Raw genomic sequence first — 72,089 nt, 5'->3', positions numbered from 1 at the left:
CTTTCATTGGGAAGAAACTCTTGACCTTGATTCCCTCTTTTTGATGTGTGTCAAAAAGGGGGAGAGATGTCCCAAGGGGGAGAATGGGAGAATGTTTTGGAAAACCTAAGTTAGGTTATCGGGTTAACCTAACTTGTTTATGGGTTTTGTCAAACATCAAAAAGGGGGAGATTATTGGTGCAACCTTAGGTCAAAGTTGACTTGGTTGACCAGACTCGAGTTGACTTGACTCGAGTTATGTTTTGATGTTTGACGAGAAGAGAGTTGTATTCTTGATGTTTGACAAGAATAGGTGTTTGGGAGATTGTAGGTGCAACCTTAGGTCAAGGTTGACCTGGACCTGATTCGGGAAAAGTCCAAGCAGGGAGCTTGGCACGCGAAAAGTCCAAGTATGGAGACTTGGCACTGGAAAAGTCCAAGTACGGAAACTTGGCACGGGGAAAAGTCCAAGCAGGTAGCTTGGCACGGGGAAAGTCCAAACAGGGAGTTTGGCACGGGGAAAAGTCCTGGTGAGTTAAGCCAGGCAGTCGGAGAAGTCCTGGTGAGTGAAGCCAGGCAGTCGGGAAATCTTGGTGAGTGAAGCCAGGTGAAAATCCTAGTGAGTGAAGCTAGGTGAAAGTGGAAGTCCTGGTGAGTGAAGCCAGCGGTGGGAAAGTCCTAACGGGATGTTAGGCGGTGGAAAGTCCCGTGTGAGTAAAGCCGAGCGGGGGAAAGTCCTAACGAATGTTAGGCGGTTGGAAAGTCCGTGAGTGAAGCGAGCAAGAAGAAAGTCCTAATCGGGATGTTAGGCGGTGTGGAAATCGTGAGTGAAAGTCCGTGAGTGAAGCCGAGCAGGAAAATCCAGATGGATCGGGGATGATCGGACATCCGTGTTGAGAAAGTCCAAGTAGGTCAAAGGGATTGACCGGACACTTGGCGGGAATTCTAGCAGTCAAGGGAGTGACCGATGCTAGGAATGAAGTACCAACAGTCGAGGTTGACCGAATGTTGGTTTGGAAGGCTTGGGACTTGGTTTGGGCAAAACCAAGTCATTAGTTATCTGATCGGTCGTGACCGATCGAAGAATCGACTGCTATCGATCGGTATTCGATCGGCCCGACCGATCGAAGTGATCGAGTCGAGAAGGCCGATCGGTCGTGGACCGATCAGAGCTTCGACGGCCGTGGCAACCGATCGAGACGGCGTCGCGGAAGGAAGAGCTTCAAAACCAGAGTTGGGATCGGTGCGTGGACCGATCCAGGCAGGCCTGATCGGTCCACGCATCGATCGAGTACGCATGAATCGTTTACGTATCGACGATCGATCGGGCGGGACCGATCAGCGCAGGGCCTAATCGGTCCTCGGACCGATCAGGGTTCTAGCCGTTGCAACGCAACGGCTAGTTTCTTCGCTGTTTCTTCTTCGCAGGTATAAAGGAGACGAGGGCATCTTCTGTGCTACTGCTTCTTTCTCTTCTCTTCTGCTACAGAGCTGCTGTTCTGGTGCTTGAGCTTTGTTGAGCTCTTCTTCGCAAGCTTCGCGTGAGCTTCCAGTCGTCGATCAGCTGCTGCGTTTGGGTTGTGAAGTTGCTGCTTCATCACCTCCGATCGACAGAGAAGGCAAGCGAGTGTTGCATTCATATTGCTGTTTGTATTTGCTTCTTGTTTTCCTTGTACTCCTTTCTTGTTGTTACAAGTATTGTGGCGAGGTTTCTCCACCCACAAGGAGCATTTATTAGCCGGTTCTCCGGGGACTCATCCACCGACGGATTGATAGGCTTCGTCCACCTTACGGACACGCCGAGGAGTAGGAGTTTATCTCCGAACCTCGTTACATCGGTTTGTTTGAGGTTTGTCTTCTTTTCCTTCGTTTCTACGTGTTATTTTCCACTGCGCTAACCCTATTTTGTAGAAACGCGATGATTTGGGGTCGGCTATTCACACCCCCCTCTCTAGCCTCCGTACGAAGGATCCCAACACAACCGACCTCAAAAAGTTTAAATTTATATAACAAAAATGTTAAATCTGCAAAAAAAATTTGAAATTCATCGTAGATCAACGACGAATTTTGAAAATTGTTGTAGATTCTATAACAAATTTCAAAATTTGTCGCATATTATAATTTTTAAAAAAAATAAAATTTCCAAAGTCTGTTGAGATACCCAGATAGTTCAGAATAATATGAAACCAGTTCTTATGAGTTTTTATAAATCCCTTGATCATATAAATGCCCTTAAATATCAATTTTACCCAATATATTGAGATTATTGATTTTATGAATATGATTAATATTTTTCAAACATCTTTGCTGTAAAAAAATCACTAGTTGGGTAAAATTAGTAGTTGAGGAAATTTATAAAATCAAGGGATTTATAGGAACCCATACGAACTGGTTTCATCTCATTCTGAACTCTCTAGGTACCTCAATCAATCTCAGAAAGTTCAAATTTATATATAAAAAAATACAATATACGACGAATTCAAAATTCATTACAAATTCTTTAACAAATTTCAAAATTTGTCGCAGATTGTAAATATTTTTTTTCAAAAAATAAATTTTCTGAAACCTATTGAGGTACCTAGAGAGCTCAGAATGACATAAAACCAATTCATATAAATCCCTTGATCATAAAATTACCCGTAAAAAATAATTTGATCAACTATATTTTTTATTAATTTGCTAAATCAATTACATGCACATAAGACTTAGTTAAATATTTATAGGAAGTTGCAGTTTAACAAGTTACACTTATTTTGAAATATCTGAAGATGGTCGAGGTATCCAAAGAGCTCAAAATGACATAAAACCAGTTCCTATGGGTTTCTATAAATCCCTTGATCAAATAGATGTCCACAAATATGGATTTTACACAATATACTGAGATCATTGATTTAGGAATGCAATTAACATTTTTCAAACATCTTTGCCTTAAAAAAATTGCTAGTTGAGTAAAATTAGTGATTAAGAATATTTAAAAAATTAGGGGATTTATAGAAAGCCATAAGAACTGGTTTCATCTTATTTTGAGCTCTTTAGGTATCTCAACCGGCCTCGAAAAGTTTTAATTTATATATAAAAAATCTCAAATCTGCGACAAATTTTGAAATTCGTCGTTGAATCTGCAATGAATTTCAAAATTCATCATAGAATCTACAATAAATTTCAAAATGTGTCGTAGATTCTTAGATGAATTTCAAAATTCGTCGTAAATTGTAATTATTTTTTTTTAAATAAGCTTTCCAAAATTGGTTGAGGTATCAATTCCTATAAATCCGCTTATCATATAATTGCTTGTAAAAAATAATTTGACCAACTATAATTTTTCGTAATTTGCTAAATCAATTATGTGCATGTAAGACTTAGTTAAATTTCTATAGGAAGTTGTAGTTTAACAAGTCACTTATTTTGACATATCTGAAGACGATCGAGGTACCCAAAGAGCTCGAAATAACAAGAAACTAGTTTCTATGGGTTCTTATAAATTCTCTGATCATATAGATGCCCTTAAATATCATTTTTTTTCTAATATATTGAGATCATTAATTTTATTAAGGCGATTAACATTTTTCAAACATCTATATAGTAAAAAAATCACTGGTTGGGTAAAATTCGTGGTTGAGGGCATTCATAAAATTAGAAAATTTATAAGACCCCATAGGAACTGGTTTAATCTCATTTCGAGCTCTATAGGTACCTCAAATGGCCTCAAAAAGTTTAAATTTATATATATATATATATATATACATTATACGATGAATTTTGAAATTTGTCGTAGAATCTGCAATAAATTTAAAAATTTATCACAGATGTGCAACAAATTTTGAAATTCATCGTAGATTTTGCAACAAATTTCAAAATTTGTCGTAAATTGTAAATATTTTTTAAAAAAATAAACTTTCCAAAACCGGTTGAGGTACGTAGAGAGCTCAGAATAACATGAAATCAGTTCCTATGGGTTCTTATAAATCCCCTGATCATAAAATTTCCCATAAAAAATCATTTGATCACCAACTATATTTTTTCTTAATTTGCTAAATTAATTACGTGCATGTAAGACTTAGTTAAATTTCTATAGGAAGTTGTAGTTTAACAAGTCACACTTATTTTGAAATATCTAAAGACGGTCGAGGTACCTAGAGAGCTTGGAATGATATGAAACTAGTTTCTCTGGGTTTTTATAAATCCCCTAATCATTTAGACACCCTTAAATATTAATTTTACCTAATATATTAAAATCATTGATTTTATGAAGGTGATTGACATTTTTCAAACACCTTCACGGTAAAAAAATCATTGATTGGATAAAATTAGTGGTTAAAGACATTTATAAATCCAATAGATTTATAGGAATCCATAGGAACTGGTTTCATCTTATTCCAAGCTCTCTAGGTATCTCAATCGGCCTCAGAAAGTTCAAATTTATATATAAAAAATATCAAATCTATGAATTTTGAAATTTGTCACAGAATCTATGACAAATTTTGAAATTCATTGCAGATCTGCGAAGAATTTTGAATTCATTGCAAATTCTACGATGAGTTTTAAAATTCGTCGCACATTGTAATTTTTTAAAAAAAATAAACTTTTTGAAGCCAGTTGAGATACTCAAAGAGCTTATATTGACATAAAACTAATTTTTATGGGTTTCTATAAATTCTCTAATCATATAGATGCCCTTAAATATCAATTGTCCCCAATATATTGAGATCATTGATTTTATGAAGGTGATTAACTTTCTTCAGACACCTTAGCAATAAAAAAATTATTAGTTGAGTAAAATTAGTGGTTGAGGACACTTATAAAATAAGGGGATTTATAAGAACCTATTGGAACTAGTTTCATCTTATTTTGAGCTCTATAGGTACCTCAACCGGATTCAAAAAAAAATTTAATTTATATATAAAAAAATCTCAAATCTGTGATAAATTTTTAAATTTGTCGCAGAATCTGCAACAAATTTTAAAATTCATCGCAGATTTACAACGAATTTAGTAATGAGTTTATTTCTATCACAAAAGAAACCTATGTATTTAGCCCTCCCAATCCGATCCCTTTCATCCTTTGCCCTAATTTTGCTTACCGACAGCGGCGCGAGGAGGAGATTGGCCATTTCAGTCTAGGTAAGGGCGCCACCCTTGTCTTCCAACTTCGATGAGTCAGCCGACACTTGGCCAATGGTGGTTGGCGCTGGGCAGCCGTGGGAGGCCGCAGTTGGCCTTGGTCGGCCGCGAGAACCCACGGCTGGTGCTGGTCAACCGCAGAAGCCCGCGCCTGACGTTGGCTAGCCGCAGGAGCGAACGGCTGGCCCTAGTCGATTGTGCGAGGCAGAGTCTGGCATTGGTCGACCATATGAGGCAGTGCCTGGCTCTGGCCCACCGCGGGAGGCTGCGTTTGGCCCTGGACAGCTGCATTTTCTTATGACGGACCTTGGTCGGTCGTAGCTATCCCTAGCCGGTAGTGGCTGCCCTAGCCGGCCACGGCTGGCCCTTGCCTAACTCTTGCTGCCCTTGGGATGGCCAAGAAGACCGAGACTTATTGACTGAACTCAACCTTATAATCTTGTTTGTAGCATGCTTATTTATGTTTCCTATAAATTCCCTGATCATATAGATGCCCTTAAATATCAATTTTACCCAATATATTGAGATCATTGATTTTAAGAAGGTGATTAACTTTCTTCGGGCACCTTCATGGTAAAAAAATCACCAATTGGGTAAAATTAGTGGTTGAGGATATTTATAAAATTAGGTGTAAAATACCAAAAAAAATGGTGAATAATGATAAGGGAATTTTTTTTAAATTTTTAAAAAAATTTCTAAAATTTTTCGGAGCTCGTATGACTCAGGTTACGGGGATAAAAAGGGGCCCCAAGAAAGCCTGTTTAGGCTACCCAGTTTAAACGAGGAAAGTTTTTATTTTCTTTTGTTTTTTTTACTTTTCTTTTATTCTTCACCGTTTTCCTTTTTCTCCCGTGTGCCCGAGCGGTTCCCTTCGCTCTTGCGATTGCCCATCTCTTCCTCTTCCTCCCCGACTCTCTTCCTCGCGACGACCGGCGATCCTCTCTTCATCTTCCCGCCATCGCCGACACCTGAGTAAGAGCCAGCCAACTCCTTCTTCCCTGCGCTCGCACACTGCCGATCTGTGCCCTAGCGTCGTTGTTGTTGCCACAACCGACGCGGCCGAGACTCTCCTCTGCCCTAGCCTCTCCACCGCCACACACCCCCTTTCCTTGTTCCCCTTCGTCGAGCTCACGCCACAGCCGACGCCGCTCTCTCCTCTCCCGAACTCTCCTTCCTCCTCTCTCTGTTCTCTCGTGGATGAGTTGAAGCCGACGGACCTTCTGCGATCTTCGACGTCGCCTGAGGAGGAAGCCCCCTGAGCTCAGATCCACCGCCAGCCATAGAGCGTCAACCACCCTTCCTCTGCCCTAGCTTCACTCAGCGTTGCTGCTCCTTCGATTCTGTCGTTGCTGATGTGCCGGCACTGAGTCTTGATACGCTGTGCTCTAGCACCGATCTGCCAGTCATCCAGTGCCAGCAGTCACCTTTGTATCGACCTGAGTCTCTGGTATTAGGGTTTCCAACAGCAGCTTCGTCGGATTCTTGGTCATCGCAGGCAATTAGAGGAAGAGGTAAGGTGCTCAGGTTGTTCTGGAAATTTGGTTGTTGTTTGGATGTCAATTTCTTGAGCTTCATTTTGATCCAGACAGTGCATTGCAGGGCATTTCTTGATTTCCAACAGCTACCTTTGTCCCGACAGCAAGTTGTCTTTGCTATGGATTTGTTGGGCTGTGGATTAAGGTAAGAAGTAGGGAAATTGTTTTGTATTGTTGATGAATTAGGTACGTGTTGAATTGGAGATGATATGGATTACTAGATGGTTAGTATATCACTAGTTGATACATGATAGATTATATTGAGATAAGATCTGATTTCTTGGTTGTGATGGATGGATCATTTTCCAAATTGGATTGGAAATCTGTTGTGATTTGATTTTTGATTAGAGATTATTTATGTATAAATCTAATCTTGAGAAGGACATAATTGAGATTAATCATTTCGATTAGGGTTTTATCTATGGGTTTGAATCTTTGGGTTTAGCTAGTTGTCACTTATGTAACCAGCTAAACTGTATATTATATGGTTATGCAGGAAGTTGATTTGAGACAAGTGCCTCGATGTGGGAAGTGTATTGGCACGATTTTCGCAATGAAGGCGGGTACCTCTTGACTTATCTTTTATGATATTGTCAATTGGATATGCATAGTATTTTATAGCTACAAGCAATGATCATGTTTGCTTTTGGTATGTCACAGTTTGATAGCCATAGCATGTTCTGTTTTGTCGCTTGTTATGTATCCATGTTTATACCTCGTGATTATTGCCATGAGTACCTTAATTCTTAGAGTAAGTGGCATACCATGCTTTATTGAGTTTAGGATTAGATTCTGGATTTTTATTATATGGCTTGTGTACCTATATTTTTATATCATATCAGATCTGTGTACCTAGACCCTTTTGCTTTGATCCATGTATATTGTTGGTACATATTTTATGGAGGTGGATATGTTCAGAACCTAGGTTGTTATACCATAGAGGACTTGTATACCCTAGATCTGTGGATTTGACTTACTGGTACTATGGTACACATTTTTATATATATATGGATTTGGTTCAGGATATTGTCATGCTTAGTGTCATGCACCATTCGCATGATTGCATGTTGCGTGATAGGCTGCTCCATTATTGTAGAGCATATCGCCAGTTTCATCACTGTTCGGTGCTCCGTTGGTCCGCTCATGGGTAGCGTGACGCAGCGTGGTAGCACATCAATTTTGCTCTGTTCGGTGCTCCGTTGGTCCGCTCATGGGTAGTGTGATGCAGCGTGGTAGCACGTCAGGGATCCCTCCCCGTCACGGTGTACCGGGAGATGAGAGCATTGCGCTCCCCCATTTATGATTTGGGGTAGGAGTATGTGTGTACTCCGACAGCATCTCGTCTATTCGGTCACTCATCAGGAGCAGTGACGTCAGAGTGCAGGGTTGTCACAACCTTACCTACTCAGTCTCACCATTGTGTGTGAGATGACTGACTGGCGTCAGGGGTGACCATGTCATTGGCATCATATGCATTTATTGCATTTATTTGCTTGTGTTTGCTGCACTTATATGCTGCATTTTAGTGGATGCATTTGTTTGGCATGCATACAGGAGGCATATTGTGTATCTGGTTTGACGACCCTTTTGTTTTGGATAGGAGTTCCTGGTGAGTATAGCTTCCTCAGTTACCTTTCAGTTTTGCATATTTCCTATATATGATTAGGAAGTTGTATTCCATGTTTATTGATGTTAGATATATCTTACTAGACATGTCTATTGGTATTCCCTGAGTGGTTGAACTCACCCCCGTTGACACTATATTTTTCAGGTACCAGATTCTTATGGTCGCTTGGGAGTATCCTGGCTTCCGGTTCCCACGTCACATCAGAAGACTATAGTTTCCGTTAAGTTTTATTTGTTTTATGTATCAGTGTGTTTAGCTCTATACTCCGATTTTTGCTTCTGGAACGTTGATGTTGTTATATGGTATTTTGTATTGGTTGTTGGTTGTGTAAGCCTAGCCGGCTAACCGTTTATGTTTTGGTTTATATTTGGTTTCTGTAAAATTTCCGTTGTGTTTTGGTTTTGGTACAGCCGAGTGGGCTGCTTTACATATAACTGCGTGGTTGTGTGTATATTCTAGCCGCCTGTGGCTAATGTATATTATGTCTGTAGAAATGCTACAGATTGTCACCCGTACAGGGGAGGTGCTGCCGAAATTTCTTCGGACAGAGACTCCCCCCGGGCGTGACATCAGGGGATTTATAGGAAGCCATTGGAACTAGTTTTATCTTATTTCGAGCTCTCTAGATACCTCAACCGGCCTCAAAAAGTTTTAATTTATACATAAAAAATCTCAAATCTGCGACAAATTTTTAAATTCATCGCAAAATCTATAACGAATTTCAAAATTCATCGCAGATCTGCAATGAATTTGACAACCAATTTATTTATGTCACAAAAGAAACCTATGTATTTAACCCGCTCAATCCGATCCCTTTTAGCCTTTGCCCTAATTTTGCTTGGCAGCGGTAATGCAAGGAGGAGATTGGCTATTTCCATCCTGCTAAGGGTGTCACCCTTCTCTTCCAACTCTGATGAGTCTGTCGACACTTAGCCGGTGGCAGCTAGTGCTGGTCGGTCGCGGGAGGCCATGGTTGGCGCTGGTCGGCCGCGGGTGGCCACGGCTAGCACTAGTCGATTGCGGGAGCCCACGGCTGGTGCTAGTCAGCCGCGGGAGCCCGTGCTTAGCGCTGCCAACTTCGGGAGCAAGCGGCTGGCCCTGGCCAACCCCGCGAGGTAGGGCCTGGCGCTAGTCGGCCACATGAGGCAGCGCCTGGCCTTGGTCGGGAGCGGGAGGCCGTGGTTGGCCCTAGCCGACTGTGTTTTCTTAGTTTTACTCCAAATTATTATAATTAGACATCTCGTGGTGAACCATTTATATCTAATGAGGATTATGAACGAAACATACAAGTCTCAGTTAGTGGTGATCAGAGCTATTATAATCAATTAAATTTATAACAAAGGATGGCATTTGATGCAGCGGGTTAGAATTTAAATCCAAACATGCATGGTACAAGTTCTAATTATCACCCATCAGTTGAACAAATGTTTACTACTTATACATCACCCTTGGAGGATGTAGAAGTACTAGGTGTTGATGAAACATATCTTAAATTTCAAGAAGTGTTGAGTGCTACTGATGAACCATTATGGGCTAGTTGTAACACTCATACTAAATTATCTCTCACTACAAGACTATTGAATGTAAAGACAGAGCATAATGTATCGCAAGATTGTTTTAATGATTTTGTTTAAACTTTTGAAGAGGCATTGCCAAGTAAACACATATTGCCTCCTGATTTTTACAGTATGAAAAAACTAGTGAAAGAATTAGGTCTTCTAGTAGAAAAAATTGATGTTTACAGAGATGATTGTATGCTATATTGGAGAGATGATGCTGATGCAGATGTTTGTAAATTTTTTAATCAAGCTAGGTACAAGACCACCAGAAGGAATCAACAACAACATAAATCATACAGTCATATGTTTTATTTGCCTTTAACTCCAAGGTTACAAAGGTTTATGCATCAAAGGTAACTACTGAACACATGACTTGGCATGCAAATCATCAAATAGAAGATGGGCTAATATGTCATCCATCATATACAGAGGCATGGAAAAATTTTGATAGAAGATATCCAGAATTTGCAAAGGAAATTTGAAACATTAAATTAGGTTTGTGTGTTGATGGTTTTGCTCCGTTTAGCAAATCAAGAAGAAATTATTCATGTTGTCCATTTATCGTAATTCTATATAATCTTCCACCTAGGATGTGCATAAAAACATCATATATGTTTTTAACTTTGGTTGTGTCGGGCCTGTAAAATCCAAAAAAAAATAATAGATGTTCATATGCAACCACTGATTGCAAAACTGAATGAAGGTTTTCCTACTTATGATGTTCAAACTAATCAGATGTTTATAATGAAGGTTGCTCTTCTTTAGACCATAAATGACTTTCCGGCTTATGCTATGCTATCGGGTTGGAGTACCGCTAAAATCTTAGGATGTCCAATATGTATGGAGAGATCAATGTGGCGAGTTATTTTGATTGTCATAGACAAGTTTACCACTAAATCATATTTTCAAAAGAAATAAAGATGAATTTACTAAAAATAGAATTGAAAGAACCCCTCCGCCATTAAGATTAATAGGTGAACAGATTTGGTGGCGAGTGGTTAACTTTCCATATGTTATTGAAGACTCACATGGTACAACATATGAATATGGAAATACATATAAATGGACTAAACAGAGTATATTTTGGGATTTACTATATTGATTTAGTCATTTGATTCATCATAATATTGATATAATGCATATTGAGAAGAATGTTTTCGATAATCTGATAAATACAGTGATGGATATCACTGGAAAAACCAAAGACGACCTGAATGCAAGAAAAGATATGCGACTCCTTTATTAAAGACCCACTTTTGATGTCGATGAAAATAGTAGAGGACCAACGCCAAAGAAAGTTTATACATTGAATAAGGATCAAAGACATGTTGTTTGTGAATGGTTGAAATTATTAAAATTTTCAGATGGTTATATCTCTAATCTTGGAAGATGTGTCAGTATGAAGGAATGCAAATTGATTGGTTTGAAAAGTCATGACTGTCATATAATCATGCAAAGACTCATTCCTACTTTTAAGGAAGTCTTACCAAATTTTGTTTAGGGTGTCATTACAGAGTTAAGTATTTTTCTACATGATATTTGCTCCACAGTTTTGAAACATTCACACATGGATAAGTTAGAAAGAGACATTACAATCATTTTGTGTAATTTAAAAAGGATATTTCCACCCTCATTTTTTTATTCTATGGAACATCTTTTGATTCACTTGCCATACGAGGTTAAAGTTGGAGGACCTATCCATTTTCGATGAATGTGTCTATTTGAAAGGTAAAAGTTTTTTCTTTTATAATTCAAAAAGCTAAATACATAAAAATTTCACACTATATAATATATATTATTATCTAATAAATTTGTCTTATTACCATTAGATTCTTATTTTATTTGAAGAAAAAGTGAAAAATAAGACACAAGTTAAAGTCTCTATTGTTAATGCATACATTATAGAGGAAGTAATAGTTTTTGCATCATATTATTTTAAGCCTCGCGTTCAAAGCAAAAGGAGAAGACCAAGAAGAAATGATGAGGGTCCTATTGATCCCAATTTGAACTCATTCTCAATTTTTAACTATCTTGGTCGACCAAGTGGACCATCTAAGCAGAGATACTTAATTGGTCAAGAATGGCGGACAACCCATACATATATTTCATTGAATTGTCCAGAAGTATCGTCATATTATGAGTAAGTATATATTTTATTTTTTTTTAATTACATTTCTTATATCATAACTTTTAGTGTTATAATTTATTTTTTTATGGTAGGATTTTTGAAAAATTATATTCTGAATTGTTGACACATGAGTTTGATCACTTATGCCAAGAAAAATATGCACCATGGTTTAAATCATATGTAAATAAACACTTTAAATTTGATTAATAGATATGTAGACTTTTAACAATTACCATATTTGACTTTAGGTTCATGATAATCGAGCACACCTTGAAAAAGAAATGTTATTCCATCTTTCATGGGGTCTAAAAGCATTGGTATATGCTTGGCCAGCTTATTTTATAAATGGTTACAATTTTAATACTCACGAGTATGAGATGGGGAAGAGTACACTGAATAGTGAGGTTTGTGTTCAGTCATCCAATGATGGAGGTGCAAACAATGATTTTTATGGTTTACTGGATGAAATTATAGAGGTAGAATATCTTGGGCTAGAAATGTGAGTTCTATTGTTTATGTATCTCTGGTTTGACCCTGTTAAAGGGATGAAGGTGCATCCACGGTATAATTTGGTTAAAATAAATCATAAGAGATTATATAAGAAATATAAACCATTTGTGTTGGCACAACAAGCAATTCAGGTATTTTATGTTTCATATTCTAGTTTGAAACGTGACAAAATTGATTAGTCGGCTATTTGTAAAATGAAAGCACGAAAAAAAATTGAAGCATGTTGGGAAGACATTGCATATCAACAAGAGAAAGTTGTAAATACATTTCAGACCAGGAATATGTTGGACCCCGTGGTTGTTTTGATGTGATCAACCAAGTTTAGGTTAGGTCCTGTTTGTCTGATCCCTGTGTCTAAGTGTACAGGAACTTAGGAGCGCAGGAAGTCGAACGGAAGACACAGCTAGCGAGAAGGACGACATGGGAAGAGAGCCGACGAGCTCGGTGCGTTCGAAGGACGAGAGAGCTGCGAAAGAGTACACCGGTGGACGTGAAAAACGTACGCGGTGTTCGAGGAACGTAAAGCTGGGACGGAAGACTGCTCGAGGAGAAGGCTGGAAACTAGGTTCGGGTGAGCCCTATTCTGGATGGCCGAAATCACCCAAGAAAGCCAAACCAGAGCAAGTCAACCGGGAAGTTGACTTGACAAGTGTTCGGTCGACCGAACCCTCTGATCGGTCGACCGAACCCCCTTTCATCAATAGCCAGCCATTGGAGACACATCAGCAGCCACGTCAGCAACCAATGGCTGATCGGTCAACCAAACCCTCTGATCGGTCGACCGAACCGAAGATATTCACAGACTTGGTCGAAGCGATTTGATCGGGTCAGATCGAGCAGAGACCGTTGGCTGATCGGTCGACCGAACACAAGGATCGGTCAACCGAACCCAAGCTCAATCCTTAGATACTGCACCTGGATGGAAGGCTGGGCAGGTACAGCAGGTTCGGTCGACCGAACCTGGGGATCGGTCGACCGATCCCTCTCGAGTCAAAACATGATCCTGAAAATCAAGTTATCTGATAAGTTTTGGAACTCCTATATAAAGGGGTCTCGAATATTATTCAAGAACAACGAAAAAAGCAATCAACTCTCTGTGTTTTATTTTCCAAGCAATAGTTCTGTGCTCTCAAAGTATAAAAGGCTTCTCCGCCTTCAGAGAATGAGACGTTTCTAGTGCGCTTTCAAACTGCCTTGGATTAACAACCATCTTGGTTGTAACCAAGTAAAAAACACTGAGTCTGGTTTTATCTGTTCATTCTTTTTAATTCTGTTTAATTTCATAACTATTGTTTTATTTGAGTTGAAAGTTTGAGGAGGGTATAATTTTGATTGTAGGCAATTCACCCCCCCCCCCCCTCTTGCCAGTCCCCGCTACACCAACAAGTGGTATCAAAGCACAATAGCCTCAGAAGGACTAATAGTCTTCTGAAGCACAAAGATCAGAACAATGGCTGGCGCGAACATTCATCCCCCGAAGTTCGACGGAGATTTCTCTACATGGAAGCGAAAAATGGAGATATTTTTTAAAACTGAATTTGATATATTATTAATAATGAAGTATGGATATGCAGCGCCAAAAGATAAAGAAGAGTGCAATTGGATGAAGAAGGAGCAGGCTGACTGCGTGCGCAACGGAAAGGCCAAATTTCACCTACTCAGTGTTCTGCCGCCCCAGGAGGTAAGTCGGATCGGAAGCTACAACTCCGCCAAAGACCTCTGGGATAAATTCCTAGAGCTCCACGAGGGCACCTCAGAAGTAAAGCTAGCAAGGCGCGACGTCCTCCGGACACAACTAACAAATCTTCGGATGAACAACGGCGAGAAAGTTGCGCAACTCCAAGCGAGGATCAAAGAGCTGATAACGCAACTAACAAATCTCGGTGAAACGGTAACAAACCGAGATTCCATCCGATATGCGCTCAACACCTTCCCAAGAACTCCAGAGTGGGCGTCCTTAGTAGATGCATACTACATCTCTAAGGACCTTGAGGTAAGTAGTTTAGAAAACTTATTTTCTACCTTCGAACTTCACGAGTCTCAACTTGCAGAGAAACCAGTAGAGAAGTCGAACCTCAACATTGTCCTATAAGCCGAAAAGGACGATCTCGACTCTGAAGCATCGATCGACGATACCGAAGCGGCACTACTAGTAAGACGGTTTAATAAATTTCTTAAATCTAACAAATTTAAATCGCAGTCGAGAAAGCATCAACGCAACAGAAGGATGGTACGATGCTACAATTGTAATGAGGAAGGGCACATCAAGGATGAGTGCCCCAAACTGAAGAAAAAGAACAAGGAAAAGCCTCAAAAATCGACGTCCTCTACACGCAAGAGCCTGAAGGCCACATGGGATGGTTCTTCATCCTCCGAGTCAGAAGCCGAAGCTTTCTCGGGACTAGCACTGGTGGCCAACCATCTCTTCGAAGGAGACTCAGACTAAGAGATGAGCATTGATCAAGGGGGCGAATCAAAAGAAGAAAGCTATGACGAAGGGGGAGCATCACTAAGTGAGGTAAGTAATGTACGTAATCTCACTCCCTCTCAGTCTTTTAAATTTATCAAAGTGCTTACTAAAGACTTAGTCAAATTAGAAAAAGAAATTGTCAATTTAAAAACGATGTTAGAAACTTTGAATTTAGAAAATAAGAAATTAAATTTGGAAATCGAAAAACTCAAAACTGAAAATGCATGTTTAAAAACTAATGCTTTTCAAAAATCAAAAATTAATGTTTATGAAAAATTAAACTGGTATATAAGAAAACATCAGGGTCAACTTAGAAGAATACCTAAAGGATATGTACCCACTAAGTTTTTGACCAACCCTGTAGGAAGGAACCTTTATTGGATTCCAAAATCTTTGCTAGTTTAAATTTTTTTTCTTTTAGTTAAAAGCTTAAGTGAGAAAATTAAACAATGAGTTTCTTTATGAAAGCTTTGTCTAAGGAAGTGGTTGTTGCTCCAATACAAAAATGCTTAGTGTCTCGCCACGACCTGGAAGCCGAAATATCGAAATAAAATGTTTAATTAACTTTCTGATAAAAGCATTAAAATTAGAATTAAATAATACTTTGAAAAGTTTTTTAAACTTTTCCTTAGAAATTCTCTAAAAATTATTTTTGTTTCTTAAAATTTTGACTTAGAAAAATTCTCATTTTTTTAAATTATCTAAGCTAAGTTTTTTTAAAAAATAATATTAAGTTTTCCCTTAGTAAATTTTTCAAAATGACTTAGAAAATTATTCTTACCCCGTTTTTGCTGTGATCAAAGGGGGAGAGTTTAGTAACAAGTTTAGGGGGAGTTAGGAAAAATTAAATTTTTAATATTTCTTTCCCTTCTAACTTATGTTGTAAATTTTATTATTTTTGTGCTTAAAATGTTAGTTTAGTAATTCTTTTAAAATTACTATTTGTTTGTTTTTACCCTAACTTAAACTTCGGTTGATGCACATCAAAAAGGGGGAGATTGTTGGACCCCGTGGTTGTTTTGATGTGATCAACCAAGTTTAGGTTAGGTCCTGTTTGTTTGATCCCTGTGTCTAAGTGTGCAGGAACTTAGGAGCGTAGGAAGTCGAGCGAAAGACGCAGCTAGCGAGAAGGACAGCACGGGAAGGGAGTCGACGGGATCGGTGCGTCCGAAGGACGAGAGAGCTGTGGAAGAGTACACCGGTGGGCGTGAAGAATGTGCGCGGCGTTCAAGGGACATAAAGCTGGGACGGAAGACTGCTCGAGAAGAAGGCCGGGAACTGGGTTCGGGTGAGCCCTATTCCGGATGGCCGAAATCACCCAAGCAAGCCGAACCAGAACAAGTCAACCGGGAAGTTGACTTGACAAGTGTTCGGTCGACCAAACCCTCTGACCGGCCGACCGAACCCCCTTTCATCAGCAGCCAACCGTTGGAGACACATCAGCAGCCACGTCAGCAACCAATGGTTGATCGGTCGACCGAACCGAAGATATTCATGGACTTGGTCGAAGCGATTTGATCTGGTCAGATCGAGCAGAGACCGTTGGTTGATCGGTCGATCGAACACAAGGATCGGTCGACCGAACTCAAGCTCGATCCAGATAGACTGCACCTGAATGGAAGCTGGGCAGGTACAGTAGGTTCGGTCAACCAAACCTGGGGATCGATCGATCGATCCCTCTCGAGTCAAAACCTGATCCCGAAAATTAGGTTATCTGATAAGTTTTGGAACCCCTATATAAAGGGGTCTCGAATACTATTCAAGAACAACAAAAAAAGCAATCAACTCTCTGTGTTTTATTTTCCAAGCAATAGTTATGTGCTCTCAAAGTGTAAAAGGTTTCTCCGCCTTCAGAGAAGAAGACGTTTCTAGTGCGCTTTTAAACTGCCTTGGATTAACAACCATCTTAGTTGTAACCAAGTAAAAAACACTGAGTCTAGTTTTCTCTGTTCATTCTTTTTAATTCTGTTTAATTTCATAACTATTGTTTTATTTGAGATGAAAGTTTGAGGAGGGTATAATTTTGATTGCAAGTAATTCACCCCCCTCTTGTCGGTCCCCGTTGCACCAACAGAATATATTATTCTAACATTACGAGATCCCAGCGGAGTAGTCATAAACATGGATGTAAATGAAATTGATGATGATGTGGAGAAGGAGGAAGAGGAAGAGGAGGAGGAGGATGACGACGATGTGGATGAGGATGACAATGACAATGAGGACTTTGATTGTTAATGATGGGTAAGTTTTGTTATCTTAATATAAAATAATTATGATATGTAATTTTCATATAAGGTACACACTACTTTTTTGTTTTAAGTAAATTTTATTTTAATTTATAACTTTAGAACAATCATAGCTCAATTGTTTGTATATCTAAAAACTCATTCGTAAACTTATATATATTATCTATTAACGCTCTATATTTCTTGCTATATATTATAGGTCATTAGAGATGATATTCTATCGTCGTAGGAATCTCACACACTCTCTCTTAACAAATATGGTAAGTTTTTTTTAGGTTATTTATTATGCATCATTATATTTTTAACTTTATCCTATTTTAAATTTTTAGAACATCTTTAAATGGGGTGGACGTAGATGGAGTTCGCATGGCCAGACAACACCTAGCATTATACCTACGTCCATCCTTGATCAGCCTATAGGACCATCACATTCACCATCGCCAATACAGGCAGGACCATCACATTCCCCTACGCCAATATAGGCAGGACCATCACATTCTCCTTTGCCAGTACATGCAGGACCATCACATTCGCCTTCACTAGTACATGCAGGACCATCACATTCTCCTTCACCAATACCTTCTCCGCATAATTTAATTTGGCAGATCCAGTTCCTACTAGATACTCATTCTTTGAGGTCCAAGATGTTTGAGTATTTATACTTCCCTATGGAGATTTGTAAGTATAAATTAATAATTTAAATTTTTTATCCTATATTTTATAAGTATTATTGTAAAGTAGGATTAAAACTTGGTTTGATCACTTCAATTGTCAATTTTTAGCAAGTTTATTTAATTTTAATAATTGAGTTTTGATATGCATCAATTAGTTAATTCATTTTATTCCATGCTCTAATAGTATAATTGAGTTACGTTATTTTTAACTATATCATGAAATTACTTAATTTTATCTTTAATCATCCTCTTATTTTATGATAAACTCTAAAAATATTTTGATGTGCTACTTTATTTTCAACTAGGCATCTTTATTTTCAATAACGATCTAAGAGTGGTTTGATGTGGTATCTTTTTTTATAAATTAGACCATTATATTAGTGTATGATCATTATTCATTCTCTCATTTTTTAAAATTCAGAATAATATTTAATTAGCAATGATACTCTTCATGTTTTTAATATATTAAATAATTAGACTATTTAACCATTGGACTAGATTGGATTATGGTGGTTACAAGGCATGGTCAATTATAATTGCTAGTTTAGGGATCTTAAACATATGGTTACCCCTATCTTATATTTTTAGACTTTTCTTGTTACTATCGTATTTAATATTCATCATTCACCATAGGTTCAAAAATTAGGTATGTATTATTCACGAAATTAATCAAATTGTGAATAATCATTGGATGGGGATTCAATGTCTTATTCAAGCACTCCATCATCAATGAAAGAGTCATGGTGGAGCGAGTTTAAGGTATAAATGATTCATTTTATATCTAGAATAAAATTAAATATATATACTTAATTATTTTATTTTCTATTCAGCGGACATATAATTGGGACTCTGCCTATGAATTGGAAGTTAAGAATATTTTCAAGAAAAAATGTGGCGACCACATGCGCCATACTCTCAATCATGCTAAACAAAGGGGTAAAAAGCCACTTTGTATCATAGAGGATAATTGGACTAAGATCAACAATTTTTGGGCAACCAATGAAAGTAAACAATGGAGTCAACAGAATAGATTAAATCAATTTTATAATTCTGGAGACTCATCTACGACAGATACGGGAGATTCAATTAATATCGATGAGCATAGACGCAGAATGGTAAATATTTAACTCTCCTACTCATTTTTAACTCTCTCAATAGTTTTTTAAACCTATGACTAATTTATTATTTCTAATCCTATTTTTTAGACCAAAGATATGAGAAAGGAACCTTCATTCATAAAAACTTTTACCAAAACTTTTACAAAAAAAGGATAAGTCTTGGAACAGGACTAGAGCAAAAGTAATAAAGGTTTGGATTAATTAAAAATATATGTGTTTATAAATTATTATTATAATAAATTTATTTTAATTTTATAATTACACTACCAGACAAATACAATGAGCTCAAGATAGCACACAGAAGTTCATGTACTAGTGAGGAAACTGAGTTATCTGTCGGTAATAATTTGGATTTATGGTTGGCGGCTAGTGGGGGACAGAAAGGGGGAAGAATATTGGGAGTGAGTTCTTTAAGCAAAAATCATAGAGTTTCTTGTAAATCCTTTTCCACCCCAATAGCAATCACAACTAAGATAAATTCCTTGACTGAAGAGATTTCACATTTAAAGGGTATAATATTAGAAAGAGATGAAGAAAGAAGAGCTAGAGATTCAAAAATGAGAGCTAGCTTAGAAGAAATAAGAGCTATGTGCCAACAATAAGATTTAATTATGAGACATCTTCAGTTAAGTTCCGCTCCTTCCGGTTTGGATAATATTGGTGGCGACGGTGATGATGACAATAGTGGTGATGGATCTTCTTGTATGAATTTTATTTATCTCATAATTCATATTTTTGAACATTAGTTATTTGATTGTAAATATTTCTTTTTTTTAATACTGTTAATTTTTTTAAAACAGGATTGGTCAGACGCAATGAAAATCAATGTTGGAGTAAGTAAAAATTATTTTTTGCGTTCATATATAGTAATTTCTTTATTGTAATCATTGATATTGTTTGTATTTTTATTTTGATGCAGGAAAATAAGGATATTAGAAGAAGATAGAGAAGATTTAGTGATGTTTGAAAATTTGTTGATGTATGGATGGTTTAGAATTTCTTATGATGTTTGGAGTGTATGGATATTAGATCTTATGTGATGTTTGTATTTTGATGTATGATATGTTTTGATTGTAAGGATATTAGATGATGTTTGTATTTTGATGTATGATATGTTTTGATTGTAAGGATATTAGATGATGTTTGTATTTTGATGTATGAAATGTTTGGATTTTGTGAATATTTTGTGATATTTGGATTTGATGTATATAAATTGTGATTTGGTTTATATATTATTTTATTGTTAGATATAATGTGTTAGATACTATTTGTACGAATTCGATAGATATTTTTGTATTAACCATGTTAAATACAGAATTTACATAATTCTAGAAAGAAATTATTAAATTTTGCGAAGAAAATATTTTCGTCGCAAATATATTGTAATGTATCGAAAAAAATAGTGCTAGATTCTGCAATAAATTTTCATATTCGTCACATATTCTACAATGAATTATCAGATTAGTTGCAGAATCTACAACAAATCTGAATATTCATCACAGTTTTGAGATAAATTTTTTGAAGAAATTCTTTTCTACAACGAATATGAAAATTCGTTGCAGAAACTACGACAAAATTGGTAACAAAATTATTTTTGTCACAAAACTATCATAATGACCAAAAAAAATATTATAGATTCTGTGATGAATTTTCAAATTTGTCGTAGATTTTTGCAACAAATTTCCAGATTCATTGCAAAAATCCACAATGAATCCAAATATTTGTCGCATAATATGCAACGAATCTAAATATTCATCGTAGATTTTGCAACGAATTTCCAGATTCGTCGCATATTTTGCGACGAATATGACAAGTTTTCGCAAATTTTGCAACGATTTTTTATATTCATTGTAGTTTCTATGACGAATTCCGCTCGAATATAAAAATTCGTCGCAAAAATTAAAATTAAATCTGATTTCTAAATTTTGTGATCTTCCAAATAACTTTGTGACAAAAATAAGAATTCGTCATAAATTTTACAACAAATTCTTATTTTTCGTAGCTAAAATCTGCGATAGAAAAAAATTCGTTGCAGATATGCATTTCTAAATTTACAATATTTGCAACGAATTTAGCGACAAATTTTATTTTCGTTGCAAAATTTGCAACAAATTTCAATTTTTCATCACAAATATTTAGGGACAAGTTTTCTGTGACGAAAAATATTCATCGCAGATTTCGTCGCAAAATATTTTTGCAACGAATTTTTTTTAAAATTTGTCGTCAAATTTGTCCAAAAAACAGTTTATTTTATAGTGATTCAAAAGTAGTCAACTAGGCAGTTGATTGAGGCACAAAGAGCTTTCAAAAAAAAGATGAATGCTTATAAAAGAAGTAAATACTCGTAAATCTCATGTATTTGAAACATCAGGTTTTCCCTCCATTGGTCTGTGGCACATTCAATTCGAGCCTAGTCAAGTGAATTCCATGATACAAACATCTATCGATTTTTAAGTTTCAAGTTAATCGACAATGTTTTGCTAAGCACGGGCTGTTGTCGTTGTCTTACATAATAAGAATGCGAGATTTACAGAGTCGGAGTTCTCTCGGCTGCTCCGGAGATCACAGTAAGCAAATTGTTTCCAAATGGGTCACTAAGATGCTTGGCGAGGTTCTCCACTGGTCCTTCCCCGGTGACATAGGCCTGCACGAAGAAACCAAGCATCGCAAACATGGCTAGCCGGCCGTTCTTTATCTCCTTCACCTTAAGAATCGCAGCTTGGTCTGGATCATTAGCGAGCCCGAGGGGATCGAATGGACCTCCCGGATGCAACTGATCCTCCAAATCCTACAGCAGTTCGAGTGTGGAATCATTAAACTTACAACCAAATAGATGGAAGATATTCATCCATAAACCTGAAATTCAAAGGAAGATATCGAATTTTTCTCGCTTTACTTACGAGTCCATTGGTAATTCTGTAGTATTCAGCACCCCCAACAAGCACAACTTCGGCAATGACAGCCAAAGCGAGATTGATCGGAATGTTTTTGCCAAAGTAGTTCAATGTATTTCCATCCAAAAGAAGAGCACCAGTCTGCAAACACATCAAAGGGCGACAAATTACGACAATACTAATCGCGACACTGAACATTTACCATAAGAAAGGTAAATGTTCTCTCATCTAAGCAGGAAAGAACTCAAAAATGTGGTCAAATAGCTACACAAGATTGTGTTTATTGCTGAGGATTGGACATTCGATCGAGGAGTAAATAGACCATGAGTTATCGAAAATTACCTTGAACCAGACAGCTTCAGGGCCACAATTTGCACCATATTTGTTAAAAGCCTCAGGGATGATGAACCCAGCCGCACCGAGCATAGCCCACCTCGCATGGATGAGCTCATAAGCTTGATATCTGCACACCATTTGAAACTTTTAGTGCAAATGAAACCGAGAATCTTCTCGGTAAACCCTATTTCTGACGGACAACGATCGAGAATTAAAAGAGTGGCCTTTTTTATTTGCATAGTCAAGAAGAGCACCCTTCTTTCAAAAATTATCGAAACAACGCTCCATCTACAATTTATTTGGTATCGTAAATACCCCTACGCTATCAGACCGACCGAGATCAAAGAGATATTTTTAACAAATGAAATCAAGAATCTTTTCAATAAACTCTACAATCAAAACTAAAAGAAACTTTGACCCAAAAAAAATCAAAAGGGAGCCTTTTTTTTTGTTCATATCGTCAAAAAAGGAGGTCTTCCTTTTAAAAATTACCAAAACAACGCTCTCCCAATAATTTGATACCGTAAATACCTCCTTATGCTCCACCCTTGAGCACAAAGTAGTTCCAAGGGGTTATTAAGTTGTCGGTTCAGATTCTTGCAGTGAGACCGATCGAGAATAAAGAGATATTTTGAGTATGAAATAAAAGAGGAAGCGCCCTTTTAATAAATTTTGAAAGAGGGGCGCCCTTTCGATGAAATGAATAAAAATGGGCGCCCTTTTGATTGAGCAATTGAGCAAGCGAATGAGCGACATACTTGGCGAAGTTTTCAGGCTTCTTGCTCAGCCCAAAAGGATCATAGCCATAGCTGCAAGAGGAGACCGGATGAGAAATTAATTACAAGATATCAGATTTAGTCAACAAGATCTCCTTCCTTCAGACAGCAATTCATCGAAGGATCGAACTTACTCTCCGGGGACTTCCCCGGTGAGATACTCTGGGACATCCGACCGGTCCAGGAGCCCCTCCGGCAAGAAAATCCTCCTGTCGGGACCTGAAACAACCATTTTTCACTGTGTAATTCTATCGAACGACTCGCCAGCATGAGTGGAGGAGGCGAGTAGGGCGCCGACTCACCGTACCACTTGGCGAGCTCCTCGCTCGCCGGAGAAGCTGCAGCTGCCTTCGCCTTGGCGGCGGAGCTCTTCTTGGAGAAAAGCGCCACGACTTTGGAGGACCCCCCGGACGGCGACGCGGGGGCTGCGCGAGTCGCGACGGCGACGTTGAGGCGAGTCCCGAGGATGTCGGAGGCCCGGAGGGCGGCCGGAGCGGTGGCTGCGGCGACGGATGCCATGGCTGTCGGTTGCGGCGCTGGTTTGCGGCTGCTGGCGGAGGAAGGAAGGAAGAGAGCGGCGCTAAATGGTGGGAACGTGGATGTGGTGGGGCCGAGACGTATCAGGTTCGAGCGCTATGATTGGCAGTGGCTCCGGCATTGTGATCTTTTGCCCGAAGTTGATTGGCCAGGTAGTGGTGACGTGGCAGATGATGATCTCGCTAAGGGCCAATCCTGGCCACTGATTTATCTAGTGGACAGATGGGATTTCAACTTATTCCATATTGTTTTCTTCGGATATATATATATATATATATATATATATATATATATATATAAAGAAAAAGATAAATTACTTTTATTTTAATATTATTATAGTAATTTTGATCAAAATTATTATAATATTAAATAATTTTAATTAAATTAGAATAATTTGACCAAGATTACTTAAAAAAATTTTGATCAAAACTAAAACCATATAGCACTACCATATTATAAGGATGAAGTATATCTTTTCAAAATAGAGCAATCATAACCCGGCCTTGGTGGTTCAGGTGGGCCAGCGCATAGCGCCCCACCTCCGGTAGGGCACTATTTTTTTTATCATTTTTTAAGTAAATGATAACAAAAATAGATACATTATATATATATATATATATATAGAAAAGTAAATGCCAACAAAATAAGAGGTCATTAAATCAAATTTTCTCTATTTCTATCTCCCTAAACATAAAAGGCCTTCTCTTTTTTACACTGGACTTTGAAATCTAAGGTTAGCCCTAAGATAAACCTTTTATGAAAAATAAAGTATTGACCAATATTGACTTGAGTTAATAAGATATCACCTATTAAGGGGGTCAAAAATGCATCTGTTCATCAATCCGATTCCAATCTTTTCGAAAAATATAAGTTAGGGTGGGAGATTTTCTAGTTCGGATTAGAGGTTCTTGAATTGATTTAGATTCGGATTAAGTTCGAATTAACTCGGATGGATCTAAATTTAAAATTTAGATTTTTTTTAGTTAAATCAAATTTTATTTTTAAAATTAAAATGTTTTAGGTACATGAATAGTATAATGTTATATAGCAATAATAAAATATTAAGATAAAAGTGAAAAAAAAATTAAAAAAAATAATAAAAAAAAATTAGGTCGGACAAATTATTTGACTTAGGTCGATTATCCTAGTTCAGATTTAGAATTTTCAAATTGAATTCAAGCTCAAATTAATATTTTTTATAATATTCTTACTTCCGTTGGAATCTACGTGAATTAACATCCCTATCATCTATACATATGTTATAATAGCTACAAATGGTAACTATCATAATGTTATATAGATCTACCATTAATAACTACTACAACATGTATATAAATGATTAATATATTATAACAATTATAAATGGCAGCTGTTAAGATAACTCGTAGTCCCTATGATTTATGTATCTACTGTAATGCCCACCCTTCTTACCCAACCAAAGGTGGCGCTACGTTCTTATACTACTTACGTACATGCTTTAGTTATAACAGCGGAAGAATAAAAACTTTAAAGAATTTAATTTATTAAGCATAATATCACATATTCTGATTTGTTCAAATGTGCATATATTGAACTTATAACTAAAAATATTAATTTGTCCGAATCGTTCTTGCCGAGCCACCACCACACACATCACTATCTGCTCCTCCTGTTGCTCCGTTGTACATCCAGCTTTCTCTTTTATCTGCGGTACAAGGAAAGTAAGCTATGAGCACTCATGGCTCAGTAAGTTCCTTTCCTACTCACTAAAACCTAGAATCATCATATATCAAGAATGGATCAACATATCATCGTCTCAACTAATCATAACATAACATATCATTCTATTCAAACATATCATGCATATTTCTTATTCACATATCATTTCATAGAAGCATGAATATCATATCATAAAACAAATAAATCACAAGCATGAGACATACAAGGCATCATATTCATATCATAATATCACATGACATTATATCATATCATCATATAATTCAAGCACATATGAATGTAGGCAATGCATCGTGAATTTGAAAACTTATACTTAATAGTACTTGAAATTAATATCATCATCATTTGGGATCCCGGTTTGTACCACATACTTAATGCGTAGGTCCAAGGTAGCAAGTCTTGAGCCCTACCATGCATACATACTAGGCCCGAGTCTTACTCCATCGACCTAGGGCACTCAAAGGCCCATTACTGACGAGGCCCGAGTCTTACTCCATCGACCCCGGGGCGTTTACGGAGCCCACCCTTGGTACAAACCATAAAAATAACTTATCATGCATAACTATCATATCATGTCCTTAACAATCTTTCATGCATTTATTCTTTTTCATTTCTTTTCATTATGTATAGCATTTTCTATGCTATCACATATCATAACATAACTTCATTTCTTTTCATTATGTATAGCATTTTCTATGCTATAACACATCATGGCATATTTCATAATATAACTTCATTATACATATCATTTCATAACTAAAGCAATCATGCATTCCAACTTATTATCATATCATTTTAATACAGCATGGCATAGACATATTTAATTTTTGTTCTAGGGTTTCTAGGGCATCTATCCCTTCATGGCCGAACACATAATGATTCATTTAGGTCATACAAACATGTATCACATTCACACATTATCAAGTTTTCATAAGAAGTACTTTTAACCCCTTAGGTTTCATTTCCAAGGCCTCTAGGTCCTTCAAACCTTACTTGGCCGAAATTCATAGAATATAAACTTCCTTTAAGTGGCCTAAAGCATGGGAAACCTAAGTAAATTTCATAGCAAGATTTACTAAGAACATCATACACAAGGTTGGATCATAAACAAGCTAGGACTCTTGTGATCTTACATGTCATAAATCATGTAACTAATTTTCTACATTCCAATTAAACATGAGAGCATTAATCATCTTTCATAACATAATATCACAGAGGTCATTGAGCATATTAGAATTTTGTTTAAGCTTCTCTAAACTATCACCTTACCATGGCCGAAATATTAAGAGTAAGGTTCATGAGTTTCTTTCAACATACAAGTATACAACTCTTAAGAACTTTATATCATGTCATATAAGCATAGTTATTTTAAATTCAAGGTCCTCCTAACCCTAAATTCTTTCTTGGCCGAAACATGAGAGTGGGGTTCTTTTGGTTCCAATCAACTTCCAAGCAAGAAAACCATAGGAAGGTCCTTAGCATTTCATAGGGGAAAACTTGCACTAGTTTGGTTAGACAATAATTTTCCTAACCTATTTACAATATTTTGATTGAAATTCTAGGGTTACATACACCTCTGATCATGCATCATATATGTATACAAACATAGGGGAAAACTTTCTTTCAAGGCATAGAAAAAGAATCCGAAAATCACATGAAAGCCTTGTACCGCAGGTGAGGGGAAGCTTACCTTCTTTGCTTAAGTTTCCTAGAGTTGAGAACTTGCTTGTGGACCTTTCTTCCTTGCTTGCTTTGCTCGGCACCAATGGAGGAAGCTAGGTCTTTTGGTGGAGAGGGGGAGGAAGAAGAGGTTTCTTCCTCTTGTGTTACTCGGCAACAAGAAGAAGAAAAGAGGGAGAGAGTGAGTTCTCGGCACCAATGGAGGAGAGGAGGAGAATGAGTTGAGGATGAAGTTGAAGTCACCCCTCCATGCCTATTTATACTAAAATGAGGGGAGGAAAACTTGACTTGATTCATCCTCCTCATTTACTTCTCCTCTTAATGAGAAAGAATATGCTAGAGAAATGCTTCTTGAGTTTCTCTCTTTTCTTTCTCTTAATTTCTCTCCTTTCTTTCCTTTAATTATAATTCTCATCTCTCCTTTTACAATATTCACTCCTATCACACTTGGTTAACACATGCATGCATCCACAAGAGAACCAAGGATCAAATCCTTCTCCTAACATATTTTTGTACAAAATAATTCATGTATATGCATTATGCATAAATATTTCATACATGCATATATAATATCTCATATCTCTTTTGTTTACATTAATTCCTTGCATTATAAATCATGTATAGAACTTTATATTCTCAACTTTATTTTCTTTCATAAAGTTTTTAATCATCTAAATCCTTCCCAACGTAGACTATCTACACATTCTTTTCATTACATTCGTACTCTCATTGCCCTTACTTTATCTAGGCTTTCTAGGGGTGTTACATCTACATATATCTTTTTCTATATCCGTGGGATCGGTACTAGGTAGAGTCTCAATTTAAGTTAGGTCCGTCGGGTTGGCCCGTCCCGCCAAATAATTTAAGTAGGTTGGGTTGAAATTTTATCAACCCAAGTCTCCCGTGAGTCAACCCGCCTAGGCCCGCGACCTGTACAGGTTGGCTCGTGATGGACTTGGGTTGGCCCGCGAGTTGAAAAACAAATAGAAGCTAAGTTTTTTGTCAATTTATTATCTTTCTTTATTATAATTTTGAAATAAAAATAGTATTTTTCATCCTACATAAATACTCGTTTGTGTTCATTTATATTTAAAATATATGTTTATAGATATATTTGGCTGATGAAACTTTTCCGAAGTAAAACGTTGAAGATATAAATTATTTTTTTTTTTAAATTGATGGACCCACGAGTTGACCCACCAAACTCGCAACCTGCCTTGGATTGGATTGGGTTGAAATCCCAACTTGCCAAGTTGACGAGTCGGCCCGCCCCTGCCCCATGGTTGGCCGACCATGGGTCGATCCGTCCCACCATGGATTGACTTGTTTGACAGTTCTAGTACTAAGAGAACCACTAAGATAGCAGATTTTTTTTTTTTTTTAGATAACTCGTAACTAAAAAACAAAGGAGTGGAGATTTATTTTGATGATTAATAAAAAAACATATCTTTTAAATGATTTCAATAAAAAGATGTAGTTTTTTATTTTTTTTCCAATTCATTTTGAAAAAATAGTAAATTGTAAGTTAAATAGATTTGTTAGAGCATTCATAATATATTATCGTTATAACACCCATCATTTCATCAAAAAATATAAGATCTACTACCACATACTTAAGGTACACATGTTGAAGTATTAAATAGGTATTATAATGTTCATTTAACACCTCCTCTCCATTATGAATAGACATTGTAATATTCACTCACAAGAAAGAGAGGGAGAGTCGTTCAAAGGTATTAACGCCCCTCTCTCATCTTTTCTTTTTAAAAGAAAAAATTATTTTTTTTTAACTGTAAAAAAATTTATATTATTTTTTAAAAATAGTAAATTTTTTAAAAGTACTATTATTATTAAAAATAAAAATAATAATAATAATTTAAATATTTTAAAATATATTTATTTAATATTATATAATTTAAAGATGATTGAATGGATGGTGAAACTCATAAATAATGATTGTTAATATTAAAAGAAATGTGGATGAAAAAGACATGTTATTATAATGAATATTTGATAGTGGACCACATGTTTTTATGAGATGATGAATGTTATAATACTGATACATTATGGATGCTCTTATTATGCTCCTATTAACCTTCATTATTTATAAATCTCATAATCTATTTAATTCTTTTAAAATTATATCATATTAAATAAATATATTTTAAATTATTTAAATTATTATTATTATTATTTTTAATAATAACCTTACTTTTTAAAATATAAATTTTATTTCTTTTATTGATTTTAAAATTCCAATTTTTTAATAAATAAAAAATTAAAAATTAAAAAAAAACATACACATGAGGTAGACCAGCCCAGTGTTGCAAGTGAACGCATTCAAAGTGAGGAGTGTTATAACAAGTGAACGCATTCAAAGTGAGGAGTGTTATAACACCCCTCCACAATGGGTATTTAACACCAAGGGATGTTATAACACCCTCTATTAACGGGCATTACAGATGCTCCTAAAGATATGCATATATTTGTTTTTATTAGAGATGATGATCACAACAACAACAGCAACCGTCTTAGATCAATTTTTATTTCTTATTGGAGACATGCAACGAAAATAAATAAAACATCAACTGCGACAAACAGATAAGGACTGCCAAAGTGCCGCCATCCGACGATCAAATTACAGCTTGCCAATGTCGCCAGCTAATTCCATGTGAATGCAAGAACTCAAAGCATCGTCGAACGCAATAACTCAAAACGTCTGTGGCGAACACTTAAACCCTTCCAAAACCTTTAGTCTTCGTCATCTCTAGTTCAAGATGTAGGGAGTTATATATCACTTAAAGCGATCAGTAACTGGAGGCCATCGTTGTCGGTGAGAGAAACGAGTCTAGCTCATCAGAATCAGCTCCTGAAAGAACAAGATCAGTTACATGAATGGGGCATCTAGTAAATGTGTGTTGACTAAGTGATGTATGAAGATCCTATTGCTCTTAATTAATTATGAAGATCAAAACTGAAGCAATTTGTTTTCAAAACCTTATCCCGCACGAATGAATCTCGTTCTACCATCATTGTGAACATATTAACTAACACAAATCAACTAGAAAAACACAAGAAGTTTATCATAAGTTTAATTTATACTTCTGGTTAGAAGTTTTAGGGGCGCCACTCTACTAGAAGACCACACTGATTAGCGGTTAGCACTTCATGGACTTTATGCTCACAGGGCTCCTAGGGAGTGAATCGTTACATTGTTGGTTTCATGCAATGCACTTCCATAGCAAATTATGTGCTTTTATTGAGCCTTATTTTATGCCTATATCCATCATCCATGCCGCCCTTTTTGTCTATTTTGTAGATTTGTGCTCGCTTTTCTTATGTTGCTTACAGTTTCTAGTTGCATATTAAGCTGGTTGTACTAAATCTTCATGGAAGAAACAAAACAAGTGAGGAGGTTATGCGGGGTAGATACGATGGATAGGTGTCGATGGACAATTAAAAGCCTACAACCTCTTATGCATCGACTAATGAATCTAATGATAAAGGCACTCTCTCAAGGAGTTTTATGTCTTCCCTGCCATCATATAGGAGTATGGGTGCTCTAAAACCATTTGCACAACATGAGGTTGATATCTTAGTTGACAATCTCATTGACAAAGTCTAGAAGATATGTACCTTGAGAATATACTAAATAATAGTTTAATTGTAGTTCATGAACTACATATACTAAATGATTATGCTTAAATAATCCAACTCTTAAAACAAAGAGAATGTAATTAAATATAGACTTAGATAATTTACTATGCTCATAAATAAGGTTGAGTTAAAAGCATATACTTTAAGATTATGCCACTTTATTCAACAACAAACTTCAAAGTGTAAGAGAATGGGAGGGAGCAAGATTGAGTTAAAAAGTAATCAAAATTAGGACATCTTATCTGAAGGTATATGCCAAATAAATAAGTATTAGGAATTAAAATTACTAATATTTCTTCCACTACTTACCAAATAGCACCCCCGTGACATTTGATCCTAATTGTATAAATTTATTTTTCTCGGTCATTTTGAACCTTCAAAATATAGTGATCAAGCAAGATTTAGCTCGGTATCAATAATAAATAAGGAAACATGCATGTACAAAATCCAAAGTAATTGAAACTTTACAACTACTTAAAGTTAAGTAGATGCGAGGAATAAGAAGAAAGATACATAGAAGAATTAAAGATGTCTACTCTAGTACCACATAATTCAATATACTCTCTTAAACCATACATGTAGATCAAATCCAGAGTTTCTTAGATACAAAATAACTTCATCATAAGATCACTTGGTAGAGTGTTTGTCTGCTTAGTAGAACAGACACAACACATAAATAAAGACAACAATAATTTGATATAGTTTAACATATGTCTATATACAAAGAGGTCCTTGAGATTTCTCGTAGATAACTAACAAACCTTCTCTTTCATCTCTCTTGTGTCTTGAAATGCACTATGTGACTTGAGCATTCTACCCATGTTGCACAACTTATGTATCATCCTAAGACGTGTCACGTCTTTTATAGCCAGTTGTCATATGGATCTATTTACCCTGAGCCACCCGCCGAACTTTACTAATGGCTCTATAGTGGTATTTGGAGTTTCTCTATACCGACTCTCTAAGCCTCTACCTCTTAATCATCCCCCAAACACAAAATCTTATAGAGCAAACATATATCACACGAGAACTACAGGGTTATAGAAGAGACATTCTTTTGCTCTAAAAAAACAACAGCAATGTCTTCTTCCTCACTATCTGCACTTTGCTCTGAGTCATTATCTTCTTCGCATGGCAGCTCCCTAGATGTGACTATGCTTTGCTCCTATAGCATTAAACATCCTTTGGAAATTTATGTCTGAATCTAAATTTCTACTACTACGATCCTTACCCATGCAATTGTACCTTCCTACCCCTGCTTTATATAACTACTGCAGTCTCACTTGATTTGTGAATCTCCTATCCTCTTTAACCCACCTAGAGTCTCCATAAAATAATCAAATGAAACAGGAAGTATATGTTCACTAAGAAACTCTATACGAGAGAGAAGTACATGGGAGTCAAATGAATTGATGTTCAAACCTTGCCCAATATCCCTAGAATCTATCCTATACTCCAAGCTGAATACCGAAGAAAAAGTGAAACCTCACCTCTAGTAGTACTTGAATACCAAAAGCTACCACAGAAAATAGTTCTCTATAGGCAATCTTCCAATGTTTTGTAAGGCATCTCCTAAGCTCTATAACACCGTAGAAATTCATGACTGCAATGAAATTCCAGCTATCACCATAAAGAAACAGTTGTAGACACACTAAATAAAATATCTCAGTATCCTAGGTTAGTTGGCCTCTGCATGCCCACAATGCTAGGCTTGCACCTGCCTGTTACTTGCATCTGCAGCACCATGTCCGTTCCACCCGAACAAACAGCACATTATTTCTATTAGTCTACCCCCATTAAAGCAACTTTAATAGTGCAAATTAACATTCAAAAGAACCATATAACTATTCTACAAAATATAATATCAAACCATCTTATAAGATGACATTCACGCAACTTCAAGTAACTCATACCTGCAATTTGACATTCAGATAGCCACAAGTCAATATTTTGTATGATTTGTTGTCTCACTTTCTGCACTGCTTCAGGTGACGTGCACTTGTCGGCATTGCCTATGGAAGCATCATAAGATTATCTTAAAGGAAATATTTAATTAATAGGGTGGTTCTGTAAATTTGTCATTCATTATTTGTGTAATTGAAGGTATTTAATAATTGGCTCGAGTCAGAAAGTAATTTACAAGAAACCAACTATACCTTCAATATTCAAAGGTGACTGAGGGCAACCTCTGAAATCACTGCCATGCCCACAGTTATGGCATTTGATTAAGTAGGAAGGCACTGCAACAAAGATGAAACTAATATTACCAAGCACTCGTGCTAAATAGAATGGACTTTTGAAGCTATTGCTCAGCTTGCTGATAATTTTAGTCTTTAGGAATGCCCATGCGATTAGGTAAACTAAGAAGTGATCCAGAAACAATCTGATTCTGCACTAGTGAGTACAAGATAAGGAAAAATAATTAAAATGAGCATTCAACTTTTGCTTCATATTTTATACATACTAGAGAGTTATATTATTTATTTGTGTTCAATGAAATTTTATAAAAGATTGATCTTAAGAAATTAAAGACAGAAACAAATTTAGAACAAAAAACACTAGTAAGAGAAAATAGCACTGTAATAAACATTTTCCTTGGAAGAAAGCGAAAAGAGTTAAATATAATGCAATGTCTTACAATCTTCTGATGACTTTTGCTTAGATGCATGACGCCAAGGATCCTGTGAGCCGTTCGTGAAGACTATCTTCGAACCTAATTTCAAATAGAAACCTCAGTTTTCCCATGCACTGATAAATGCAATTTTTCTGATTGTTAATGGCTGAATTACAGCCTCAACATGTTTCATAGCCATCTTATTGCAATTATGCAAGTTCATATCTACGAAGGAAAAGGTGAATTGTAGATGCAGTTCATATTAATCAAGGAAAAGATATTTTTTATTGCAACACTTAAACACAGGTTGAAGAGTAATAAAAAAAATCCATATAAACTAGCAGATAATGGATCTGGAATGTATTATTTTTTTCCTTTATTTTTTTCAATTAAACTTCATCTACTTTACCTGAGTCTTAATTAGATAAGTTATTATAAAAGTCTATTGACGAGGCTTCAATCTATTGCTGAATTTATTATTCCATTATATTTATCTTGTGTATGATTAAATTTATAAAGGTAGATGATATAATTATGAAGTTGTTAGAAAAAGAGAATTATCACTTGCCCTTTGACACTCTTAATCGTTTATCTACTTTATTTGTGTCCTTTAACATGAACATGAACTATCATAAGAATCATAATAAACTAAAATGCGAAATTAGCTGTATTTAAAGTAATTAAATAATGAATGAATTACTCATATTTAGTACAGAGTTACAGCTTCCCTCTCTAAAAGGAGTTGCACAATTATTTATAGTAAATTAATAAAATAATGAATGCATCACCTATATAATAGCCTTGACTCTGCACACTCTGAAGGAGCTACATGATTACTTAAATTAAATTAACAAGATAATGAATGCAACCAGTGTTGAAAATTTCGTTCCATGCCGGGCGAAACTTACCATTCCGCACACCCACCGAAACCGGCGCCAATATAGCTACAATTTCGTGCGATGTCATCACGTGCACGCGATAGAGGAATCACGTGCGCTCGTCGTCGTGCGACAATCAGGCATGCTCGTCGCGCGACAAAGGACCTATCGCGACCGGCGCTGCTGGAGGAGTCGCATGACTCCTCCAGCTGCGCCAGAGAAGTCGTAGGACTCCTCCGGCCGCGCCGACGGAGGAGCGTGCAACAATTTCTCGAATTTAGGTTTTAAAAATTAAATATTTTGATTTAATTAATTCAAACATTTCCTAAGGTAAATGTGATATTTCGAAGAAGCTTTTATAAAGCCTAATTAAATTATCCCAATAAAATATAAATGTATTTAAAATTTTTAAAAAATAAATTTTATTAATTAATATTCTGAAAATTAATTTTACTAATTTAAATTTTATTTAAAAATTCTAAAAATAAAAAAATCTAATAAATGAGATTAATATTCTGATATTTTTTAACTATTTTATATTTTTTTCAGTTTTACCATTTAATTAATATTTTAATTTTTAATCATTTTAAATATCTATTATTTAAAATAATACTTAATTTAAATAAATAAATAGTTAATTTATACAATTATTATACCTAATGTAGTATTTTTTAATTAATTTATATACTTATTATAGAAAAAATATAGAATCAATTTAAAACTTAGATCCATGAATATTAAGATGTTTAGCTTTTTTACTTTTAAAATTCTTATTTCCTGATCATATAAAACATATATTTTTATCTTAGAATATCTCTACTAATCTGCTTAGGAAATATGATGCCTTTGATTTAAGAAATTTCGATAAAGGTCTCTTAAATTTATGATTCAAAATAAAACACTTATAATCTTGTACCCCTGTGATCATTCTAAATTGAGATAGTTGAATTATTCTTATTAGAAAATTATTTCCAGTTTAAATTAAAAAATATCAAAACCTTGTAGGCATGGCGCGATACGATACTGAAACCGTATCGTTCCGGTCTGAGACCGAAATCTCGACATGGGTCGAGATTTTAAACCTTGAATGCAACATTAACTACAGTCCCCCATTCAAAGAAATTCTCACCAACAATCACGTAATGGTTTGCACCCACTTGACACATCTCTACTATTGAAACACTGAAAACTATTGATCATGGTCATTTTGTCTTAAGAACAAAAGTATAGTTTGTATTTTGAAACAAGACCAACCACTCACAATATTCCTAACCATTATTACCATACTGTTGGAAAAATATTAATATATAACCATACCAGCAATTCTTGTGCCTCCATAATATATATTGGTTATTTCCACATCAGGGTAGACCCCTTCTCCAAAAACATTTTTGCAAAGGTCCAAATGGTACCTATATTTTCTCAACAGGAGCCTATCAATATAGTTCAATAACAACAAAAACGGAAAACTAGTGCATTTTGAAGGCAACAAAATAAAATAAATGAAAAGCACTACGTAAAAGTATGAGGGTCTCATGATCGCAAAGATAAACTCAGAAAACTCTGTCCAGAACCTATAACAGTCCATGCTCAGGCTGTTACTATATCAGACCTGTATCAAATGATCCCAACACCGCAATCAACTGGATTGTCTGATGCATGGAGCTTGTCCTCATTGTCATCCCCAGAAAAACTAAGAGTATGTTGGATATAAGTTTGAATTAAGTAGAATATGAATGATATTCACTCTAGTTTCTTCGCTTCTTTAGCCACACTAACCCCTCTGGTGTCAAACTATTGTCAATCAGCCCCACCAATAAGGTTCATCCCGTATGACAAACACATGTTATTTACCATGAGACTGTAACTCTTTTAATCCTCTGATATAGTCTTACAAACAGAACTATTTGGTCTGTTAAATTGAAAAGGAGCTGAAGTATTGTTGAATAATAAATCAACAGTTTGATCACCATACTAGTTCAAACAAGGAGAAGAATACAATCTAATGCTTCTAATTTTATTTTCACATCTGCACATTCCATTTTAGTTGTAAAGTCAAAGGTTACTTAGGTTTGGTGATGCTTTAGTGAAACCTAGAGTTTCTATGGATAGTTACCATGGTAAATCTCTTGAATTTCCTCTTGTGAAATTCATTCAGCTTGAAATCCTGTCTTTGCCATATTCATTATTCCAAACCATACCCACCCATGTTGATGCTGACTATACCAATTCTTACAACCTTGTATCATGTGTATTGGATGATACAGGATGGTATCATGCACAATACCAAGCAAATAGCTAGGAATCTGGTGTTGGACATATTTCCAATAGTAAAAGCATCTCCTTTAGTCCTTTTTGGATGTTGGAAGTTGTTTTGAGCTTCCATAAGATTCTCACTGTTCACTCCTATTTTCCTCATATTCTCCTCTTTAAAATTCAAAGCATTTCAAATTATGCAGGGAAATGTAAGCTACAGATGTGAACTTTGACTAGTAGTACATAAATAGATGTTTCACTAGGACAAGTAATCACTGAGGATAAGCTTAGAAGCACTAAGTTAACCGGAATTACATGAATTGCAGTCCTATCTTTATGAAATTGTGAATAACTCATTTAACTGATTATTACCCTTCTCCTATTGGCCTGACTTCACAACGTGAAGTTGATCCAACCCTTAATTGCATATGGCAAAAGACACTACACTGTTAATTAAGACCTTAGGACTATATTCAAATTCCAGAGGTGAAATACAATCATTAAACAGCTGTATTTACAACTGGATGCTAGTGATGCCAAAATTCACAGGTGTCCACCTTTTCCAGAATGGTGTTCTTGGATAGAGAACAATGAGGATATCCTTGATAAAACAAGATAACTTTACCTCACGTGCTCTTGAATTGGATCAATAGACAAATTTGTGAGATTTTTCAACTGGGCGCATTTTAACTCCATTTTATATATGGGACTGAGAATCCTTGTCGTGACATAGGGATTACAAGCACTTCTAAGATCATTCAATGGAAGAATACCTTGTATCTATATTTGGTGAACGAACAGAATCATTTTTTGGCGCCACTTGAAAATATGCAACCTCAGTACAGACTTGAAACCACCATAATCTGTCAGCTATGAAACAAAACATTATCATTAATAGATGAATGAGTAAGCAAGAGATTTGGACATTGTCATGAAATGCAAATTCAAAGTAGCTTTTGTCCTTTGCCTAAACAAGGCAGACCAAGAAGGGCAAAAGGGTTGGGCATACCACTATTTTCACCAGGAGTTGTATTCTTCAAATATTGCTGATCATAAGTTTCAATCAACGAACCAAATTTTCCAATATAATAATCTTTCACATATGCAGCATATGCTTCCTGAAAGCAGCAAATCATGTTAGCCTAGTTGAAAAATTCGACATACTTCAGGATCAGATAATCCATAAAATATTTATATGTTTGTGCTTCTTATAAAGTAAATCTTTCCTTAGAAATTCACTAATAATTGCAGGATTCTTAATGTTGCTTTCCAAGCAAACTTCTTAGACTTTCTTACAACCACAAAGACATGTTCAGCCTAGTAAGTACAAAATAGAGGAATTTCGTCAAAATTCTTAGACTAGGAGAATATTTCACAAATCAACGTTAAGTCTCTATCCTTTTATATTAATATTGAATAAATTCACTAGTCATATTCAAAACAAACCTTGAAAATAAATTGTACCCATCAATGTGTGTTAATGGATAACTTGAATGATGGGTAAAAAAAATTCATAAGGATTTAAAAGGATCTAGCTCTAAATATATGAAATATAATTTCAGAAATAAAAAAGAATTACCAAAATGGTTAAAATGGATGGGTGTGAAGCAAGAGTTTTATACAGTTGTCAAACTTGGCCAGTCATTATATAGTTTGGCCCATCTCATTATAAATCTATGAGGATACGAACCAAGGAAATCAGACGAATGAAAACAAGGCTCTAGTGCAATCCTTGTAGGAGCCACTAATCCATTTGCCAATCAAACTTACTGGGGAATCAAACAAATGGTGGACGCATGAAAATGGGTGGGCAAGCTACCATGGAGGTGGGTCACAGCTAATGGGTGAGTTGTGCTTACTTTATTTTTTGTGTTCATTAGAACATATAATAGTAAAAAAAGGGCAGCCCGGTGCACGAAACTCCCGCCATGCGGGATCTTGGGGAAGGATCCATTGTCCGCAGTCATACCCTGCTTTTTGTAAGAAGCTGTTTCCTGGATTCAAACCCGTGACCTTTTGGTCACATGGCAACAACTTTACCGCAAATTTGATATTGTTGTTTCTGGAAACTATTGTGGTGATTAACAAATTCGAAGGACATAATAAAAAAAGACCAGATATTTAATTATAAAATGAGTATCATAGAAAGGATTAATTTGAAATTATATTGGATAAAAGAATAATTTGATTATACATGTTATCCTCAATCGGATTCTATGCTCGATGGCAGTAATAGGTTGACCTATCCTTACCCAAAATCAAGGTAGGAACTAGGAAGATCTATTTATGCTTGTACTGTTGCTACAATTCAAATGAATGACAACATAATGTCAACCCCCAATTGAACTTTCATCAATGTTTTTGCTTCTTATTGGCAAATTGTCTCCCACTTTAAGTTGATGCAAAATCATTTGCTACCTCTAAAGATCCTCATCCTTGGCTCATTAAGGTGGAATCATCCACTACTACTAAAAGCTTAGATCAAGCTATTTTGTCAAGGATTGAGAGAATGCATTATATGCTTTCACATGTGAACTTGGTTTAGTATGTGTTAACCATTGTTTGAAATCATGTAAAGTGTCGCGCAGCACGACTAAAACATATTTTTGTCCAATAAATTATACTATTCAACAGACAATTCTCCTGTGTCACCGTATCAATCATCAATTATCCTATTACCTAGCACCAGTACCCGCTCGATCCCGCAACGACCTTCATGGGTCGAGAGGGTGTCGCGTTCCCATAGTTTTTTTCTCCTTTTTTAAATTTTTAATATTTAGGTTAAAAAATTTATTTACAAAAATATTTTTAATTAATATATTTTATGTTGAACCCCGTGGTTGTTTTGATGTGATCAACCAAGTTGGTTAGGTCCTGCTTTGTGTTTGATCCCTGTGTCTGAGTGTGCAGTAGCTTAGGAGCGCAGGAAATCGAGCGGAAGACGCAGCTAGCGAGAAAGACGGCACGGGAAGGGAGTCGACGGGCTCGGTGCGTCCGAAGGACAAGAGAGCTGTGGAAGAGTACACCGGTGGACGAGAAGAACGTACACGGCGTTCGAGGGACGTTAAGCCGAGGAGGAAGGCCGCTCGAGGAGAAGGCTGAAAATTGGGTTCGGGTGAGCCCTATTTCGGTTGGCCGCAATCACCCAAGTTTATCGGAGCTTAGGAAGCTGAAACAAAGTCAAAAGGAGCTAAAGAGCTAGCTGTAGGCGCCTTAAAGGAAGTGCTGGAGGCGCCTGCGCAGTCCTCCATCTTGGAGGCGCCTTCAACAAGTGTTGAAGGCGCCTTCAACAATGGAGGCGCCTTCAACACTGTTGGAGGCGCCTTCAACACTGTTGGAGGCGCCTCCAAGCTGGTCAAAATGACCGTTCGAGCACCAGATAGAATTCTATCCACTCACCGAGTTGGAGGCGCCTTGAACCTCAGTGGAGGCGCCTTGGACTCTCGGGATAGACTTTCCAGGCGCTATATAAAGGCCCCTAGAGCTAGGAATTAGATATCAACTCTGTAACCAACTCTATATTCATTCCTAGCAACTAGTGAGCGCTCTAAGTGTGAAAAAAAGGCTTCTCCGCCTACAGTGAAGGAGACTCTGCTAGTGCGATTTCCAACCGCCTTGGATTAACAACCCCTGGGTTGTAACCAAGTTAAAAGTCTGTCTCTCTTCTATTTCTGCTATTTATTTTTTATTATTGTTACTATCTGTTTGAGTTGAAAGACGAGGAGGGTATAGTTTTTATTTTTCAGGCAATTCACCCCCTCTTGCCGGCCTCCACTACACCAACATTTTATATTTAAAAAAAAAATACTAAAACCATATCAACATGGCACGTACCGAAATTGTATCGTTTCAGTCAAAAATCAAAACTCTGATATGGTTCAAAATTTTAAACCAAGGTATTGTATGATGTCAACATTTGACACCCCCTTGGCATGCTACAAAACAAATCAAGATGAATTGAAATAATATTATTATGTTTTGAAGCTTATATCCATGTCATTTCAAATAAAATCTAAATTCTGAACTTATGTATATGTAATTATTTTTATCTTCTTTTTCTCCATCTATTTCCTCCTTTAATCTTCAACTCGCCACTGACATCGTACATGAGAACATCGACATAAAATCAAAATAAGTATCATTCTAGCAAAAATCAAAACTTTTGCAGAAACTGGGATTTTGAACTTTGGTTTTAACTTCTTAGTTCTAAGCGTAGAGGACTTTACCCCGTGCTTTGACACAATGTTCAACCACATAAGATGGTTAGGCAAACAACTGGTGGAACCATAATAATTGACAAGTATTCATCATCAAAACTCATCAAAATTATATGGCCCAGAAGGGAATGCTTAAAAAATTGGTAATACCCCTTCATTGGAGATTGATTATTGGCAAACAAAAGATAAAGTTCATGGCACAACAAATGAATGACATAATGTCATTCACTCTTAAGGAAATGTTAACACTTACCGTTTTCATCTATTCATAGAGGGTGGGATATTTTAGAAAGTTAAAGTATCTCATCGGTTAAAACCATGGTATGCAATATCATACCATGCCGATGAGCACGAGCGTCTTTCCACTCATGGACCGACATGAACATAGTCCTCTTGGCACGGTCCTATTGTTTATTTATTTATTATTTTTCATTTCTATTTTTTTTATTTTTAGACAATTAATTCAAATTCCTACTCTTATTCTTTTCTCTCTTAATATTTTTCCTTCTTGATCCATTAATTTTTCCTCCATTGTTAATTTTTTTCTCTCATCCATCCATCCACGAGGGTAAACAGAGAGAGAAAAAACATTTTTTCCTCTTTAATGATTTACCTCTATAATTATGGTTAAATTTTTTCCTCCATCCATGCACAAGAAAGGATGGTTATTTTTTTTTTCCCTCCATGTGTCCATGAGGTAAAAAATAAACCTCTAAGATGGAAGGGAGAGATTATTAGGGAATATATATATATATATATATATATATATATATATATATATATATATATATATATATTTTAATTGATCAAAATAAATCCAAATTAAGTTCAATTTAAAGCTACTTGATCTGCCCATTTCTATTAGGTCAGCTTTAATTAACCATAGTTTGACTCAAGGTTTAAAATTTCGACCCATGCCGAGGTTTCGGTCTTGAACCGAAACGATATTGTAAAATACAGCAACAAAAATTAAATAATAAGGTTAAATAGAGAAATAACCTTAACGGAATTTTTAGAAATTTTCTAAAAATTTTTCGGAGGTCGTATGGTGTAGGTTACGGGGATAAATATTGAACCACAGGAAAGCCTGTTTAGGCTACCCGATTTAAACGAGAAAAAGTTGAATTTTTATTTTCTTTTTCTTTCTTTTCTCTCCCAAGCCCAAACCCTTTTCTCCTCTCCGACGACGCCGTTTCTCCTCCCCCAACCCGATCGCCTACCTCCCCCCAATTCCTTTTATCTCCTCACGATCCACAGCCATCGCCGATTCCTCTACTTCCCCAACCAAAGCCAAACCTCTCCTCTTCCGTCTCTGCCCAGGTGTCGCCGACCTCGACGCTGAGGTCCACGATCGGCCAGCCTCTTCTCTTCACCTTCTCCCTCTCGCGCCGAAAACCCTCCTCCTGATCCCTTCCCTCTGCCCTAGAGCCGACCTAGTTCCGCGGCTACCACTCGATCCACTGTTGCCTGTTGACAAGCGGCGCTGCCATCTGCTCTTCGCAGCGACGTTGTCCCACTGCCACATCCGCCCGATCCACTCGCGCTGCCTATGGCTCAGAGCAAGGGATCGCTGAGGCTGAGCTCTAGACTCGGATCATCGCTCGAATCGCGGATTTCCTCTTCGAATCATCGGAGTCCAACTCTCGCGTCGTCTCCGAGCCGTGCCCTACTCACTGTTTGCTGATCACCAGGTTCTGCCGAGCCACCTACAAGCCCTATTCTCATCTGTGCGCCTTCTCTTGTTTCCGACAGATCTAGGTAATAATCGAGACCTAATTTCAGTTTAGGTCTGGTACTGATTTTGGGTATTTGGTTCAGATGACAATAGATCTTCCTAGCGTTGCTCACCCTTTTAGGCAGCAAGGTCTTCGGCTGTGGGATAACAGGGAGCAACCATATTAAGGTAAGCTAGAGTTTGCAGTTTGTGATGGTTTTGAATGGAATCATTAACTGGTTATGATTATCATGAGGAAATTGGAATTTAAATGTAATGTGTTGAGTTAGGGAACATTTGATGTGGAGGGCAGCACCCTTTTACCTTGCTTCGATCGGCACTGTGCGTGGACAATCCATAGCTCCAACCACAGATTTTCCAGCAGCAAGATCTCTGGTAAATTAAGGTAAGTTGGCCTTGGATATCATATTTACATAGCGTGGGTTTCATGTCTACGTTGGATGAATTAGGTGGATCCAATTTGGAATTTCTTAATTGGATTAGGATTTAGTTTAGCTAATTGATGCATGATAGAGTTAGCTAAACTGGGCATTTTGATACAAGTTTTTGGTTGAGACGGACAACTTGACGTGGGATTTGTTCCGATACGAACTATTGATTTAGGCAGGTACCTTGAGTTATCTCTTTTGATACGTCATGTTGATATGCGTAGTAGGTTATAGCCTTTAGTAATAATTATGTTTATTTTTGCTTTGGTATGTCACTACATGATACATGTTGCATATTTTTATCTGTTCTGCATTTATGTTTTATACCATCTTGTTTATTGCCATAACTATTAATGTTCATAGAGGTAGTGGCATACCATGCCTTACGATACACCGGGCTAGTCATTTACCAGATCTGACATATGTACCTAGATCTAATTATTTCATGCTTAGTGTCATGCACCATCTTGCATGATTGCATGCTGAGCGATTGGCAACTCCATTATTATTGAACACATCGCCAGTTACATGGATCTGCACACACAGTCACTCATGGGTTAGTGGTATATCAGTCAAGGTGTGTGGCAGTTTTGCTCTGTTTGGCTCCGCTGGTTTGCTCATGGGTAGTGGTGACACAGTGTGGTAGCCGGCAGGAATCCCTCCTCTGGATTGTCTCAGGGAGATGAGAGCATTGAGCTCCCCCATTTATGATTTGGGGTAGGAGGATAGGTGTACTCCGATAGCATCCTCCACTCGGACACTCATCAAGAGCAATGACAGCAGAATGCACAATTGTCATAGCCCTACCCACTCAGTCTCACCATCGTATGTGAGATGACTGACTGGCGTCAGGGGTGACCATGTTATTTGCATCATATGCATGATTGCATTTATTGCTTGTGATTGCTGCACTTTATTACTGCATATTGGATAGATGCATATGGTTGACATGCATACAGGGACATGTTATTTTCGGTCTGACGACCTATCTTGATAGGAGGTCCTAGTGAGTACAGTTCTCTTCAACCCTTTTCTGTTTTGCATTTCCAGCTTTTGTCTAGGAGACTGTACTCCATGGCTATTACTATTAGTTATAGTTTACTATGCATGTCAGCTTGGTATCCGCTGAGGATTTGACTCACCCCGTTGACATTACCATTTCAGGTTGATGCTGTCAGGAGGTTCTAGTCGCTAGTCCCCCACCACTTTGCTTCGCGACGGTTTTCTACTCTTTGGACTTTTGGTTCCTTGTTATGTATTTATATACACTTGTGATGTAGGATTGTACTCGAGGATCTTTATCGAGTTTTGATCTACTACTTATTTTTCCGCTGCAAAGGTTTCTCTGTTGTGTTTTGCGTTTTCCGTCGTAGTAGTGGAGTAGGTTGTTTTCAAATAAACTGCGTGGTTGTGTCAGCCAAAGGCTGAGATTATATAAACTACGTGAGTGTTTGTTTATTTCATTGTATATGTTCCGGCCGTGTTGGTCGAGGTATGTGTGGCCCTGAGGGTTTGTAGTAAAGTTTCATATTGTCACCCGTACAGGAGAGATATTGCGGAAATTTTTTCTGGCAGAGACTACCTGGGGCGTGACAGATATAGTTTCGGTCGTATCGTGTCGTGCCAATATAGTTTCGATATTTTTTAAATATAAAATATATTAATTAAAAAATAAAATATTTAACATAAATATTTAAAAAAACAAACAAAATAAACAATATAAAAAATAATCTTTAAAATAAGGAAAAGATATGAAAATAGATAAATAAATAAATAAAAATTTTATTATAATTTTTAAATTAAAATAAATGAAATATAAAATTAATTAGATGATTTTATTAGGGTTTAATAAAGTCTCTTTAGATTATCTCCACCATAGCTAGAAGTTAATTAAAATAATTAACTTAAGTTTAATTATAAAAAATCCAAAATCCGACACCACTTGCGAGCTCGCGTGACTTCGACACTATCGTGGGGTTGCACAACCCCTCAGCCATGGCCGCAGGGATCGCGTGACTCCTCTAGTGCGACCTACCCCTCCGCTGCGGCCATGAGGTCACGCAACATGTCGCAGCTGTCATGGGTCTAGTGTCGGGATCGTGTCTATGCCGATTACCTTTTCAACCGTCTCGACACGGCACTTTAAACCATGGTTTGACTTTTACTCAATAACCGTTAAATATTTCACAAGATAATATCAAAACTCGAACTCAACATCCAATGTCTTAAATGTAACTTAAAAGCAAACATCTATAATAATTAAATATTAATAAAAATATTTTTTAATTAAGATATTTATATTTAAAAAAGTATCAAAACCATATCGAAACACCACAATACAGTATCAAAACTATATTCATAAACCGAAACTTCGACGCGGCTCAAAATTTTAAATCATGGTTAAAATGATAGATCAAATGGAAGTAGTAGTGTGTCATTAGTAGTTAGTCTTTCCCTTCACTAAGGCAATGGAATTTGCCAAAAGATTCATCACCAATAGAGGAATGTAGGATGGTGTCTTTTAACTTTAGGAAGAATAAACGGGTGAGGGAGAGAAGTCAGACTAGGAAGTCACCAGCTACCTTGTCAATGTTTGAAAGTTTGATGTCTACAATGTGCACAACTATGTTCCTTGGACGAAGGGTTTAATCTCTAGCCTTTTAGGAATAAAAACTTGGAAGAGTGAATTCTCGTTTAAGCGAGGAGAAGCAAGAATTCAATTCTGATTGGATACTTAGCTAATTTAGAACCAAAGCACAAAAGTAAAGCCCTAGATTAGCAAATAGCTACCCATTCTATTATCCACTATAGTCTTATGCTAAAATTCAAAGACAAGTTTGAGGCAGGTCCCATATCCATGAGAAGTGAAATTGTCATTCCAAAGCTTTTTAAGGTGTGGCACAGGCTAGGCAATCAACTAGAGAACCAACAAATAGAAAGTGAACTGAAAGCATAGGCTTCAACCGAAGTTGCACCTTACTTGGGCTATGTTGACTGCCTCATAAGCCTGGCAACAAGAAAAGGAATTCTCTACTACCTAAACTGGCAACAAGGACCAATTCCTTGCCATGTCTTAGGTCTGTCAAGTGAGAGCAACTATTCCCACTTGTTAACAAAGGGAAGAAGGAACCCTCCCAGCCTATAGGCTAGCCAGGGGTAGGTAAGGTCAAGGTTTGAAGTGTCGTTCCGTGCCGTCCGGCACGGACGGTTTTTACCGTTCCGCCGGGCGGCCGAAACCGGCACGGAAGGCGTCCCCGTCTCGGCGGCGCCGGAGGAGACGCGGGTGCCTCCTTCGGCGCTGGAGGAGACGCGGGACGCCTCTGGCGGCGTCCCGCGGCACATTCGGCAGCGAAGCCGTCGTGCACGACGCCTTTTGTGGCGCCGAAATCGTCCGGCAGGGTCGCCGGACGCTTTCGGCGACCCTTCCGGCGCTGCCGGAGGCTTCCAGCGTCGCCGGACGCCCCCCGCGAGATCACGATGATCGATCGCGGGCGGGCGCGATATCGTGTACGCGTTTTTTTTTTTTCTGTTTTTAATAATTATTTATTTTATTTTATTAATTTAAACAATTCCTAAGGAGGATGGGTAGAGGATGTGTAATATTTCGAAGAGACTTTTATAAATCTAATTAAATTATCCTAATAAAATATATAAAAAATATATTTAAAATTAAAATAAATTAAATAAATTTTATTAATTAATATACTAAAAAAAAAATATTTTAAATTTCATTTAAAAATTTTAAAAAATATATAATAATTCTTATTTATATTCTAATATATTTTTATTATTTTAAATTTCATTTAAATTTTTTAAAAAATGTAAAAAAATTCTTAAAAAAATAAAAAATTCTAATAAATTATATTTATATTCTGATTTTTTTTTATTTTTTACTTGATATTTTTTACTATTTAAAATATATATTATTTAATTAATAATTAATTAAATGAATAAATAGTTAATTTATATAATTATTATTAATATAAAATAATATCTTGTATTATTATTATTATTATTATTATTATTATTATTATTATCATAGATACTTCCATTTTAATATGAATTATTGATATATCAATTCTATTTAAATAACATTATTTTTAATTATTTTTTCTAACAATATTAAATTATTCAATAATTGAGAACTTATAATAAATCAATATACAACTTATTTTTATATACACAATAAATATATTTATCTTATCATTATTATAAATAAATAAAAAATACCGAAACTATATCGGCACAGCACGATACGATACCGAAACTGTATTGTTCTGGCCTGACACCGAAACCTTGGCACGGGTCGAAATTTTAAACCATGGGTAAGGTGCTCAGAAAACATTTATAAAATAAAAAATTGCAAATATCATATGAAAGCAAAGAGCTAGAGAAAAGCTTACCAGTAAATTCTTCCCATTCTTCATGGCATCGACAATAGGAGAGCATAGTACATCTGGATTCCCATACTGAAACTAAACAAGTCAAAAACATTTGGTGAGTGTCAAAAGCACCATATTTCAGTCCTATTATGTAATCTGCTTACCGCTATTGCTGCAGCATCAGCCAATAAGTACAAGAAATCAACATCATTCTTAAGCTGCACAAATAGACAACATAACAAATAACTAAAACAGTACATCGGACACGTTAGCATAGAACTTAAACTATAAACCCAAAATATAGTGAAAGTACTGAGAGGATAATTACATGAATACAAACTAGATTTAGCCAAAACAAGAACCCTATTTTGAGGCTAGTTCTAAACAAGCTCTACTAAAAAGGATAGAACAAAATTCGATCTTGAGATAGAGACTTGGTCCCAATGGAACGTAGAACTAGCAGCAGTCCAGACTGCCAGTAGTCAAGTAGAGTCTCGAGGTGGTGCATAGAAGGCATGTGGCAATGCTCGTAAGCAAGAATAAAGCTAAGTTGCAAGGCGATGTGACAAGCACAAATATGGACATCAAAGTCAGGATAACAACTGACAAGCTCCAAGTGGTTCCTGTTAGAGAGGAACTGAGATGATCGGTGACCACAACACAAAACAGTGTGTGATTGGTACAGAAATTGAAATGACAGCAGAGTGACAGATCACAAGTGTCTCAAGAAATAAGAGAAGAAAAAACTCAGAGATAAATTGTAACTTGGGTCCCATATTTACTGTAAAAGGGCAAATTGTATTTTTGTAAAGGGTAATAATGCGAATGATGAAAATTTTAAAGATCAAATTTGTAATGTTGTCAAAATTAATCCAAGATGAGGTGACTCGCAGCTAAAATGTGAATTATGAAACTTCAAGGGGCACTTTATAATATTGCCAGAATCAATCCCAGAGAAGGCTGCCAAAGGATATAAGGCTGCCAAAGGATATAAATGTAAAATACAAAAAAAATCGGGAGTAATTTGTAATATTGCCACAATTAATCAGGATGCCTAGTAGAGAAGAGGGTGCCACATGCCGTTTTGATAGGAAACTGAGCTAGAAGATAACAACAGGGCTTTCAAATTACAGATATAAAATCAAACTTTTCCCATTATACATCAGAAAACAACCTCTTTCCTCATCATAGAAATGCAATAAACTGCTCTTCAGTGTTTCAAAACTTAAAATTATATAAGCACTCTAAAAACTAAAAACAAACTTCAGCAGAGATATCAACCATGACAACAGATATTATCTCACACAAGACATACCAAAGTTCTTTGAAGTTAAATCATAGTTAGCAATGAGAATTTACCTCAGCTGCTGCAAATAAATTTTTCACTGATTTGCTATCAGTTTTAAGTTCTTCATCTACAAGATAAGTTACTTGTTGAAGAGCAGATTTACATTCTGCACCAGCTGACTCACCAACCTGTGAAGAGTCAAAGTAAATGTTTGGTTAGCCATAGGAAACTAGTAAGCCTGAATTCCTAGATACTTATTTTACAAAGTATTCCATTATCAAGTGGTAAATGTGACTCCAAACAAAATATATAAAGAATTCTGCTTCACTCATAAATTACTTTTCGTGTTAAAATACAATAATAGTTCTTAAGGTACAAAGTGACAGCCAAGGTTCAACTCCTAGCGTGACTTAAGTAGCTAAATTGTCCTAAAACTGAATTGAGCAATTAACTAAAAACTATCAAATTCAAATGTAGTTAGTGGCCTCTCTTCCTACTCTTCCTTCACTTCTTAATCTAAAAAGTTTCCAATCGCCCTCCACTTTCACCTGCAAAAACCAACTTCCTGCCATAATACAACAAGACTCATGGGACCCTAGGTTCTTAATCTACACAACTTACTGCAAGAATAATTTCGCCATCCATTTCTAATAGCTTTTTTCTTTATTGCTAATGTCAAAAATCTCACTGAGACACAGGTAAAATGATAAACAGAACATTCAGAATCAGCCTAAGCGAGCAAACTGGAAGGTGATTGAAATCCACCAAAATCAGCCAGTAATTTTCTGATGAACAAACAAGATTTTGCAAATTTTGAACATGAAAATGGACAGAAAAAGAGAGGCATAGTTCATGCACCTGCTGGTCAAACTCTGTGAAGTTGTAAACTGCAAGGACAACTGCAGAGCTTGCAAGACTTCCACAAGTTAGATGAGGAAATTTCAAGCGGAACCAAGCACTGAGTGCTCCAGAATAGGAAACTCCAAAAACAAACCAAGGACTTTCTCTAGATAGATTATAGTTTACATTCAAATATTCCTGCAGAATAAAAAGAAAAAGAAAAAAAAATAAACTGAGGCTCCAGGTAACTTCTAATGCAAAAAAAAAAAAAAACTGCAGAGGGACTACTGCTCAATAGAATGTGGAAAAACAAAGTCATCGTCCTAGCAAGTTCTTGTAACAAAAAAAGTTTGGAGAAGGTAACAGTATGTGTAGTAAATATGATAGAATTTGGCAATGGCTTTGCAATTAGTTAGTTCCATCACTGTTGCAAAGAATTTCTCACATCATGGTATAATTGGTTCTAATTAGACATCAGTCATAGGACCTCCAGTCCTTGAAAATGAGTCAAGTTGTCTGAACATTGAAGAAGTACATTCATTAGCATTTGGTAGTGCAAATATGGTAAATGCTAGACTCAATGGTAGGAACCTATAGAAAATTTAAATGACCATAAATACTGAAGCAATCCAGATTAGCATTCTGCATACTTAAAATATGGTAAATACTAGACTAGGTACGTATAGAAAATTTAAATGACCATGAATATTACAACAATCCTAGATATTTGTTAGGGACCCAATAGTAAATACCACATATTCTAGTCTACAAAGTTTAAAGCTACAATGCTGAATATAGGTAAAGGTCAAAGGAACTACATAGGGTAAGAAAAACAACAATTTCCTCATTAATCCTAATAATAGTCAACTAAATATAGATATTACTATCGTCTTGGAGACTTGGCAAAGTAATTTGTTGTCACGTGATCGATAAGAGTTGAAGGAGAGTATTTATACTATCAACCTGCAGGTATAATTCATCCCACAACTATAATGAATCAAAAAAGGTTATTACAAGATAAAACAGGGTAATCCAAGCTCATGAAAGATTAGTTAAGCATAGTTAATAAGTGATATGAAATGCTATTGGACTATTTTGAGAAAGGAAATTCAAATTTTCTGAAGCATGAAAGCTTTTAGAAGCACGGAATTGAAAGAAAGAATCCAAGATGAAGTCTTGGATCCATCAACCCTTTAGTAAAAAAGAATTGTCATCAGAATAACAGAGAAAACAGAAAAACGAGTAAACGAGTTTTCTCCACTCTGACAAAGCATGGCGTATCCCCCCGAACACCACACTTTGAAAAATGAACCAAATGAAGATATAGTGCCGTTAAACAGTCGATCCATGAAGCTCTGAAATTTGTCAATGCAAAAACTAGTGTACATAATGCATTGTAATGCCCATACATCCAAACAGCTCTGGACAAAAGGTTTCAACCAACAAGTTTCAGTAGAGCATGCAGATGCCATCAGCAGAGGTTTCTTTCCTTTTTTTATGGTCAAAGAACAGAAATTTCACTATGTTATCACAATAAAGGGCCCCAATTAAAGTAGGACTAAATAGTGGAAATAAGTTAAAACTTCTTAAATTTTTTAAATTTGTCGTTTTAAAAAAAGGAGACTGTATAACTGATAACAAAAATGTTTTCCAATTAATAAACAAATCTGATTTGAAAGCACACTAGTTAAAGATGAAATAATATGAATAATTCCTCAAAGGAATTTGAAGAACCATAATTTTAACAATGAAATAAAAGAGTAGACAAGTGCACAATACAATGTATTACCTACCTGGTAATATTGGCGAAAAACTGCCAAGTCAAATAAAGCCTGTTTAGAGGACAAAAATCTAAGATTAGCTGTTGTTAGTTCCTTGAAAGGGGAACTCTTTCCATAGTATCTATGCTCCAGCGAAACTATAGCAGCACCAAACTTCTTTGCAATCACCTAAGAGTAGCAAAAGTTAATATTCCAGGGAACGAGGAAAACCGAGATCTAATGCACATATAATCCACATAGCTAACAGGTGGCAATTCTTTATGATGGCCAGAATAAAGTAAGAAATAATGCATACATGCTAAAATAATAGGATTTCAGTTCCAGTAATCTACTCACGAAGCATGGAGAAATGGGTTCTGCATCTTAGCCCAAACTATGGTAAGATGAAGAAAATATCTATTTGGAATAAATAGCATCAAAAGGTCTCATATATATATGTATTTCTCACAATAGTGTAAGAAATAGCATGACAATATTATTTCAGAAGCTTAATTACTATTTAGAAAATCAAAGATGAAGTTTTTAGAATATCTAATTTTTTCCCCCAGTGCTAGAATGAAAATAGATAAGTTAATGCATAAATATATGTTGTTCAACTAAAACATCAAAAATCCAGCATGAATCCTAACTCCTAAGCTGTGATCCTAGAGTTACTGGTGTGGTTAAAACTACACATATATTATGAGCGATCAATGGACAGGTAATAATGAAAAGGAAACCAGGCTGACCAAGAGATGCCAACAAAGCTAGTCGAATTTTGCCACATGTCTTTGGATGAACGTTAATGGGCTACAAGAACTGTTTGCGCTCAGCCCTTATGCTATGTGCCACCACCTTAGAGAGAGTGTGTCCATCTGATAGCTTATAACTATAATAGGACCCAAGATGGTCCCTGACTGAACTTTTGGCTTACGAACACAACTTCAAGCTCATGAAGTTTAACCTCAGAACTACAAGAGTTCAGTAGCACTTCAACTGAACCCTTTGGGTTAACAATCAATTCGGCTGAACTCTGCATGTCTTGAATGAATTAAGGCAAGAGTACCTCAGATTTCATCGAACCAGATTGCAACTCTGTCAAACTCTATTGTTCCTCTGACATGACCGTGCAATAGTCCTGTGCTAGTCATGTGTCAATAAGTTTACATTTTATACATCTATTATAATTTGTTCATCATAGTTATAAATCCATTTTCATGATTTCTCAAGAAAAAAAGAAAATGGTGGGCACTAAGGACATTGCCACTAGAAAATACTTTAACACATGTAGGTCTAAAATGAGACTGATTTGAAGTTTAAAACAACAAGAGAAAAACTTACATATGCAACATGCTGGTGGGTGACTCAAGCTGTGGAAAATCAGCAGCATAGACCACAACTGACATACCAACAGGTTGTTTCCACAGAAAATGTTTGACAAACAAGTAAACAACACCGAACCAATCATTCATGTTTCTTTGAAACATTTCCCTGTCTCCCCATATTCTACTAAAACATAACCATGTTGGGCAAGTGCCATCAAAATCTAAATCTGGATATTAGACCGCCACATTCATTCAACTTCTTCAAACACTCCAAACGTTAACACCAAAATGCCTATAACTGCATATTAGATCTCCTTCCTCAATTAATAAGGAATGCCAATGTATCTTATATGCACTACCATCACCTTGTATGACAGCTGAAATCCATCTCCTATATAACTCTGGCATTGCAACATGAGTGGACAGCTTTCATGTATGCAAACCAAAAACCTTCCTTGCTCAATGGAAGAGACTCTCTATAGGGGTGTAAACGATCCAAGCCAAACCTAACTGCGTTCAAATTTATTTATTTACGTATTGAGTTTGTTCAAGTTTGTTTATCAAAAATCTTATCAAGCTCAAGCCGAGCTCGACTTCTTATAGCGCTCAACTAACAACATTATCTACTACATGGAACATATATTATTTCCTTATTTTTAACATATTATGAATAATTTAAGATTGTAAAGTTTTATAAATTACTATACTTTTAAGAGTTTGAATTAAAAAAATTATGAAAAAAAATTATAATTAAATTTTGTATAAGTTATACATAAGTTTATTCATAAATTGTTCATGAACCTTGTTCATGAATGTTAACAAACTAGACCCCACGGGTCATCCAAGATGGTAAGTGGTGGCATGCTTGCCACATGAGGTCACGGGATTGAACCACAGGGCTATCGGGGAGTAAATCCCCGACCCTGTGCAACTCACCCCACCACCACTTGCCCTCTCGGCTGCCGTGATTTACCTCCCTCGTGATGGCCTGGGGTCGGGTGCGGCGGGGGCATTGGGGGCGAGCGATTTCGCCTTTTGCCACATGAATGTTAACAAACTGAGTTCACCACTATTCAAGCATATTTGTCTTCTCTATTATTTTATTATTGAAAGAGCATAAATGAGTTTTATCAAAGTGAACACCAAGCTTGATCTCAAACATGCATTCATTTGCAGTCCTAGCTCTCTACAATGAGTCTTTAAGGCAATGAGGACGACATCAAAATCAAAATCCTGAAGCCAAAAACCTGAATTAACATGGGCAGCATAGTACAAGAAAAAATGTGTAGATGGCATAACAATGAATCGACCACTAATTCCAACAGATGTGCTTCCATCGCTGAAACCCTTTGATACTCTCCCACTAACATTTGTATACACATGGTCTGGTGAGCTGGAGATCCATTTCGTTGAAAAAGAAAGGAGAAAACGAAAAAAAAGAGGATAATCAGGAATCGGAAATAGCAAGAAGCATCATACTCACAGATAAATAATCATTAACGATCCCGTTGCAAGCAGATTCACCGCAAATTTTAAGAAAGATTGGCCCTTTCGCAACTTCGAAAAAATCAACATATTCATAAAATCGCTGCCCAAATTTACGATGATCCTGCACGGGCACCAAAGAAACTTTGTAAAAATCAGAGGGCAAAAGGCGCTGGAAGGTGGAGAGAACAAAGCGAGAAACCATATAGAACACAAATTAAGGCACAGACGTCATGGTTAGAAAAAAAAATGCAATTATAATATGGATTCGATGAAACAGAAAGAAGTGAGCCTCAAACCGTGGGGGAGAAGTGATCCAGCGTCTGATCGAACCAGTGTTCCTCTTTTGTGAGGTAGGCGTTGCTATCATGAAGCTGGCGCGAGAGGAGATCACGAGATTCAACTGCTAATAGGGAATCCAAGCACAGGGGGAGCAGGAGGAGGAGGAGGAGGCCGGAGAGCTTCGCCATGCTAATAGGGAAGAGGTGGATCGACGCGAGCTGTTCAGCTACCGATCCAATGGCGACGACCGCTGAAGGAGGCGGCCGGAGGTGCTCAGGCGGACGCGAGCGAGCGAGCGAGCAGCGGCCGCAAGAAGTGGCGTGGGAAGGCGGAGCGAGAGAACGGTGGAGAATGGAGATGGCAATCCGACCGGGCCGGTTTAAGCTTTACCGAATGAAACCGGTCTGGTTCGACCGGTCTGATTGCGAGCATATAAATGTCGTTAACTTCTGAAATTAGCCCGTGGCTGACAAAAGTCAACCTTTTTATCTGCAAATAGATTCATTGGCTGCCCGGGTTTCCTTAAGTTGACTTCCTTTCTTTTCCTAGGAAGAAGACTGCACGTTGACCAAAGGCGAAGACCTCCTTTTCATCCGTCGCCAGGTAGCTCAGGGCAAAAAGCAGAATCCAGTGCTATGGAAGTTTCGCCGGAGAACGACCAGGGTCACCCGTCGTCGGCGGGGAGCTCCGATTGTTACGATGACGATGGCCGCATCAAAAGAACCGGTACGTTACGAATCAAACCACGAACGCGTCGCTCGTCCTAACTCGTGGCCTGCGTTGCCTGTTTCAGGGACGGTGTGGACGGCGACCGCGCACATCGTAACAGCGGTGATCGGCTCCGGCGTGCTCTCGTTGTCCTGGGCCATCGCGCAGCTCGGCTGGATCATCGGCCCGATCGTCATGCTGCTCTTCTCCTTCGTCACCTACTACACGGCCGCCCTCCTCGCCGACTGCTACCGCTCCGGCGACCCCGTCTTCGGCAACCGCAACAGAAGCTACACCGACGCCGTCCGCGCTTTCCTCGGTTAGTTCGCCTCCCTCTCTGATCTCCATTCGACGCAAGCTCCGATCTCATGGACTGCGTCGACGGCAACAGGTGGCGGCAAGGTCAAGCTCTGCGGCTTCATCCAGTACGCCAACCTCTTCGGCGTCGCCATCGGCTACACCATCGCTTCCTCCATTAGCATGACGTAAGCGGAGCTCAAAAAGCTCGCCGCCGTTTTCTCCGAACAAGAAGATTTCCATCTCTGACTAATTCATCTTTTCATGGAGCAGGGCAATCGAGAGATCGAACTGTTTCCACGAGCACGGCCACAGCGATCCTTGCCGCACCAACAGCAATCCCTACATGATCATCTTCGGCGTCGTACAGATCTTCCTGTCGCAGATTCCCGGCTTCGATGAGATCTGGTGGCTCTCCATCGTCGCCGCCGTCATGTCCTTCACCTACTCCACTATCGGCCTCGCCCTCGGCATCGTCCAGGTCGTAGGTAAGTAGTGCACGATGATGGCTGACGACCTACCTCTTTCTGTTCTCTGCTTACTGCTCTCTGTTCTGCTCTGATTGCGAACAGAGAATAAGCGATTCAAAGGAAACCTCACCGGAATCCGCGTCGGCAACGTGACGGAGATGCAGAAGGCGTGGCGCATCCTCCAGGCCTTCGGCGACATTGCCTTCGCTTACTCCTTCTCCATCATCCTCGTAGAGATCCAAGTAAGTTTCGGGAACTGATCGGAGATGTTAATTTGCTCGTTCGGTGTACCGATTGATTCCTCGATCGTTCAGGACACCATCAAAAGTCCGCCGCCGTCGGAGGCGGCGGTGATGAAGAAGGCCTCGATGCTGAGCATCTGCGCGACCACCTTGTTCTACATGCTGTGCGGCACCATGGGCTACGGCGCGTTCGGCGACGAGGCGCCGGGCAACTTGCTCACCGGTTTCGGCTTCTACAACCCCTTCTGGCTCCTCGACATCGCCAACGCCGCCATCGTCGTCCACCTCGTCGGCGCCTACCAGGTGTTTTGCCAGCCTCTGTTCTCCTTCGTCGAGAAGTGGACGGCCAAGGCGTGGCCGGAGGCTGCCTTCTTCTCCAAGGAGATCGCGCTGGGCTCCTACAAGCTCAGCCTCTTCCGCCTCTTGTGGCGCTCCGTCTTCGTGGTGGTGACGACCATCATCTCGATGCTCCTCCCTTTCTTCAACGACGTCGTCGGCCTCCTCGGCGCCGTCGGATTCTGGCCGCTCACCGTCTACTTCCCGGTGGAGATGTACATCGCGCAGAAGAAGATCCCCAGTTGGAGCACCAGGTGGATGTGCCTGCAACTGCTGAGCTTGGCCTGTTGTGTCATCTCGGTCGCCGCAGCAATTGGGTCCATCGCCGGAATTTTAACCGATCTCAAGGTCTATCGGCCCTTCAGGCCAAACTACTGAAACTAAATTCCCTCGTCGTCGGCCCACAACTAGATGAAAGTAGATAAATCAAGTACCGAACAACCTCGACCTTACTAAAACTAAAAGAGGCACGTAGAGAGGAAGAAGAAGAAATAGTTAGAAATTTTTTATTTAGAGATAATTTTTTTATATACGATAACTTTCTTCCCTAATTCATCTATTGAACTGAACTACAGAATGTAGATTTTGTCATGTTATATAAGCCAATTGTATATTATTTGAATATTTATATTTTAAATTATATTTTTTATTTTAAAATTAGTAATTAAGTTGGACTAAATTAATTATAATTTATAAATCGCCTATGGTATTGGATTCTCTTTCAATTATTAGGACTCGTCAATTTAAATCAAACTTTTCCATTAAAAAAAGTGATAATGGTATATTAATGGCCTCCTAACGATTATCTCCACACTGGTTCAACAGAAGTTTAAATTGATAAAATTCTGTATGAATTTTGACTTCTCCATCCTCGAAGTATCTAGTAAACCTTTGTTTATTTTCTTCAGCTGTTCCCTCCTAGTGAACTTTCTTATTTGTCAGCATTTAAGAGCTTTTACTTAATCTTAATCTATTTAAACTTTTCCCTTCACGTGCGGCAAAAAAAACCCAATTAATTTTTCCTAGTAGTTCTATTAAATCATCGTCTCTAGATTAATATAGAAAAAGTAAAAGATAAATCATAAAAGATTACTAATTTTTAATATAGGTGATCAAGATAGGACAAAAAGCATGTTCAAATACTTCATATTTTAACTATAAAATTTTATATGAGAATAACTCATGGCTCAACCATCATATTACTTCAAGGGGACTGAACTTTTCCTTTTTGCTATCCTTATAGTAACTTGTCAAATATTTAATGTTGGAGATAACTCTCACGTTTGTCATCGTCCGGGTTCGAACATATTTGGAGGTCAGTCCATTTTTCTTGGCCGGGATGATAGGGGTCAGTCCTCCGATTATGGCTGACGAACCAAGAGGATTGGAGATAATGACGACATGGGCGGCGTTATTGGAGAAGAGAAAATGACGCTCGATAAACAGATTATGTTGCTGGAAAATTGGGCTTGGCTCGATAAATAGTACGAGAGTAAATCCTCTGAGTTGTACTTTACGATCCAAAAGATGGATCATAGGTGATCATTCAAATAAAAGAAGTCAAAAGATGGACCATTATATTTATTGGTTGATTTGAATAGATCTTATCTATTTAACAAGTATGATCTATCAAAATCAATCAATCAATCTTTATAATCCATATTTTGTACTGTAAAATATGTTGGTCCAGTTAGGCTGTCAAGAAAGGATTAAGTTATCTGAAACACTAAAACAAGCATCTTTCTTGACTTTCAACTCAGATTAATAAAGCAATTAAAATAGAATTAACAACTTAAAAAAATAAATAAAAGGTCACTATTTACTTGGTTACAATCTAGATGGTTGTTAATTCAAGACAGATGAAAGTGTTGGAACCCCAAGATTGTTTTGGTGTGATCAACAAGTTAAGTTAGGTTCTGTATGTTTCTAACTTGTGTCTAAGTGTACAGGAGCTTAGGAGCACATGTACTCGAGCGGAAGACGCGACTAGCGAGAAGGACGGCACGGGGAGAGAGTCGACGGGTTCGGTGCGTCCAAGGGACGAGGTGCCGCGGAAGAGTACCCCGGTGGACGAGAAGGAAGCGTGCGCTAGTTCCGAGGGACGAGAAGCCGGAGCGGAAGATTGCTCGGGGAGCAAGAGACGCGGCTAGCGAGAAGGTCGGCACGGGAGAGAGCCGACGGGCTCGGTGCGACTGAGGGATGAAGACTGTGGACGAGTATTCTGGCGGACGAGAAGGAATCATGCGACGACTCCGAGGGACGACTCCGAGGGACGAGGAGCCGGAGCAGAAGCCTGCTCGAGAAGACCGGAAGTTGGGTTCGGGTGAGCCCTTTTCCTGATGGCAGAGATCACCCAAGCGAGCGGATCCGGAGCAGAAGACTCGGACCAAGGCGGGACTGAACCAGAGAAGAGGTCCCGGACAAAAAGTCAACAACTGTTGACTTTTTGCTCCGGGGCGCTCGGAACCATTCCAGGCGCCCGGAGCAGTTCGGGGCGCCCGGAATGGCTCCGGGTGCCTGGACCTGGAATTTGACTCAATCGAGTCAAAACTCGATCTGAACGTTGAGGATAAAGTTTTATCCCCCCAGGGCGCCCGGAACCCCTTCGGGGTGCCCCGACCAAGGCTATAAATATAGCCTTGGTCCAGAAGCTTTTTAACGAACTCCTGTAATTCATTTCCAGGTTTGTGCGTTTTAGTTTAGAGTTAAGCTTCTGTTTTCTGCACTTCATTGCTGCATGAGGCTTCTCCACCTAAAGGAGATTGATAGTGGGTTTTATCTTCCTTGGATTAACAACCACATCGATTGTAACCAAGTAAATACTGGTGCCTCGTCTTTTTAATGTTTGATTTACTTTTTGTTTATTATTTATGCAAGTGTTAGTCTAAAGAGTTCGAGGAAGGGTTGTTTGTTTTTATTTTCTACAGGATTATCCAACAACCCTCCTTCCAGCCGGCCGCAACGGTCCTACAAGTGGTATCAGAGCCGAGACGCTTCAAGAAGGACTAGCCGCCATTTGAAGCAACAAAACGATGGTTGGAGCTAGCGACTACCCACCAACATTCGAGGGGGAGTTTGACGTTTGGAAACAAAAAATGGAGGTATATCTTAATTCCAATTTTGATATTTCTTTAATATTAAAATTTGGCTATGAAGTACCAAAGACAACGAATGGAGAAGAACTCGATCTATGCCTCAGGAACAAGAAGCAACGTGACGAGTCAATGGCAAACGGTTGGGCAGAATTTCACATTCTAACCGTAATACCAAATGAAGATCTCAATAAAGTTGGCGAGTACAAAAGCGCAAAAGAATTTTGGGAAAAGTTCTTGAAGATTCATGAAGAATCAGAAGAAGCCAAATCCGAGACTAAAGAAATTGTCGAAACAGCAATCCTAGCAGAAGACCCACCTAAAGATGAAGAAAGCTCAACCGAGATGAGCATCGAGAAAGGGGGAGAGTCTTCAGAAGAAAGTAATTCAACAGGGGGAGAACCAACGAATGATAAGGTAAGTAAGGTATGGTCTCTAACCTCAGAACAACTAGTTAATTCAATAGAAAAGTTGTCTGGAGATTATTGTGATTTAAAAATTGAATTATCGAATAATTCAATAGAAAAGTTGCCTGAAGATTTTTGTGATTTAAAAATTGAATTATCGAAAGAATGTTTCGGTTTACCAATTATCTTGAAAGATTCTTACAAATTACAAAATATTTTGATAAAAGAATTTTGAAAGTTAGAAAATCTTTTGATAAAAGAATTTTGCAAGTTAGAAATTTTGCCGAAAGACTTTTGTGAATTACAAAATTTTTTGTCGACAGATTTTTACAAATTAGAAATTATGACAAAATACTTATGCGAATTATAAAATATTCTTCTGGAAGAATTTTGCAAAGTAAAGACATTGCCAAAAGAATTTTTAAAAATTATATTGTCAAAAAATTCTATTAAATTAGAATTTATACTATCAAAATATCTTTGCAAATTAGGAATGCAAAATACAATAGAAAATGACATGTTACAATTTATAAAAAATTTCTACATGTTCAAATTTTCTTGCTTCAAAGTTAAGAAATTATGATAAATTAAAATGGAAATTTAAAATTTTCTGATAAAAGCATTAGAATAAAATAAATAAATGCATAGGAATTTTTTTTAAAATGTTATCAATTTTCTTAAAGTTTTTATTGCATAAAGTTTTGGGCTCAAAAAGATATTTTCTTGATAGCGAAAATTAAGAAATTTTTTCACAAGTTATTTTTGACTTAGAAATTTTTCCTTGACTTGGAAATATTTTTCTGAAAATCATTGAGATAGATTTTTATAAGTTTTTAAGTGTCAACCTTTAGACTTTTCTTGCAACTCCAATTTTTTATGTGATCAAAGGGGGAGAAGAAAAAGTATAAGTCTAGGGGGAGGTAGAAAAATTGAAAATTAGAATTTTTGAAATTTAATCTTGTTGCACGTTATTGAAAAATTGAAAATTGAAAATTGTTTAATTTTCATATCTATTTTTGACCCTAGCTTAACTTGGGTTGATCACATCAAAAAGGGGGAGATTGTTGGAACCCCAAGGTTGTTTTGGTGTGATCAACAAGTTAAGTTAGGTTCTGTGTATTTCTAACCTTGTGTCTAAGTGTACAGGAGCTTAGGAGCACAGGTACTCGAGCGGAAGACGCGGATAGCGAGAAGGACGGCACGGGGAGAGAGCCGATGGGCTTGGTGCGTCCGAGGGACGAGGTGCCGGGTAAGAATACCCCGGTGGACGAGAAGGAATGTGCTCTAGTTCCGAGGGACGAGAAGCCGGAGCGGAAGATTGCTCGGGGAGCAAGAGACGCAGCTAGCGAGAAGGTCGACACGGGAGAGAGCCGACAGGCTAGGTGCGACTGAGAGACGAAGACTGCGGACGAGTACGTTGGCGGACGAGAAGGAATCATGCGACGACTCCGAGGGACGAGGAGCCGGAGCGGAAGCCTGCTCGAGAAGACCATTAGTTGGGTTCGGGTGAGCCCTTTTCCGGATGGCAGAGATCACCCAAGCGAGCGGATCCGGAGCAGAAGACCCGGATCGAGGCGGGACTGAACCAGAGAAGAGGTCCCGGACAAAAAGTCAACAACTGTTGACTTTTTGCTCCGGACCCCCGGACTTGGAATTTGACCAGATTGAGTCAAAACTCGATCTGAACGTTGGAGATAAAGTTTTATCCCCTCAGGGTGCCCGGAACCCCTTCGGGGCGCCCCGACCAAGGCTATAAATATAGCCTTGGTCCAGAAGATTTTTAACGAATTCCTGTAATTCATTTCCAACGCTTGTGTGTTTTAGTTTAGAGTTAAGCTTCTGTTTTCTGCGCTTCATTGTTGTACGAGGCTTCTCCGCCTGAAGGAGATTGATAGTGGGCTTTATCTTCTTTGGATTAACAACCACATCGGTTGTAACCAAGTAAATACTGGTGCCTCATCTTTTTAATGTTTGATTTACTTTCTGTTTATTATTTATGCAAGTGTTAGCCTAAAAAGTTCAAGGAAGGGTTGTTTGTTTTTATTTTCTATAGGATTATCCAACAACCCCCCTTCCAGCCGGCCGCAACGGTCCTACAGAAAGCTCACTAAGAATCTCCTTCGCTAAAGGCGGAGAAGCCTTTTACACACAGTGAAAGCTCAGAAATGACTAGGAAACTGAATACCGAAGTTGTTACATCTTTCCTACATCTAGAGGACTTTTTATAGACCCTGGAAAAACTTATCCGCAGGTTGAAGGCGCCTTCCATAGTGAAAACACTTGCAGCCCCATTTCACTCCTTTGCTGCTACGATCTCCTGGGTGATTTCGACCAACATAATAGGGTTCACCCGAACCCAATTTCTGGTATTCTCCTTGAGCAGCCTTCCTCCCCCACTTCTCATCCCTCGGACTATCGCGTGCATCCTTCTCGTCCATCGGTGTACTTTTCCGCAGCACCTCGTCTCTCAAACGCACCGAGCCCGTCGGCTCTCTCCCGTGTCGTCCTTCTCGCTAGTTGCGTCTTCCGCTCGACTTCCTGTGCTCTTAAGCTCTTGCACACTTAGACATAGGGATCAAAACATACCAGGACCAAACCTAACTTGGTTGATCACACCAAAAATAACCTTGGGGTTCCAACAATCTTCCCCTTTTTTGATGTGAGCAACCCGAGTTAAGTTAGGATAAACCAATCATAAAGTAAAGAAAATAAAATTGTAATTATATAATAAAGTGCAAAAAGATTTTCAAATTCAAATTTAAAATTTGAATTAAACTACTAATGCAATTATGCAATAAAGTGCAAAAGTATTTTTAAATTTAAAATTTGAATTGAACTACTGCCTCCCCCTAGACTTAGGTAGCGTTTGGTTTAGAAGTTTGGGAATGAGGAAATTGATTCATTCCCAAACCTTGTGTTTGATTGAAGGGAATGGAATCAAAATTTTGGAATGAAACCTAAAAATTTGGGTATAGATGAAACCCACCCCCTCCATTGGGTTTTGATGGAATGGGAATAAGAATTAAGTTTGGACGAAAATATCCTTAATATATTTGTTCAATTTTTCTTTCATTTCACTCTCTCTCCTTGTTCTCTCTCATCATACTTTCTCTTTCCTAATTCTATCATCACATTTTCTCTCTCAACATACATTCTCTTTCTTTATTCTCTCTCATCACACATTCTCTATTTTTTTCTATATTCTCTCTCATCACACATAATCTCTCGTTATTTTCTCTCTCTTCATTCTCTCTCGTTATTTTCTATCTCTTCATTCTCTCCTCATGTTTCATCATACTTTCCTTCTCATCATATTGGATCGAAAGTGCTAGAGGGGAGGTGAATAGTGCTCGTGGCTTTCACTCATTTCGGAATCGGAAAATGTTCGAGTTAAAGCAGCGGAAATGATAAGCAAAATAAGCACAAACACAGAGAGACACCAAGGGTTTACTTGGTTCGGAGCCTAGGGCGACTCCTACTCCAAGGCCCGCGATCAAATATCACTTTTGGTGGGCAATCACTATCAATTCGAAAAACTTTTACAATCAAGGATTACAAGTGCTAAATAAAGAAATGGTACCGATAATACATAAGAATTACGAGGTTGTCAGTTGTTGGAGTAGCAACGCGTGTTGGAAGCATTTGGAGAGCGTTCGGAAGCACCGGTTGTTCTGTTCGAGATTGATCCTTTGGCTGCTTCCCGAGGCTCCTTTTTATAGGCTCTGTAATGTTGATCCAGATCCCCAAGTCTCGGGATCAGGCTTGACCCGAGGCGGATCGGTAGACCAATCCCTGCGTTCGGACGATCGATCAGGCGATCTCTTCCTATCTGATCTGCTCGATCCGCTCGCTCCGCTTCAATCTCGTCAAGTCTCATTCGGGGTTCGGTCGACTGATCCCACCGTTCGGTCGACTGATCCGCTTCTCTGACCCGATCAACCTGGCCTGATCCAGTCGTTGATGATCCTTGGTTCGGTCGACTGATCCCAAGGTTCGGTCGACCGATCCTCTAGTTGAGCCTGGTCCAATCTCTGGAAATCTGATCTGCTGGCTTGGGGGTTCGATCGACCGATCCCAAGGTTTGGTCAACCGATCCCGGTCATTTCTACCCCTGCACAAAAATATTAGTTTCCTACAAAACAGAGTTAGAACTAAACCAAATATATTAGAAACTTAAGTTTGACAGTGTTCGAACTGTGCGGTTCTGACTTCGAATTTCCGACCGAAAATCCTAGGTCGAACCGACGCCTACTGTTCCCTCTTCCGGGGAACACGCCCTCACCTACTCCACTCAGGAGAAGTTACCTTTTGCCAGTTTGGTCCTCCAGACCGACTGGACTTTTGCTCGGCGCTCGAATCTTCCGGTCTTCATGCTGGATGCTCGCTCCACGACTCGTCCAGACTTCCACCTTGTTCGCGACACCAGGATTTCCACCTAGGGTTACCGCCCCTAGGGTTTTTGCCCGAAGCTCCGACCCGCCAAGACTTTTTACCTAGGGCTACCGCCCCTAGGGTATTTTACCTGCCTAACCGCAGCTAGAATTTTCCTACAAAGCTCAATCAACATATCAGATAACAACACACCTTAACTTTGAATCCTTTTGTCATTATCAAAACTCGGGTTCGATCGTCAGATACTTCCCACACCAACACATCATACTTTCTCTCTCCTCAATCTCTCTTACCATACTCTCTCTCTCCATATTTCCTCTCATCACACTTTCTCTCTCTTCATTCTCTTCCATCATAATCTCTCTCCTCATTCTCTCTCATCACAGATTTTTTACTATTTTCTCTCTGTATTCTCTCTCATCATACACTCTCTTATTATTTTCTCTCTTCATTCTCTCTTTATTTTTTATCATATTTTCTCTCTCATCATACTTTCTTTCTCCTCAATCTCTCTCTCCATATTTTCTCTCACCATACTCTCTCTCTCTTCATTATCTTTCATCACACTCTCTCTCTCTTCATTTCTCCCATCACATTTTCTCAGTTTTCCCATCACACTTTCTCTCTCATCACACTTTCTCTTTCATCATTTTCTCTCATCATATATTTCTCTCACATTCAACTTTCTCTTCTATCTAATTTTTTCTTTTATTTTCCTCTAAGGGTAAAAAAGAAAATTTAGGTTCATTCCGATTGAAAATATTCAACTAACCAAATATTATTTTTAATAATAATACCCAAGCTCATACCCATTCTCATTCCACAATACTATGATACTCATTCTCATTCCGATTCCTAGGAGAAAACCAAACGCCACCTTAATCTTCCCTTCTCCCCCTTTGATTACATAAAAAATAAGGTATCAAAAAAAAATCTAAGGGTAAAAAAAATAAATTTTAACAAAAAAGCTTATTTTTCTAAGTGAGACTTGCAAGTAAAAAGAAATTTCTAAGTGAAATTTGTAAGTCAAGTCAAACTTGTTCTTCCCTACTCCCCTTTTGATCACATTAAAATTAGGGTTCTTTTAACTATTAAAAAAATTTCTAACTGAAAAACAATTTAATGCATTTCTAAATACTTAACAGTTAGTCAATTAAATACTTTATTTTATTAATTGGCATCTAAGCTGTAGCGAAGCACTAGGCCTTCTTGGTTATTGGAATAACAACCACTTTCTAGACAAAGTCTTTTAAAGGAATTAAATATTTAATTTTCTCACTGAAAGTTCTGAGTCTAATTAAAGTTTAATTTATAAAAGATTTTGAAACCCAATATAGGTTCCTTCCAACTGGGTTAATTAAAAATTTTTTAGAAATATTTTTCTGAGAAAATTTTTTAATTTGCCCCTTGTGGTAATTAAAATACCAGTTCAAATGATTATATTTCCTAATATTTTTATTATATGAGCATGGATGATTTTTTAAATATTATATCTCTATTTTCAATTTGCCATTTTCTATTTCCAAATTATCACATAATTCCATTGGACATGCTTTGGATAACCGTATTTGTAACGACCAGCCCCTCGGCTCCTTGGGCGGCCCATTTGGCGGTCCCTTGGGCGGCCCAACTGGCGGCCCAAATTGGTGAACCCTTATGTCGTCGACCGACGACTCTCGACCGTGTCGTTACTCACTAGGTCTTCCCACCCCTGGCCAGTAGATTTTTGACTTCCCCAGGATTCGAACTCTAGACCTCCAGGCTAAGTACTAGAGTTTATGAATCCTGGTAGCCAAGTGTAACGAGCCGGCCCCTCAGCCCCTTGGCGGCCCAACTAGCGACCCATTTGGCGGCCCCTTGGGCGACCCAACTGGCGGCCCCTTGGGTGACCCAACTGGCGGCCCCTTGGGCGACCCAACTGGCGACCCTCAACCGTGTCGTTACTCACTAGGTCTTCACACCCCTGGCCAGTGAATTTTTGCCTTCCCTAGGATTCGAACTCTAGACCTCTAGGCTAAGTACTAGAGTTTATGAATCCTGGTAGCCAAATAAATTGTCACACCCCAGGTAGTCCCTATCCGAATAAAATTTTGACAGCATCTCCCCTGTACGAGTGACAATCTGAAACTTTATACATTGCCCTCAGGGCCACATATACCTCGGCCAACACGACCGGAACAATAACAATAATAAAAATGCAACAACCAAGCATCCACGTAATTTAATAGTAAACAAACTAAAGCAGTGATAAGAAAACTCAAAAAACAACCCTACTTAACTACACCTATAAAGCTCAAAACACGACGAAACAAAATTCACTCACCTCTTCTGCCATCCAGACAGGCATGTAGTAAAACAAATCCACATAAACTCATCGACAATAAAACCATACAATATCCAAGAGACAAAACAAGTACAAGTCTATAAAATGCAATAAGCAATAAAACCAAAAGACCCGAATGAAAATCCTTGCGATCTGCAGGGGACTAGCGACTGGAACTCTCCGGACAGCTTCAACCTAAAATGTAATAATAACCACGGGATGAGTCAACTCCTCAGCGAGTAACAACTGATATGCATAATAAAGAAAATAACAACTAGCACTAATCATACGTACAGTCTCCTGATATAAGAATGATAAATGCAACTGAAATAAACAGGAGAAAACTGTACTAACAAGGACTTGGGTATAAGTATAACAAGGTCATCAGACCGAGAGTGTCATAAATCCTGTATGCATGTCAATCATATGCATCCATCCAAATGCAGCAAATAAATGCAGCAAACACAAACAATAAATGCATCAATGCATATAATGTCAATGACATGTCCTGGTCACCCCTGACGCCAGTCAGCCATCTCACACACGATGGTGAGACTGAGTGGGTAGGGATGTGACAACCGTGCACTCTGACATCACTGCTCCTGATGAGTGACCGAGCGGACGGGATACAGTCGGAGTACACCTATCCTCCTATCCCAAATCATAAGTGGGAGAGCTCAATGCTCTCATCTCCCTAAGCCAGTCCAGAGGAGGGATCCCTGTCGGCTACAACGCTACGTCCACTACCCATGAGCGGACCAACGGAGCCAAACAGAGCAAACTGTCTGTCGACTACCACGCTGTGTCTCTAAACCAGCGGAGTCTAACAGAGCAGAACTGTCTGCCGGCTACCACGCTGAGTCACCGGACCAGCGGAGCCTAATAGCAGAACTGCCACACACCTACCTGACATACCACTAACCCATGAGTGGTGGTGTGTGCAATTCTATGTAACTGGTGATGTGCTCAATAATAATGGAGCCGACTATCACACAGCATGCAATCATGCGAGATGGTGCATGACACTAAGCATAAAGAAAATATCCTGAACCTATCCATATATATAATGTGTACCCTAGAACAAATTGACCTAATCAATGGTCTAGGTACATAGGCCAGATAAGGTATCAAAACCTAGGTCCTAAACATAATAAAAAAGATGGTTGTGTCACTACCCCTATAAGCATGTATAATCGGGTAGGTACTGACATGAAGTACATAACAAATAAACAGAACAAGCATATAACAGATCGGGTAGTGACCAACCGAAGCAGATAAGAAACATAATCATTGCTATTTGTTAAAAATACTACTATGCATATCAAATGACATAAAGTCAAAGTATCCACCTCCAATAGAAAGGTCAAATCGGTCCAAATCCGACATCAAGATGCTCGTCTCACGTCAAGGTCCTGTGTCACCAATATACATACATTTTTATTTAGCTACAACTCAAATGCATAGCTAAATAAAATCCTTAAGGCTAAATTAGGGTAAAACCCTAATCAATCTAACCATCTAGTAATTCAATTTATCCTTAATTCAATACATGTACCTAGGTTAACGTTAGTTATTAACCTATCTATCAATCATCGACAACATGATCAAAACCCTATACCTTACCTCAATTCACAGCTGTTGTTGATCCACACCTAGGGATAGTGCCGCCGAGAGGAGTAGTCGCTGTTGGAGACCAGGACTCTACAACCAGAGACCAGCATCCTCAATTAGCATAACCATTCCACCCAACACAGTGCTGCTCACGGCAGGACACGAAACAAAGCACAAAATCGAAAACCAAACCCTAAACCCTCACCTTCAATCCCACTGTCAGATTACTGCCGCTCGTTGTCGTCTTCTCCAGTTTTCGATTTCCGACGATCTAGGGCACCGTGTCAACAGGGGTGGCGGCGCACAATGCAGAGGACAAGAAGAGGGGCGACAGAGGAGAAGATTAGGGCACGACTCTGGATTGGGGGGGGGGCGGCAATGCTGTTCGGCGTTGGAGGAATCGGTGTCGGCAATGGAAGGGATTCGGCTAGGGCACGCGAGTTCGGTGGCGCTGGGTCGACACTACTCCGTGCGGCATCAGCTGTGGCGACGACAGCGGCGCTAGGGCTTGGATGGCGGTAGATCAGGGGTCGACGTCGCATTGGCCAGATGAGAGGAATCGGGGCTCTCGTCGTCGATGGCAGAGGGGTAAGGGCGTGCGTGCGAGGTCGGGCGGCCTAGCTTTGGGCGGAGGAGACAGTGAGTTCGAGAGAAGGGCTCCGTGAGGAAAGGGGAGGAGGGAGTCGGGCACGACTTAAATCGCAAGGAGAAGGAGAAGGGAAACAGTCCGAAGTCGGTTAGGGCAAATGGGTGTCAGGCGCATGGGAGAGAAAGAAATGAAGAAAAGAAAATGAGAAAAGAAAATAAATAAAGAAAATCAACTTTTCCACGCTTAAATGGATAGCCTAAACAGGCTTTCTCGGAGCCTATTTTTATCCCCGTAAACTTGTTCATACAAGTTCCGAAAAATTCCCGACAAATTTCGGAAAATTTTCTTATCATTATTCGCCCATTTTCGATATTTTACATTCTCCCCTACTAATAAAAATTTGGTCCTCAAATTTCGTTATCTACCATCAACAAATACTAACAACATGTAAATAGTATAAATGTTGAACGGTAAATTAAATCGCATACCTCAAGTGAAAAGATGGGGGTATCGAGCTCAGATCATATCCTTGAGCTCCCAGATAGCCTCCTCGTCTGAATGATGCTGTCATCCGACTTTAACCAGCCGGATAGTCTTGTTCCACAACTGACGTTCTTTCCGATCCAGAATTTGTACCGCAACCTCCTCATAAGTGACATCAGGCTGAACGGGAACTGAATTATCTGTCAGCACATGTCTCAGGTCGGGTACGTATCTCCTCAGCATAGATACGTGGAATACGTCGTGAACGCTTGCCAGGGACGGTGGTAGTGCCAGCCGATAAGCTACTGCTCTAATCCTCTCCAGGATCTGGAAAGGGCTAATGCACCGTGGAGCTAGCTTACCTCCTCTGAGGTCAAATCTCTTCACCCCTTTCGTGGGTGAAACTCGCAGAAATATATGGTCACTAGTAGAGAACTCCAGGGGTCTGCGTCTCCGATCAACATAACTCTTCTGGCGGTCTTGCGCTTCTGACATCCTCTGTTTAATAGTACGGGCCAACTCTGCCTCATGCTGAGCTCTATGAGGTCCCAACAGCTGGGCCTCCCCAATCTCATCCCAAAGGGTGGGTGTCCGACAAGGCCTACCATACAATGCTTCAAACGATGTCATCTGGATAGCCGAATGAAAGCTGTTGTTGTAGGCGAACTCTACCAATGGCAAATGGTCCTCCCAACTGCCTCCAAAATCTAATACACATGACCTCAGCAAGTCCTCTAGAGTCTGAATGGTCCGCTCTGACTGTCCATCTGTCCGCGGATGGAAAGCTGTACTGAAACGGAGATGAGTGCCCAAGGCCTGCTACAGACTCTTCCAGAAACGAGACATGAACTAGGGGTCTCTATCCGAAATAATAGTCAAAGGGACACCATGTAATCTGATGATCTCCTGGCAATACAGATCTACCAATCGATCCAGGGAATCAGTCTTCCGGATCGCTAAGAAGTGCGTCGATTTGGTTAATTGATCAACGATTACTCAAATCACGTCATGGCCTCGTCGTGTCCTAGGCAAACCCACCACAAAGTCCATGGTAATGTGTTCCCATTTCCACTCAGGAATAGGAATCCGCTGAAGTAATCCTGCAGGTGTCTGGTGCTCGGCCTTCACCTGCTGACAGACTAGACATCTTGCTACAAATTCCGCGATGTCTTTCTTTATACCGTTTCACCAATAGGAACGCCTCAAATCTCGATACATGCAGGTCCCACCTAGATGGATCGCAAATCAAGAGCGATGAGCCTCCTGAAGTAGCTCCTGTAAGATCGGGTGAGACTGAGGTACGCATAATCTGCCTCGGAAGTATATAATACCCTCCTCATCTCGTGTAAACTCAGTCTGCTGCTCGGAAGCTATCTGGCTGCCAATAAACTGCAAATGTTGATCACCGGCCTGGGCTTCTCGGATCCTCGTCCTGATCGACGACTGAGCAACCATGGTAACCAGAATACCCTTCTCTGTCTGTCCCTGCTCCTGAAGGCCCAACTCGGAGAAAACCTGAACCAAGTCTGTGACTGAAACTCGGTGGCAAGCCAAAGTCTCTCTGGACTTCCTGCTGAGTGCATCGACAACCACATTAGCTTTCCCAGGGTGGTAGCTAATGGTACAATCATAATCCTTCAGGAACTCCATCCGTCTCCTCTGTCAGAGATTAAGCTCCTTCTGGGTGAAAATATATTTGAGACTCTTATGATCAGTGAGAATCTCAAATGTAATGTCGTACAGATGATGTCGCCAAATCTTCAAAGCAAAGATGATGACGGCTAACTCCAGATCATGTACTGGGTAGTTCTTCTCATGCTCCTTCAACTGTCGAGAAGCATAGGAGACTACCTTGCCGTGTTGCATCAGAACAACACCCAAACCCTGAAGAGACGCGTCAGTGTAGACTACAAATCCGTCCTCTCCTAAGGGTAAAATCAAAACTGGAGTTGACACTAATCTCCACTTTAGCTCTTGAAAGCTGGTCTCGCAGTTCTCAGTCCAAGTGAACTTCACGCCTTTCCTGGTCAGGCGTGTCAGTGGCATAGCAATACGCGAGAAACCCTCGACAAACCGTCTGTAATATCCTACTAGTCCCAGAAAACTATGGATCTCCTGAATCGATTTCGGCTGCTCCCAACTGGTGACAGCCTCGATCTTCTGAGGGTCTACTGAAATACCTCTGCTATAGACCACATATCCCAGAAAACCAACTGAGGATAGCCAGAAAGCACACTTGCTGAACTTCGCGTACAACTGATGTCGTTGAAGAGTCTCCAAGACTGTGCGAAGATGTTGCGCATGTTCCTCCTCGGAACGCGAGTAAACCAATATGTCATCGATGAAAACGATAACAAATTGATCAAGATACTCCAAGAAGACGCGGTTTATCAAATCTATAAACACCGCTGGAGCATTGGTAAGCCCAAATGACATTACCCAAAACTCATAATGGTCGTATCTGGTACGGAATGTTGTCTTCTAAATATCAGATTCTCTGACTCTCAGCTGATGATATCCGGATCACAGATCAATCTTAGAATACACTGACGTACCTCTTAGCTGATCAAACAAATCCTCAATACGTGGTAAAAGGTACTTATTTCTGACGGTCACTGCATTCAGCTGTCTGTAGTCAATGCACAACCTCAGTGTTCCATCCTTTTTCTTGACAAATAATACCGGAGAACCCCATGGTGAAGCATTAGGGCGTATAAATCTCCTGTCTAAAAGCTCCTGGAGTTGAACTTTCAGTTCGTTCAACTCTTTTGGTGTCATACGATAAGGAGCTTTCGATGTTGGCGCGGTTCCCGAAATCAATTCAATAGCAAACTCCACTTGCTTTTTGGGAGGCAAACCTGGTAGCTCCTCTGGAAATACATCCGGATACTCTCGGACTACTGCAACGTCGGAGAGTTGAGAACTACTGCTATCTTTAGTATGAATCAAGGATAACAGAAAACCCTGACAGCCATGTGATAGTAGCTTCTGAACTTGAATCGCTGAAATGATCGATATGTCATCGTCTCTAATGTCAGTGAAATCCCACGAGGGTTAGTTCGGAGGCCAGAATGTGACCACCCTCGT

General features: G+C 38.3%; 3 protein-coding genes across 4 annotated transcripts; 1 reads left to right on the top strand and 2 right to left on the bottom strand.

Moving 5' to 3' along the window:
• Window positions 1–21,305: 21,305 nt before the first annotated feature.
• On the bottom strand, window positions 21,306–23,528 carry LOC122052303 (chlorophyll a-b binding protein CP26, chloroplastic-like). Its single transcript, XM_042613769.1, has 6 exons — window positions 23,275–23,528; window positions 23,107–23,191; window positions 22,955–23,005; window positions 22,203–22,323; window positions 21,867–22,001; window positions 21,306–21,754 (listed from the first exon to the last, which is right to left on the bottom strand). The coding sequence occupies exons 1-6, from the start codon at window positions 23,489–23,491 to the stop codon at window positions 21,494–21,496; spliced, it is 870 nt and encodes a 289-aa protein (XP_042469703.1). The 5' UTR covers window positions 23,492–23,528; the 3' UTR covers window positions 21,306–21,493.
• A 5,852-nt stretch (window positions 23,529–29,380) lies between these two features.
• Window positions 29,381–54,420, bottom strand: LOC122052302 (probable serine protease EDA2). 2 transcript variants are annotated; one of them, XR_006131957.1, is made up of 15 exons: window positions 54,070–54,415; window positions 53,769–53,894; window positions 50,994–51,149; window positions 49,219–49,398; window positions 48,432–48,548; window positions 47,237–47,290; window positions 47,094–47,165; window positions 37,320–37,428; window positions 37,084–37,180; window positions 35,372–35,466; window positions 33,201–33,275; window positions 32,719–32,802; window positions 32,476–32,574; window positions 30,872–30,936; window positions 29,381–29,774 (listed from the first exon to the last, which is right to left on the bottom strand). XR_006131957.1 is itself a non-coding variant. In XM_042613768.1 (14 exons), the coding sequence occupies exons 1-14, from the start codon at window positions 54,238–54,240 to the stop codon at window positions 29,713–29,715; spliced, it is 1,497 nt and encodes a 498-aa protein (XP_042469702.1). In that variant the 5' UTR covers window positions 54,241–54,420; the 3' UTR covers window positions 29,381–29,712. The 2 variants fall into 2 exon arrangements, 1 of the variants encoding a protein (XP_042469702.1); XM_042613768.1 differs by lacking the exon at window positions 30,872–30,936 and having other exon boundaries at window positions 54,070–54,420.
• Window positions 54,421–54,751: 331 nt separating this feature from the next.
• On the top strand, window positions 54,752–56,580 carry LOC122050591 (amino acid permease 3-like). Its single transcript, XM_042611486.1, has 5 exons — window positions 54,752–55,079; window positions 55,152–55,245; window positions 55,331–55,545; window positions 55,630–55,769; window positions 55,842–56,580. The coding sequence occupies exons 1-5, from the start codon at window positions 54,752–54,754 to the stop codon at window positions 56,481–56,483; spliced, it is 1,419 nt and encodes a 472-aa protein (XP_042467420.1). The 3' UTR covers window positions 56,484–56,580.
• The last annotated feature ends 15,509 nt before the right edge of the window (window positions 56,581–72,089 follow it).

This window comes from Zingiber officinale, chromosome 3A (assembly GCF_018446385.1).
Source record: "Zingiber officinale cultivar Zhangliang chromosome 3A, Zo_v1.1, whole genome shotgun sequence".
NCBI lineage: Eukaryota > Viridiplantae > Streptophyta > Magnoliopsida > Zingiberales > Zingiberaceae > Zingiber > Zingiber officinale.
The sequence above is the reverse complement of the archived record's forward strand: the minus strand, read 5'-3'. Positions and strand labels throughout refer to the sequence as shown.

Bases quoted from the DNA above. Each gene is read 5' to 3' on its own strand.
- LOC122052302 (XM_042613768.1), bottom strand. From the start codon at position 54,240: ATGGCGAAGCTCTCCGGCCTCCTCCTCCTCCTCCTGCTCCCCCTGTGC. The intron at 53,895-54,069 runs GTTTGAGGCTCA...GTGCCCGTGCAG, and splicing joins TGGATCACTTCTCCCCCACG to GATCATCGTAAATTTGGGCA. The intron at 33,276-35,371 runs GTATGGTTATAT...ATTTGAAATTAG, and splicing joins TGGAGGCACAAGAATTGCTG to GTTCGAAGATAGTCTTCACG.
- LOC122052303 (XM_042613769.1), bottom strand. From the start codon at position 23,491: ATGGCATCCGTCGCCGCAGCCACCGCTCCGGCCGCCCTCCGGGCCTCC. The intron at 22,324-22,954 runs GTATGTCGCTCA...AATGGTGTGCAG, and splicing joins AAGCCTGAAAACTTCGCCAA to ATATCAAGCTTATGAGCTCA. The intron at 21,755-21,866 runs GTAAGTAAAGCG...GAACTGCTGTAG, and splicing joins ACAGAATTACCAATGGACTC to GATTTGGAGGATCAGTTGCA.
- LOC122050591 (XM_042611486.1), top strand. From the start codon at position 54,752: ATGACGATGGCCGCATCAAAAGAACCGGTACGTTACGAATCAAACCAC. The intron at 55,246-55,330 runs GTAAGCGGAGCT...TTCATGGAGCAG, and splicing joins GCTTCCTCCATTAGCATGAC to GGCAATCGAGAGATCGAACT. The intron at 55,770-55,841 runs GTAAGTTTCGGG...TCGATCGTTCAG, and splicing joins TCATCCTCGTAGAGATCCAA to GACACCATCAAAAGTCCGCC.